The sequence below is a fragment of the Phyllostomus discolor genome, chromosome 9 (assembly GCF_004126475.2).
Source record: "Phyllostomus discolor isolate MPI-MPIP mPhyDis1 chromosome 9, mPhyDis1.pri.v3, whole genome shotgun sequence".
Classification (NCBI taxonomy): domain Eukaryota; kingdom Metazoa; phylum Chordata; class Mammalia; order Chiroptera; family Phyllostomidae; genus Phyllostomus; species Phyllostomus discolor.
Window position 1 is genome coordinate 33387078 of NC_040911.2, and position 72089 is coordinate 33459166.

At 37.4% G+C, this 72089-nt stretch overlaps 1 long non-coding RNA gene across 1 annotated transcript; it reads right to left on the minus strand.

Annotated features, from left to right (window-relative positions):
* Nucleotides 1-22189: 22189 nt before the first annotated feature.
* LOC118496885 lies at nucleotides 22190-36347 on the minus strand. The gene is made up of 3 exons (XR_004899447.1): nucleotides 36337-36347; nucleotides 27167-27169; nucleotides 22190-22355 (listed from the first exon to the last, which is right to left on the minus strand). It is a non-coding gene; the product is annotated as an uncharacterized LOC118496885 (long non-coding RNA).
* Between the last annotated feature and the right edge of the window lie 35742 nt (nucleotides 36348-72089).

Below are 72089 nucleotides of genomic sequence, written 5' to 3' on the forward strand. Positions count from 1 at the left end.
AAAAAGAAGTTAGAAAAGGAAGAGGGTGGAGTTGAGCCAGTGTTTGTACACAATTTACATACCCATAGGCAGATAACCAGTGTCAAATACTTTGCATTGCTTCTACCTTCTCAGAAAGAAACCTTAGTGGGGTTATGGTGGTATTGTGCTAGTAATATATGCTGTAATGACTGGAAAACACGAGACATCTGGTTTGTATCGCATTTTCTCCACAGTTGTCTGTGTACTGTTTTCTCCTCCACTGTAATCACCGCACTGGCTTTTGTGGCTCTTGGTTACAGAGATTATTTGTGGCAAGTGTATATGCAGCAGTGTGATGCAGGTGTACTGTCTTTATTCGCTGTGATTTCATTTGTTCGAGGGACAAAACAGATATGATTAAACTCCTGCTTCAAACCAATACAGATTGTACCCTCACAGTGCCAACTTTGGTGAATCTGTCTAAGCTTCAGCATATATGAATACAAATGTCATCTATTTTCATGCTATTTATTACTTAGCGATATGGTCACAAGTGGAGTAAAATGCCTCAGTTTTTTTCTCACTGGGATTTTTTAAGTTGCCATATTTTACTCAGTTATGACATTGAGACCTGAGTGGGATCAGTCTCTGATATTCTATTCTCAGAAGGCTTTGTTTCCCTCCCCTCATCTTTGGTAATAACCTCTGATTCTATTTCGTAATGGGATTGAAAGGCAGCAACTATATAAAATGAGAGCAAATAATTGTATTATTCTTTAAATGAGCCCATTGAAATGGCAAGGAAGGGACATTATAAATCTTTTTTACTGGGATATATATTGAGCTTTTATAGGCCTGAGTTTGTGAAATGCTGCGCTGTATTACCATTTGCAGGCTCCCACTGAGGGCTACCACGGTAATAGTGATCACAATAATTATAGACATAGATAGCAACTATCTTCTCATCAGTCAGCTGTCTCTAGGCAACCAGGTTTAACAAGACTAACAATTGCCACTGCGAATATTCATGTAAGAATACAACTCCCAGAATTTAGTTATTACAGAACTGGTGCCCGGAGCCCTCTGGCCTCGAATGGATCTGCCGTTTATCTGCAGTGTCTGAGATCTAAACTAACTCTTCCAGCTCATAATGGTGATCATTTGTTTCCTTTGTGCCAAACACTTGATGGTTAATTCAAATATAATTTTTACTAAAAGCCAGACGTGGGGCTTATTAAATTCCTAACAAATTATTCTTTCCAAACCTAAGATTTCTATTGGGAGTTAGAATGTATATAACCATATGCCATAGAACGGTTACCATATGACGCCAGCCAACATGCCTTCCAGTTTTAAACCGTGGGGATCTATTCTTTAGGCCACATCTCTTCATAACTCCATCAGCAGTTTTGACTGAATTAACAGGACGATTAAGCAAAAAATTTTTAAAGGATGACATTTTAGACAAAATCTTGAAGAAAGTTGTTAGCATACCACTGATTAAGTACCTTCTGTCCTTTAAAAATAGGGAACAGGGCAATTAACACTAGAAACTACAAGCATATACTTTGATATTAGCTAACCTTGCATTTGTATAGTGCTTTAGTTCTTCTTCTAGCTTTTTCACACATAGAATCTCATCTAATTTTTAATTAACCTTGTAAATTAAACAGGGCAAGATGTTTACTCTGAATTTTCAGGTAAGAAAATGAGACACTAAAAGGTCGTATGGTTTATCCAATGTCACCACAGCAGAGCTAGGACAAGTACTCCTGGGGCCCGATTCTGACCCATTTCTTCTCTGGAAATACCCATTGATTTATTTGCCATACAGCCAGGGGTCGGGTTTCAGGGATGAGAAGTGGAGGCTGTGCTCTCTGAATTCACAGGGCAGCATTCCTCATTTCTTCAGTGTTCGCGCACAAACTCACTTGGTCCCAGAAGCTCTATGTTGTATTAGAAAACTCATGTTTTTTCCAGTACCATGCCTGTAAGAGTTCTCCCTTCTGGTTACATGAGGTCCACCTGGTATTGTATTAGGTAGTCTATGAAATTTTTCTTTGTTTAGTTAATTTGAACAGGTCTGCAGGGACCTTTCTTCTTATTATGTGGCTCACTCACTGAGAAACTATGTGTCTCTCATTCTACTGTGCTGTTCATAGTCTGTTTTAGTAACACCAGGCCCTGGCTAGGCAGCTCATTTGGTTAGAACATCATCCCCATGTGCCAAGGTTGCAGGTTCAATCCTCAGTCAGGGCACAAACAAAAGTCAGGCAATGAATACATAAATGGGTGAGGCAACAGATCCATGTCTGTCTTGCGCTCTCTCTCTCTTTCTCCCCCCCTCCCCCTTTCCTTTCTCTATAAAAATCAATAAAAAATATTTTTTTAAGAAAGTTAAGTAATAGTGACATTTGGTTAAAAGAGAAACATTCCCTTTAACCACCTCTTTCTCTGTCAGTATAACTGCATATACACGAGGGAAGCCACACTAGGCTTTATGCTGTCTTCTAATCTTTTTTCACTGTTGAAATGTTTCAAATAGAATAGGTGCAAGAGGTCATAAATGCAGTCATATCCCACATTTGCCTACATAATTAAAACTATCTGGACGGGGTGCAGTAGAAATGTACTGAAGGCCGGCTTTATATTGGCAAGCCTACAATAGTTCCCAGGCCAAGCATGTCTATGAGGGACTTACAAGTTATCTGCAGCAATTTCGTGTTTCTGAATCCTCTCTGTTCTGCTTAAACAGACTTCAGTGACAACCAGTGCCTTTGGGTCTCTCCTATAAAGGCACATGGGAGACTTTCAAAGGGATTTATTAGAGTTTGCTAATTTAACTAATTTTTACTGAGGCGTTAATGATATCTCAAGTGAAAGAGTATAAGTTTGACAGAAGTTTTGGAGCTTAATCCCAAGACATGATTTATGAAGATAGAATTTGTGATAATGTATCACGAAGATGTTGCAAATGGTGAGGCACGAGTGGACTTCATCCCAACCTACCATCATGGAGGTAGCTCCTTAATGCCCCTAGGATAACAATCACATTAAAATTCTACACTGTTATTTTTTAAGAAGTTCTTAAGGCATGGGACAGAAACATACATTTTAGCTGAATACTGAATCAGAAAATTTTATAGAAACCATTATTTTCCTTGATGAAATGTTTTCAAAGTTTTGGACCTACTTCTTAATCTATTTTTTTTTCTGATATGGATGTTTTTGGCTTCCAAAATTTGGCAAAATTAACCCACCTTTTATTTTGCCATCTCTCTATTATTTTTCTTTGTTAAGCATTCTCAGTAATTAAAGCAAGTTCTGTTTGAAAGGAGGCAGGTATGATAGTCAAATGCCTCAGACACAGTGACCACCAAAGCATATGACACGTGTACACACTAGAGGACCCCTGTATCAGGTTTGTGTCCTCAGGTGTACGTATTACTGTAATATAGAAGCAGCATGAGCATTCATTTCAAGTGAGAAGGTTAGTTGTGGAGTCTTGCTTTCAATTTCATTCCACTGTGTCTTCTCCAGGGCAGTAAATCCAGCAATTAATCATTTTTTCAGTAATCACTTGAGGTACTTCTGTGCATTAGGTCCTTGAGGCCTAAAATATGTATATCAAATATACCTGGCCTTTTAATAGCTTATAACATTTGGTACACACAACAGGCGACCAGAATAAAACATGGAAGTGAATTATGCATTCCATTGTCCTAGATCATGAATGAGGAGAACTTGGCACAGAAGAATGTGTATAATTTCACCATAAAAAGAAAGTAAATGAGAAAAGCAGGCAGAGAGAATAGGACAAGGAAAAACATGCATATGTGAGGCGCATTAAAAGTACGGTAGGCCTCAAACCTGGAGTACATTAAAATTACCCAGGGAACTTTTTAAAATTTATATTTCTGGGCTCTATTCAAAAAACACTGAATCAGGAGCTTAGGGAGATGAGGCCCTAAGATTCATATTTAATAGAAATTGTACTGTTAGCCTGGCTAACTTTTGGGAACCAATGATCTAATTTGTTGGTACTTTAATTCTTTCAAAGATTATTCACAGAAATTCGAATATGCATCAGACATGATTTTAGATGCTTGGGCAAAGTAGACACAAAATCTACTGCATTGTTTACATCCTAGTGGTGTGAGACAGATTCTATGCTAAGTGTAAGCCGTGGGTTAACTGCATTCTTCTGCACTAAAAGCCCTATCAAGACTTCATTTCCCATATGAGAAAAGCTGAGGCAGGAAGAGTTTAAATAATTTACCTAAGGTTCCATAACTAGCAGGAGTGGGACCTGGAATTCTCCAATGCAATGTGACTCCAGAGCTCTCATGCGTGGCCAGCTGCATCATTTGCAGAACCTGGGGTACAATGAAAATGCAGGGCCACTTGTTCAGAATACAGGGAAAAACTGCTGTGAAAGGCATTAAACTATGAAGTATTTTTCTTTCATCCATGATCTGTCTTGTAACTTGTGATTTTTTCTTAAATTTGCTATGTAATGTCATTCTAAGAAACACAAATTAAATTGTAAATGATTATATTACTGTTCCCGCTCATCTTGATACTTTAAAATGTCAGTTTTAAAGGCAGATACAAGAGCATTTAACTCATATTCAGGTTCATTGAAAATATACAATTTGTATTTCACAGTTTGTACATTCTTACTAGAACAGCGGAAATGCTGCATAAAGCAACTCAAATTTTTATTTTACTTCTTAATAGACGTATATTTCATTCATATACATTTGACTTATGGGTGAGTAAGGAAGTAGTGGAAGAAAAAGAAACCATGGGTTGCCTTGTCTTTCCTTCTATACCATTATTTTCAGCATAAGTGGTTGACTAATACAGGGTAAATAACACAAATAAGAAAGAATATGATGGGATTCCTTTGTCACTCATGCATTGTAGAGTCATTGCCGTCTTTCTGTTTGGAAAAAGTTCTGGTTCAAATGGAAAGTACCTTTCTCTTGAAAGGACCTTTCGAGAGAAAGGTCACTCTCTTGGCTGTCAGAATCCAGATTTATTCAGTTGCAGACATAAATACACATTTAACTTTTACTCATGTAGAGGCTGGTGGGACTTTCACACATTCTGGTCCCACCAGAAATCTGTGATAATGGCGCCTAATGAATGCTGTGTGGGAAACACATGGAAGTGAACAGCAGACGTTAATCTGTGCATCCTCTCTACTCATATACATTCTCTATTCACAGGACTCCACCAAAGCACCAGTTTAAAGACAAAAGTATACCACAGTTCTAGATGGCTACAGAACATTAAACTAAGCATGGGCCCTCTGAGCCCTTCGTAAGACTTCACAAGTCACACACCCATGGTATCAGCACTACCTGTCCTTAAGTACCTCTCTGTACTGCATCCTGCATGAGGTGGTTTCGGGTTGACTCACCATCCTTGTCATTCTCATTAAGGTTAATTCCTGTTTATAAATGTCCTTTTGTAGTATAATGACCATGATCGAACGTAATACTCTAGATCTCTTATTTTCAGAACTCAAAGCATTATTTTCTTGCTTAGACATTCACACTAAATCCACCCTGTTTCCTAATTTGGATAGATGCAGTGTTCCATCTCATTTTCTTCTTTTTATCCTTCATCCCCTGTATTTATCATAATACTATGTGCAGGTGCTCTTCAAAGTGCTTTCCATAATGCCTCCCTCAATCCTCACAGCAACACTAGGAAGTATGTACTAATTGAGTGGGCAGAATAATGGTCCCCCAAAGATGTTCATGCCCTAATCCACAAAACCAGTAAATATGGAAGGATGAATTAATGTTGCAGATAAAATTAAACTTGCTAATCAGCTGATCTAAAAATAAGGATATTATTATGGATCATCTGGGTGGACCAAAAGTAATCACAAATGTCCTTGAAAGTGGAAAAGAAGGTTGGAGTGATTCAACGTGAGAAATATCAACCCGGCATAGCTGGCTTTGAAGATGGAAGGGAGCCACAAGCCAAGAAATGTGGGCGGTCTCTGTAAGCTGGAAAGGCAAGGACAAGACACGATTCTCCCCTAGATTCTCCAAAAAGATTTCAGACCTGCCAACAGTTAGACTTTAGCTCAGTGAGCACTGCCTCAGACTTCTGAACCACCAAAACTGGCTTGCATCCCTGGTTCTCGTTACATTTCTATTGGACACTATGGACATGGAACATTTTATTTATAAAGAGCAGCTTAATAAATACTTTAAAATAAATGATCACTTTTGGCAAATAATAGCCTCTTCTGTGAAGTATATATAATGTAACCATTTCAATATTAAATACATAACTGTCTTTACTAAGGAAAAACAACTGCATATTGTATTTTTGTTAAAAATTAAGAACTCAGCAGTAACCTCAGACAACTTTCTGGATATTTTGTATTCCCCATCTGTCATTTTTTAAGATTATGCAAGAAGGTATTGCATTTATCATTCTAAAACATGAAAATATGTCTACTCTCAAGAGGCCATGTAAATCTTGAAGATATTTATTTGCCAGTGTGCAATACATTACTGCCTTCTTAATGCATAGCTGGTAATTTCTTATAGAAAGAAAATACAGATATAAGAAAACCTTTTTAATGCTTGCAAAAAAATCAACTAAGATCTGTTAACTTTGTTATTGACCAAGCAATTAGCTGAAGTTGATAATTATTTAAGAAGCTTCTTATTATACATGACAATGGCCCAAGCCCCAGGATAAACAAAATGCAAATCTTCTCTAAGTCTGGATTTCAGGTTGCATGCTTGCATTTTACAGTCTTCCAGTGTCCTTGCTCCTCTGTCCCATGCTCTGTCATTCCTCCCAGCAGTGCTCTCACCTCTGCCAAGGCCTAGAAATGAATAAGCAGTTTTCACTACAAAGAAGCTACCAATCCAATATTTTCTACAGAATTTATATATGCAGCATGGGGAAATTACCAGCATAATTCCATTATGCCATTTCCACAGTTATACTCAATTCCTCTTCCCTAAAGTCACCAGCACCTTCATTTCCAAACATTTGTTTTCCTGCCTCTGTCTCTCATTCCCTGCTTAGATTTTTGGTTATGTTCCCATATCTGGGAGGTCAGACCAAAAACCTTTTTGAACTGGTCTCTAAGCTCCAGTCTCTCAGTTTGTTGTGGCAATATAAACTAGCAGGAAACACAGAAGAAAGCATGCTGCTCTGACCTTCTATCTCTGTTTTGTATGAAGAGCAAAATAGGCAAGCTCTAAATTGCATTCTAAAGATAATACTTTTATCTCCTATAGCTTTGACATTAGACATTGATTTTAAAAATAAAGTTCTTTTGGTTCATTACTATTTTGTGATTGAATTTAAACGAAATCTGATCCATTGACCCCGCCTGATGAAATCTTCCCGATGTAAACACTCTTCCCTGTGGTCTTTCTAATAACCCCCAAACCAGAACATCTCTCTTCCTTCTGTCTTCCCATTGTCCTTTGAGTTTTTTGACTCCCCCTCCAGCATAGCTATAAGTGTACCTAGGTAATTACTTTTATTGAAGAGACTCAATCTTTCGATGGATATAGGTTAAAATGTATCAGTTTTTTTTATAGTTCATCTGAACTTTCTTGTATCAAATTTCACTTTCTGTTAATTAGTGGGCATGTTAATTAACTTTCTTTTAGGTGTCAAATATTTTTAGTTACTGTCATTACTAGCATTGGTACATTTTGATATTTAAGACTAAGTTCTGCTTATTTAATAGCATTTTTTGCAATTATGCTTCAGGAAGATATTGCATTTATCATTCTAAAACATGAAAAATATATGCCATTTATTTTATTTTGTGACATACAAACTATGTCATTTGTTTCTTTTATAAATTTATTTAATAAAAGACTTTACTTCAAATAATAGTCAAGTTCATATCCTCCTTCCTACAACACAAGCTAATACACTGACCCCTATTTCTTTGTGAAGAAGGGATGGAAGAGATTTAGTTCTGAGATATTCTTTCTCCTTCCCTCGCCCGAGCAGTTATCCTTCCAATGTTGGAGCCCAGGGGAAGGAAGTGAGAAAGGCAGCCTTGCTGATGAGGGGTGTTCCTGGCCTAACTCTGCATCCTGGAAAATTCAGTCTTACCCTGCTGATGTGGAGGTCTGTCCCAGGGGCAACCTCATGGAAATGTGCCCTGTGCGGTGGCTCAAGGCACTGTGCTCGGGAAGGGCCTTCCACTGGATTCAAAGTTCTGCCGCTCCCATTTTAAAACTGTCAATTTTGAGCAAAGTGTCCCATATTTTCATTTTGCCCTGGGGTCTTATGTAGGTAGCAGCCTTGCTTTTCTCTGAATGCTATTCATCTCCATTGGACATCATTTTTTTTCAAGCATCTCCCTCAGAAGGGAATAGGCAAGGAACCTCCTCTCCCTTTGCCTATGCCAGTCATAATGCCTAATACCCCCTCAGAGTTGTGCATGCCATCTCTCAGCCTGGGCACCACGAGGCTGCTGCCTTCAGAAAGTCTTTACATTAGCCATTGGAACTAAGCAGATAACCTACAACTTCTAGGGATAGCTAAGTACTGGGATAAATAGGGGTTGCCTCCTTCCTCTTTCTAGACATAACATAGTGCAATTCTTTAATTTTAATAAAAAATAAGAAGCCTCATCAAAAGGTAAGTGTTTAGGAATTAAGTTTTTTATGGCAATTTAGGTCAATTATTTTAATTCCTTGCTAGTTACATGTCAAAAATCATAACCACCAAATGACAAGTTGTTTAGATTCTTCTTTCATTTAGTTGAAAGTGAAGAATTAGAATCTAACTTGGAAATGCATGGGTTAGCTTTTCATGAGAGTCATTTACCCTTTTTAAATTTCTTTACTAATATTTCAGTTTGTCCCTTTGGCATTTCAGAAGCTTTAATTCGGAAAACAACATATCATAGTAAAATGCCGGATAGGTGAAGGATAGACTTTTCTTTTGCAAATTTGGGAAGGATAATTGGGAAAAGGGTGAAAAACTAGGAAAAATTAATTTAGGAAAAAAAGTAGTTGGTATACTGCTGATTTAAATCATGACCTGCCATATAAATCAAATACTTTTGGTAAAATACTTCTGAAGATTCCGTAACTAGTTGACTCTTCCAAAATGAAATTAATATTTAGTGAGCTCAAGATACAACAATTTTGACATGAACAACATACATTTATGGCAGCTGATGATTGTTTAAGCAGGACTTTCTACTTAACTATGATGTTCGAGGGGGGTATATGGTCCCAGGTTGTCTGAAACAATGGATGATACAAAATGTAGAGGCAGAATGGATACAGAAGACAGTTGCAGTAATTAAATCATAGCACCTTTAGAAACTGATGCGAGCATTCTGCTCATTCTCAGTTTAGAAAGGAGGGAGCCCAACTCAGACCTAGGAAAGGTAAGTGCTTTTCCTGAATTCCCTCTGTAAGAAAGCCACCACTGGTATTGCCTACCTAACATTCATTCTTCTTGGTAATGACACCTTAGGTTTGCTTTGAGGAATTACTCCCTACTCACTGACTATAATCTTGTGGTCACTGCCAATCAGTGAAAAATGCCTTCTTCAGCCAAGTATAGGTATGCATCCCAAGACAAGACAAGCAACCTCTCCCTGTAATTGTTAGTGATTGGGGCTAATTCCTCCCACAGTATCCGAAGGAAACTGTTTTTCTTGACACGTAAATGTGATAGACTAAGAAGGACTATAAATTACTTGCAACCCCTCCAAAAATAAGTGGGTATTTCTCCACCCTTGAATCTGAGCTGCCTTGACTTATTTTGACCAACAGAATATAGTAGCTGAAATGATGATTTACAACATAGAAACCTAGTAGTCATCACAGAGCTTTGCATCTTTCACTCTTCCTGTTTTAAAATAGGCTATTCTCCTGGAGGTTAAGAAAAACTACATGGAAAGAGAGGCCCAGCTGACAGCCACCGCCAACACAGGACAAGTGACTGAGACCATCTTTTACTCGATCTACAAACCAGTTAATTGCAGCGCATATGTGACCTCAGACAAGTCAGGGGGAAAAAAGTGAGTGATTCTTATGAATAGCTAACACACTCATTTCCAAGTTGAGTTGTTTCCAATTCTCACTTTAAACTAAATGAAAGAAGAATCTAATAAAATTGTCAACTGATAGATTATTAAATATCTGTGGCTGATAGACTATTAGTAAGATTGTTGACATGTAACTAGAGAGGAATTTAAATCGTTTGGACACAGCCCAAATAACTGGCACATGGAGTCCTGAACAAATACAATTGTTGTTTTAAACCTTTAAGTTTTGGTATCACTTCTCATATGTCCAAAATGTTCTTCATTTATTCTTTTTACTCTGTAGTGTGGTCTCCTTTTGCAATAAGCTTTTTTGTCCAGGAAGCCAGAGTCAGATTTTCTTGCTTGTAATAAAATAACCCTCAAGGTACAATGAATTAAGAGGATTTATCACCTAAAATTCCTAGCTGACAACCCAGTATTTTCTGTTGATTTCCAAAAAATTTACAACGTTTGCAGAAGCCAAATGCTTATAACTGAAAGTGCTTTGGAGACATATGATCTCACCTAAAAGTGGAACTTAATCAACAGAAGAAACAAGAGAGCAAAATAGAGTCAGATGCATGGAAATAGAAAACAAACTGACAGTGACCAGAGGGGAGGTGGGTGGGGGATAACAAGGGAAAGTAAGGGAAGGGTCAAGTGAAGGAACATATATAAAGGACCCACGGACAAGGACAACAGGTGGGGGGGCAGGACTGAATGTGGGAGAAGGGGTTGGACAGGGCAGGGGAGAGAATAGGGGAAAAATTAAGACAACTATAACTGAACAACAGTAAAAAAAGAATTGGAAGTGGAACAAATTAGCATGACTCAAGAGATGTATTGATGCTACGTTAGTCCTCATAACATGATCGCTTGAGCCATGCTCTTCCCCTCACGCCCCCCCACCCCAGATGGAACTCCATGATTTTGGGGAGAGCCCCATATGAAACAAATACATATGAAAGTTTGATGTCTAAGAAAGATTGATACATTAGAAATAATATACTCCTAAGATATCTACAATACAACTCTTTGATGATTTCTCTGCATTCACTCTTTATAGCTTCAGGAAGACTCAGGTTAGGCAGTAGACCATCTTGTTACCTGAAAGTGTCATTATGTCACAGGTGGGCACAGGTAACCAGGCTCTTAGTGATCAGGACAAAGAATTGAACCGAACACCCAGAGTTCATAGAAGAGAACATGGGAGCAGGCCAACTCCAAGCAGAGATTGACCTCATGGGCTGGAGGGACTTGATTCTTATAGGGAGGATCCTTTCTGGCTAGTTTTGTTGGACTTTATTGAGTATATACAAGTAGTTGCACTACTTTAAAGCTACTGCGCATGTGGTTTCTCATGATCTTCCCCAACTGGTCACCAGGGAAGAGGGTCCCACAATGCTACGGAATTAATCCCCGTTTCTCCTGGGGTCTCCCTGTACTAGGCTCACCTTTCCCTTCGCCAGAGAATTACAGCTCTCCATGCTAGAGATTGGTGAAAAAGAAAAGAGATATTTATTCAAGTTATACAGACTAAAAGTAATGACTTAATGACTTTGTTAAAATCCCAAAGCCCCTTGAAACACTCACAAACACACACAGTCCTTCCTTCCCCTCTTTGCCCAGTCTGGGGTACCATATCTCAGGAGAAGAAATAGAAGTCTGTGGCTTAGGCAGCTCTTGGTTTTTCCTAGTTATTTGTGCTATGCTGGCAGGCCTTCCTTAGTTCCCAGCACCATTGGTTGTGTTGCCAAGATCTCCAGCTAAAGCCTTGTGGTGATTCTTCTCATGGCTGCGGGGGGTGGGGGGGCGTGATCCCCCTTTCTGGGAGAGTGACGGTGGTGGCAGCAGCAGCAGCAGCAGCAGCAGCGCTGAGAGGGCTAGAGCGGAGCTCATGGTGTCCTGGCCAGAGCAGGTACCTCCGAGGTTGGCTGAGCCCGAGAGTGCGGGCGCAGCATGCGGAGGCTTGGCAGTGGCTGCGGTGGCCTGGCAGTGACCCGGTGCTCCCGAGTCACTTACTGGTGGCCCCTTCTCTCGGCCGCGGCTGCAGAGCCAGCTGGGGCTTGGAGCCGGACAGTAGAGGAGCCGCAGGCAGCTGCATCGTGGACAGTGCCTGCACGGCTGCGGAAGTCCCCACTCTGCTAAAGCCGCATGGTTCTCTCTTCAATGGCCACCAAGTCTGGGTTTAAATCCCCGTGCCAATCTTCCTCTGCAGCCGCATTTCTGACTCCTCCCACACTCGGCTTCACATGCCAGAACTCACATCCTTCCAGCTTTACTGGACTGCCATCATGAGTCTGGGCAGGCATGGTCGCATGTCTTGGAGCCAATCATCTCTGAGCTTCCACGCAGGCATTGTAACTAGGGGGACCCGGCCCCCAGTTACTCTTGGTGAGGAAGTTACTTCAATTCCCCTGGCTCAGAGCTGGTCACAGCTATTTAACATATCTATGCAACCAGTTAAAGGTTATAGATATGCTAAATGACCACACCAGAGGGCAGCTGCAAGGCTATTGCTATGCGAAACAGCTCTCAATGGCCCTGCTCCATTTGTCCCTTCCCCTGGGGTGGAGAGTGAGGACATTCTATATATTTTTATAATATTTCCTGGACACCTTGAGTTCTGAACTCCATTACAAATCCTCCTTTTGGGGACCCTTTGGCTGCGCCCTCCTACAATTAGACTATAATTTGTAAAGGGATAACAGTTTAATCAGTAATGACCCTATAGAACTAGTTTCATTATCATAGAACATTTCTCATTCATGGACACATAAAGTGTAGGTACTAAATAAATGAATTGATGAATTAATTATTTACCTAATCTCAAATATCTGACACACTGCCTGACATAGATGGAGAATCTCAATGTTTTATTTTTGTTTAAAATCATGAAGAAGAAATTAATAGCAATAAAAGAAAAGTTACATGGATGGGGGTGGGAAGCATGGAGCGTACACGTAGGAAAATTTTTCCTCCAGGAAATTGAAGGAGTTTATGTCAGTCATGGTGGGAAGGATTATCTGACTTGCTTTGACATGTGTAGAACTCTAACGCGATACTCCTTACATGCATGAAAATTGCCTTTGCAAACATGATTAAACAAATTATAGGAAGAAATCCAGGGGAAAATCTCTGAAGACTGAAAACTAAATTTTCTGGTTATCTAAAGTTAACAATTGTGATTGTAGCTATTTTTCCACCTGAAAAGCCACCACTAAGTTTGTGCTACAATGTTTCCAATTTCCATCACAGCTGTAAGTGGGCTACATGACAGGAAAAACATATTCTGTGCTTACATTTGGCATGCAAGTGAAGACAGGGGTTAGATTAGATGATTTAAATAATCAGAGACCTGTACTTTAAGATAAAGCTACTTACCTAAAGGGAATATGGGACCTTAGGAGCAACCAAGAGGATTGTGTAAGATAAGCGCTTAAGATAATAAGAAACATCTTTCTTATTATTTTGCAAGGTTCCAGCTACTCAGGCTTTAAAATGGCTTGCCAAATGCAAGCATGGGTATGGATTGCACCTATTTTTATTTCTCATTCTCCATAAGTTTTGTTCCTTAAATTTCAGGAACTATGTTACATCCATTGTTTCTCTTAGTAAACTGCTGCATTGTGTGTGTCTTTCCAACTAACTGTTGGGAACTGCCCTGCCTGGTATTAGAAGCTGTAACCCCCCACTGCCAAGGCTAAGGCTGAGGGAATGACCTCGGACTGTGAGCCAGCATGGAAACAAAAGCTTATCTCCCTGGCAGGAGTGCCACTTCTGCTCCTTTTACTTCACCCTGCCTGGTCCCCAATGCTTGGTTGGTTAACCAATTACAGGTAAGATTCCCCAAGGGGGGAACAATCTAAGACAGGCATGATCACATGGAAGGCCCCCAAGGAAGGACTTTGGGGGCTACAGCAAAAGGGGGCGATGGACCCTTGCCCCTCAGCTTTGACAGTCCGAGTCCTCATTATCTGTGAGAAAATCTCCTTATTTCTTGGTTGCCTTAGTTCCCATGCTCCACCTAAGCCTGAAACAATGACAGAGGGTGGTGCAGCTCTGTGCTGGAAAGGACGGGTTCCCCGGGTGATCAGGCCTAAGAAAGAATACGTAAAATCCTTTGGAACCTGCTTTGTTTAGAATGCTCTCAGTTGAATGATAAGGGTTCAGGGAAGAAGTAAGTTTGTTCTTCAAAGTTTTACAGCTCTTTGACCCTGACTCAAAATAGGCCCTCAGAGTTCCTTGTTATCCATTGTTTGATCCTTACTTCCCAGCAATGAGTAATGGCCTTTACCTGAATTCTTATGCAAACGAACCCAATAAAAGCCTGCTGGGGGGCGGGGGGAGAATGAGGTGCTCTCCCTTAGGGATGCTGTCCCCTAGGGAGGGTGGCCATGGTGCTCCCCACCAGAGAGAGTGGCCATTCCATTCGTACTTCCCCACAGGACCTGGTTGTCTCTGTGTTTTTCTTGTGTGTTGATGAGCCATCTGCAGCATTCCAAGGTCACTGCTAGTCAATGACCACGACAACTAACAGGATTTTATTTAAAGTACGCATGGGCTGAACTTCCATTGTGCTGTTTTTCTAAGATATTATCCCAAGACATCCTTTTCTAAGACATTATCTATTTTCCTAAGACATTATCTTTTCTCCATACATAAACTTCCTGTCTAGCCATTATGTTAAAATGTACACCTTCATGCCCTGAAAAACCCACTGCAAAATACAGTTTAACACACAATTGACATCCAAAGAGAATCTCTCTAAATCTGACACCACTGTTAGCTGCATTGTGGTTTTAGTTTTTCAATTACTGTTTCTGTGCTTTGGATTTTCACCTAGTCTTTCTTCCTCCAGGGTATAGTTCAACAGGAATATAAAATAAAATGAATGAGACCATTGAATTCCCACCAAAAAGGGAGGAAATTTAAAATCTGGAAGGAAAGTTAAAATATTTAGATAATTTAAATATAATATTTTTTATCTCTGGACCTAGACAACTACATTTTTTTCATTCTTAAAGATTTCAAATGTTTAGAAAAGTTATAGAGCATAAAAATAAATATCTTTGAATAAAACCATGTTTTTTACCACATCTTCATATTTTGTCAAATTTGCTTCTGATTCTTCAGTTATAAAATATTACGTGTAATTCAAGCCCTTGGATGACAAATAAATAACTAGTCCCAGTGTTGATTGGAAACTTATTGAATTTATACATTGACCATGGAAACTTGGTATCTTTACAATATTGTCTTCTCATCCATGAATGTGATTTATCTCATGTTTTATTTATATCTTCCTTAATGTCCTGGAAAAGAGTTTTCTGTATAAGAAGTTTTCACATTTATTACTGGCTTATTCCTGGTGAGCCAGATTTTTATTGCCATGGTAGCTTTTGTTGCACTGTCATATATGCACATGCTAGTTATCTTATTAATTATCTTGGATCATTCAGAGACTATCATGTCATCTGCAAAAAAAGACGATTTTGCCCACTTCTTTTAAATTCATATAGCCCTACTCATTTGTTTTTAAGATTTTATTTTTATTTATTTTTAGAGATAGGGGAAGAGAGGGAAAAAGAGAGGGAGAGAAACACTGATCTGTGAGAGAAACATCAGTCAGTTGCCTTTCTCACACCCCCAACTTATTTTGTTGTGTTTAAGACTTCCAGAACAATGCTGATTAGAAGCAGTATTGGAGAGTATTCTTTTCTTTTTTCCTCAATTTAATGAGAAGACTTCTAATATTCCTCCATGAGTTGTATATGGTACCTAATATTTTGAAAAATAGATTATCAACTTATGGAAGATTCCTTCTTTCCTAATATCCTAACTATTATTCTATTTTGAAACAGCTGCTGTATCTATGCATTTTTTATGTATGTTTTGCCCCATTCTGTCATTAATTTTTGCATTAAGTGGGTCATTACTGTAGCTCCATCTTGATGTTATATATGAAGACACCAATTCCAGAACTCTAATTACTATTGGGTGTATATCATGTCTAATCCTAATTATTCATTAGCTACCATAATGAGAATGTTGTTAACTGACCTAAGGAAAGTGCCTGATACTCTGAAGACTTAAATAAATATGTTCCTTATTATTATTAATGTAGTTTAGTTTTTTTCAGAATTATCAGTGCAGTTTTCTGATATACTTTGCTTCCCGGAATGTTCCTTTGCTTATACAGGAGCTTCTATGAAGAACAAGCAAACACGTATTTTTTCAGCTTAGAATTCATGTTCAAGTTGGAAAGTATTGAAGTAATAATGACTTAAAACAATTCACAAGGCCAAATTTTAATGCAGTTCAAGTTGCAAAAACAATTAGAATTAGCAAGTTAGCATTATCTAATAAATATAATTTATTATGTAAGTAACTCAAAGAATATAATTATTAGCCAAATGAAAAAACTGGTAAAAACTATGCCCTAGTGGGCTGTGTCCCTTTGGAATTACCCTTATGTTCTCATAAACAACAGTGACAGTACGAGTCTTTTATCTTAGTCAACTTACGATGTTAATTTATATTTTTAATAAAGGGGTAATTTGATTCCCTGTCTTAATAAAGGAGTTAAATATTTCAGGTTAATATCCATCTGCAATATTTCTTTTAGGAGACTCTTCGAAGACCGCAAAAGCAGTTCATTTGAGTAAACTTAGTATGTGAATACCCTACAGAGCCATCATGTAAGAAGAGGTAATTTCCCTTTACCCTTTTTCACTATTCTTTTTATTATATCTTTATAGAATGCTATAATATTCCTAAAGACAGAGAAAGATGCTCTGAATAGCTTGAATTACTGAGCACATAAAGATTTAAAGGTTAGCCTTGAGGGACATTATTATACTTCAGGTCAATAATACTTACTAACCTTTCCCATAGCTATTGAGAATAAATAGAAGTTCTATAATACTGAATTTTGCTTGAACTAAAAGTTTCAGGAAAGTCTGCTTTGAGGTTAGGAGCTTGGGAGAGAGCTCCCAAGAGAATTATATATAAGGAGAAAAGAACATATGGAAAACCAGTGGTTTTCACACTGTCTCTGTCTTTAATTTAGAAAGAAGGTGCTGATGTGGCTCTTTGTTCCCAGCAAAACTTTTCAGGATAAATCAGCTACTAGACTGTTCCTGTCTTCCTTTAAAGTGCTCCATTTTGGAACAGGCTGTTGATAAAATTGCTCATTTTATGAGCCTTTCTTGAAAAATAGGTTTAATAAAAATGGAATGTTATTACAGCTCTGATGAGCTACTCTCTTCTCTATTCCAAGAAACTAGCCAACAAGCCATGTCCTGTCTAACAACAATATGTCTCACTGTATTAATTACATGGCCATGTCAGCCCCAAGATTTACTGTTACACCCAATGGAGCATCTTGACAATGTCCAAAGGTGGCAGCACTGAGCAGGGGAAGAGTTAGAGACTGGTCCTCTCCCTTCTGCCACTAGCTCTGGGCATTCTGAGCCTCAGATTCCCCTTTGGTAAAGTATGGTTGCTAGATAAGAGATTTGGAGACACTTTTAGCTCTAAATTATAAGTATCTGTCCACATGAATTCAATACATTTTCAGGTTTCATCATTCTTATATGTACTACTGCTGTTAACACAGCGGTTCCATGTGCACTGAAAGTGGGTGTGTCACAGGGGCAGAGAACCATACGGCCTGTGAGACAAATCTGGCCTGTGGTTCATTTTTGTACTGCCTGTGGGCAGAGAATGTTTCTTTTTATATTTTCAAAGATTTGTTTTAAAACATATATACAACATAGATTTATAAAATGAAAAAGAATGTGTGACAGATATTATGTGGCCCAAAAAGGGCTAAAATATTTACTATCTTGCCACTTACAAAAAAAGTTTGGTAACTCCTGCTAAGTAAAAGTTTTCTAATTTATCTATTTATGCTTATTGTTATTTGGCCAACTTGTAATATTTAGGCTTCTTTTAAAATATAGATTTATTTTTCTACTTTGAGATTTTTCTGTCATATTCCCATTTGCGTTTCTTGGTGAATAAAGCATGGAGTAGAATATGTAGGTTTACTTCCTTTGTACTTTTCTTTTCTTTTTTTTTTTTTTGTCTCCATTAAGAAATACTTTTTGGCTTGAAGTAATAGACTCTCCCATGCAGTCCTTCAAAATGTTGTATGTTCGCTTTTCACATTTAAGTCCCAAATCCACCTGGAAATGACATTGGTTTGGGGATAAAGTAGGTCTTGAGATTTAGTTTGGTCTTTTCTCTCTATGGCTAACCAGTGATCCTGCACCTTGTATTGACCTGCAAGGGCATCACATTCATGAATCAAGTTCCTATATTCACATTCTTATTTGTTACTGTTCAGTTACTCTGTGCATCCTATGCCAATACCAAAGTCTCTTAAATATTAATGTTATTGCTCAATGGGAATATAAATAAGTACAGTCATGTTGCAAAAATATTTGGTATTATCTCATAAAGCCAAAAATGTGCCTATCATAAAATCCCACGATCCCATTCAAGAAATATATCTGGGGAAAATGTGTGTGTGTGTGTGTGTGTGTACATGTATATATAAATATGCATACATATATAAATGGAGACATAAACAAAAATGTTTCTGAAAGTATTATTTGTTATGGTAAGAAGTTGAAAACAACATAAAGTCTTATAATGGAAAAATAAATTATTTTATAAGTGTTGCATGATATATACAATATATGAAAATGAACCATCTATGGCTTCTTGCATACTATAAAAATTTCATTTGGCAAAATTGAAGAATGCATATGGTTCCCATTTATATGAAGTATAAAAACAGGCAAAACTAAATGATACATTCATATATATTTTAAATAAAAATAAAACCAAAGAAATAAAACAAAAATGAAACCAAGCAAAAACATAAGATTTTGATTACTTCTAGAGATGAGGAGGGCTATGTGTTCATGGAGAAAACATAGGAATTCCAAGGAATGACTAACATTCTATCAATTATTACTTTCAAAATGGACTATAAATAAATAAATGGAAAATAAATTCATTATAGGTGGACTATAGAAACTCAGACTAAAATGTATTATTCACGAAGCTAAATGGGATTTATCAAGCCTTTTTTGAGAAGCCTTGGTGGTTAAGCTTTTGTGAATCAAAGGATAATTTTATAGGGCTACAATCTTTGAGCAAAAAAGGGAAAAAGAGAGAGAGGAGAATAGACCTATTTTCTTTAGATGTCAGCTATGTGTCAGGTGACACATAGAAAGATTTGATCTGCCAAATCTTTCCCATGAGATGCCTAGCTTTTCCCTCTGAACTCTGTAAGCTAAGTAGTATTACCCCATTTTATTCTTCTGAGAAAAGTCTCAGGATAAACTATTGCCTAGTATACTTAAGGTGGGGAGTGGTAGAGCCAGGGATCAACTAAACCTTGCACTCTGTTCCTTATGCTGCACCGTAACTTTATTTTGAACCACATAGACCTGTAGTGTCAGTACAAGAGACAGAAGCCACTGGTGGTTCTTGAACACTTGAAATGGGCTAGACCAATAGAGTGGTCCTACAAATACCAAATATACACCAGAGTGCAAAGACTTAGTAAGAAAAAGAAATGTGAACTATCTCATGAATAGTATTTTGTACTGATTAGATGCTGAAATGATAATTGAAGGATATATTGGATTATGTAAAAAAATGAAAATTAATTTCTCTGATTTCCCATTACTTTTTAAAATATGGTTACTGGAAATTTTTTAATTCCTTATGTAGCTTGTGTCATACTGCTTTCAGACAGTGCCGATACAGATGTTTCCACAGGAAACAGGAAAATTTAGTTTGAGGAAACACTGATGTTCCTTATGAGTTGAGACATCTTTAGCAAAATCTTAGTTCAGCTGAGCATGAACAATGTGTTTTCCTCTAACAAATGTGGACAATGATACATGTCCTGCAGGGCTGACGTGATGACTCAAAGCAAAATATATAAGGCACTCTCCAAGTGTCTGGAAGATCATAGCCGCTTGTGAAAGTATAACAGTATTCTGTATTCTATTAGTGAATTTTATAGAATCACAAAATCTTTAATATTTTAATAATCTGCATGAAACTTGAAGTACTATATTTTCAATCCCATTGGGTTTCAAAATCCACATTTTTTTCTACTTCTCATATTGTTTCCATATTAAAATGACAGAAAGTACCTTCAGCCTTATGAGAACTCAAGAAGAAGGGAAAAGATGAAGATATTAACATTTTAATAAGCAAATGATGATGTAATGTGGGCCCTCAGAAATGAAAGATGGCAAAGCAAACCTTGAGTGTGCTGTCAATGCATATTTATTGTTGATGGTAAACTTGTCATCACTATTTACCATAGATAACCCATCAACAGAAAATCGCTATTTAACATTTTCCCAGGTCTTCTTTTTTACTTAATTTATATGCAAAATCATTTAAGAGTGCTTCTTATCTGTTATTAATGACAAACAGGTATATATTACACAGCAATTAAGTCCACTTAGGCAGAACTACATAAAAATCTTGCTTGAAATAGCCAGCTGGTACTATCACCATTTGTGTAGTTGTCCTTAAGTTCAAGATTTGTTGTATGTATTTAGGCCTTTTTTTATGATGATAAATACACCATTACAGTAAAGGCATTATGAAATTGATATCATGGGTTCTGATAATAACCTACAATTTCTTCTTGTCGAAAAGTTCGTAATAATGTTAAACCAGTATAGCTGAGAAAATACTTCTAATCTGTCCTGCGTTGCCTTTTGCAGTCCCATCATATTCTCTTTCTGCAGAGAATTCTAAGCATTGTTGCCATTGACTGCAGGCAATCTATCTGTACATTCAAGCAACAATTATTAAGGACAAGCCCTCATTAGTTGAGGCTGCTATGGAAGCTATTGTTTTCACACTAATAAACACCACTGAATGCTATTTACCCTTTCCAAAAAGAACTGTGTGGTTCTCCAACACACTCTCTCTAATCTAAGCACTCCTTATCTCCATTCTTCCAAGTGAAAGACCAGCTTGCGGAGTGGCTGTGACGATCAGAGAGGCCTTTTAAGCAACTTTTGGCATGTAAAGTCACTTCTGTGTTCACATCTGAGCTAAAAGGGAGAGACCGTTGCAGAAATGAGGATTCTGATAATTCTTGTACTCCACCATGAAACAGATCCTCAGGAGGTGCTAAGGGACACTGACATCATTTAATTACTCTCTGCCCAACACCGTGAATTTCACTACATCTGCAAAGTTATCTTCCTAAAGATGAGAATTTTTTTTACCCAAAAGTCTTCTCTGCCTCCTTTATTATCTTCAGGATTAGTTTGAGAGGGGTATCCTCTACACCTTGAGCAATATTCTGTGAAAAATAATAAGATATAGAAGTATTGAAGGAAGTAGTACCAGGTCTAATGCTTTGCCTGTTAAGCCAGGGATTTTTTTTTTCCCTTACTGAAACTGATGGACAAAATATATACTGGCTGAAGGAAAGTTCAACCTCTAAAAAGCTTTCCTGACAGCAGACACCTCAACAGTTTGGCTGAGTGCTCCATCCTGCCTCAATGGAAAGCAGGGATGATTCTAATTTGGCATGAATTCCCAAGACTAACACCACAGCACGCTTCCCTCCTGCCTGTGGGAACAAGGATCCATTGCTGAGTGCCAAGGACCTAACAATAGTTAATCTCTTAAAAGAAGCAGGTGGCCGTTGCCACTCTGTCTAAGTTCCCCTCGAGTCTCTGCCAATTGCTTGCCTGTCTGACTTGGCAGAAGCCCAGAGTTTGACTGACTTCGTTTCTACCGCTTCATTTTTTTTTAAGTTCAAATGCATTTTATTTTTGGACAACCGATATGACATGATTTTTTCTTAAAAACAATGCCTCCACTCCAAATAAGTCAAGGTCAAAATAAATGAAGAGCTCAAGAGAACATCAGTCCCATTTGTCTTAGCACTGTGTGCAGATGAAAAGCAGCAGCCACTTAGGATGACAGGTGATAGACCCAAATTGCCAGATTGTTAACAATTTTCCATTTCTAAACCATCTTTAAAGGAAATCATACATGGGGTCGCACCATCCTCACAGCAGTCCAGCCAAGTAACTGTGTCATCTGGGTTTATGTTTTCACCAATAAAGACGTAGTAGTTTTTGAAATTAGCAAAGATGTGCTTGATTTGTTCTGTAGCCCCCATTCATAAAAGACTTTTCTCTTTCTGGTCTCTGTCCTTCAAGTTTCCCTTTGATTGATTTCATGTAATCATTTATGTACTTCTAGGCTTCTTTTGTGAAGCTGGTTTCCTGCAAATGATGGTTCATGACAATGTCACCACCAGTGATGACTGCACTTTGGGTATCTTTCTTTTGAGGCCTTCAGCAGAGGCATTGCCACCAACAAGCGAGTCATCAATGCCTGCCTCTGTCCTATGGACTTTCTTCCCCTCTACCTCCAGGCACAACCCGTCTGTGATCTCCTGGATCTTATAGATATTAAACGTCTCATCATGGCTGATGGTCATGATGGCAACTGGAAAGAGAGGACAGCAGAGCTGCCTTCGCAGGAGCTCGGAGCTCCCTCGGGGCAGCCTGACCTTGCTTCAGGTGGGGGTGGGGGGAAGGGGGAGCAGAAGGGGTTAGAGGGGTTGGCAGAGGGCAGGCCAGGGGGGAAAGCTTCATGATTATTTTTAGTGTCCATCTTGTAACATTTTGTTTTTCATTGTCAGTGTCCAAAAATATTATTGAATGTAAGTTCAAATTTGAAAAGCATGTCTTACGATTTTTTTCTTTTTTTCGCTAGAACAACCCCACCTCCCTACCTCAGTGCCTGTATCCTGTTTGTATCTCTCCTGTGCAATTGAAAAACTAGCACAGGATGAAGGCCAGCCCCACCCCTGAATCTACATATATGCACTTTCTGATGTATTTTTATCTTATCAATGTGTAAAGATGAACCACCATACTGACCATGCCATGCAAAATGCCCAGATTTTGTATTCCATTTGAGTTGAGAAGGTATTCTGATGAGAAAGCACAATATATTCAATTACAACTTTTAAGGAATTGTCTTTTCATGTGGTTAAAAACACATACATTTTCCAAGAATAGGTGATATGAACTAACATCATCCCACATTCCATGACTATCATAGAAAGTGGTATAACTGGCATTTATTCTCCTTTCTGCTTAAGCCGTTGGTTATAAACTTTACCTGAATATCTACAATCATAATCTATAGCTCTTTATTCCAGAGTTTATAAACAAGCAACACAGTACAAGACTATAATTTTCCATAAGAAAAATGAACTGTAGGAGATGTACCTAGTAAAGAATTATAGGGTCATAAGAGTATACACATTTTCTAGATATTGCCAAAAGATAATTGACCAAACTTGCACACCCACCACCTGTGTATTTTGTCCTTGACAGTACTTAGTACTGTCAGTCTTTCTAATTTTTATCAAAATAGTGGTTCTAAAATGATGTCTCATTATTATAAATGATTGTGTTTTTGACAGTGGTATTATCAGTAGGTCTATTTCTTCTTTTTTTTAATGTATTTTCTAACTTTTAAAAATATGTTATTTAGTTATTTTAGAGAGAATGGGAGGGAAGGAGAAAGAGAGGAGAGAAACATCAATGAGTGGTTGCCTTTCTTGTGTCCCCTACTGGGGACCTGGCCTGCAACCCGGGTATATGCTGGGAATTGGAACAGCCGGGCATGTCCCAGCTGGCTGGGAATCAAACTGGGGACCTTTGGTTTGCAGGCTGTCACTCAGTCCACTGAACCACAGTAGCCAGGGACTAACTTTTCTTTAATAAGCATATCTCTATTGTTAAAAATTACATAATTTATTTTATAAATCTGTTATTTTTATCTTTTCCTTTTAATTCAATAAGCATTTATTTTATCATTGTGTTGTTACAGACATAAATTATTTTTTAAAGTTACAGTCCTTGCCATTAAAGACCTTGTAGTCTAATCAAGCTAATAGATATGTAACAAGCTATCTTATTGTTTGGTAATCACAAAAACAAAAATACATGAGAATATAGAAAGAGCAGAGGGCTTATTAGCACTAAGGCAGTTCCAGAGAAGTCCTTCTAGAGATGTAATGAATGAGCTCATATTAATTTTCCTTTGAGGATGCTGTAGTCTTCAGCTTAGGATCTAGTTTAACCAACTGGTAAAATATAGTAAAATACAAACAGAAAAATATGGAATGTTTGTGTCATCATCTGATGATGAACAGGCAATCACAATTATTCATAAGAAATAGGGTCAGAATACATTGATGTGGACAGGTTGACTCAGGATGCCTTCCTCTTCGAGGTCTCACAAATAGCATTACATCAAAGTTATATGGGCACAATTTCTGGGACCACTACGTAGAAGCAGGGTGGAGTGGGAAGAGTAAGATGACCTTAGCAGCCAGCCCATTAAAAGTTAGCAAGCTTCAGATCTGGAAATCTCAATGAACATGGTCACATGTCCTCCTGGCAGAAACAGATGATGGCCCTTGACACTGCAGAGGGCCCAACACTTTCTGGTTCATCAAGCACATTGAAATTATTATTTCATTTATTGTTCTAGGTGCTTGATTAATGAGGGAAATGAGTCTCAGAAGATCCTGAATTGTTCAAAATCAGATACTAAGATTTATATCTTTAATTGAAATAAAAACACATTTGAACCCTAAACTCAGCCTTCATAGAAGTCCTTCCATTTTCTCTCTTCTAGAACCTATTTGTAGATGAAGACATTTGCATATATATATATTTAGTAAAGGCCTCTTGAGTATCCGTCCTTCTATGGGAGCATTTTGTAAAATATGAAGACTGTAGAGCTTTAGTGGCACACTGTTTCACACATTGTCATCTGCCTTAAATTTTGGGTTTTTCTGGGCAGTTTGGAGATTGTGGGTAGATAACTAAAGCTTAAAATTGTAAATGCGTTTAATAAAGTTGAAAATATTTGCTTTTTAAAATCAACTTTAAAATGATGATTGAAAATATTTCAGTCAGTAAAGAGTTATAGTCAGCTTAATAAGGTGACCTAGGAAAGGAAAATGTCCTTTTTCCTTTTCCTTGTAATAAAAAGTGATTTAATGATGCAGTGTGACCAGGAGACTTGTCCATGCATCTACTACCCAAACAAGTATTTGCTGTGCATTCACTGTGCACCAGTCAGGGTTAAGTATTTCACAGAAGTTACATCATAATAACTTCAGTAATGGTGTTATAATATTGGTATTAGTAACTCTATTATAAGATAATGAAACTGGACGTAAGGAGATTAAGTAATTTAATCAAAGTTGTACATCTTTTAAGGAGTAGTAACCCCAAACCTTATTTTTAATTAACTATGCTGTGCTATACTGTACAAATGTTTTATTATATTTTATCTATTATTTTCAGGCCCATAGATTTGAAAAGCAATAGTTCTCTAAAGAATAAAAAAGGTGATCAAATAGCTACATTTTCAGAACATAAAGTTATGAATGATCATATTAATTATTAATAATAAACAGTTTTTAAAAACATAATGCTAGAGACATTCACATACTTTTGAATGAAAAGAACTTGTATGCACAATAATTTTTTTGTCAAGTGATTTATTGCATCATTTTATATTTGTCAGAAAGTCAAAACAATTGTCATTTTATAAGAGAAATGTAACAGTCCTGACATTGGAATGTGGTATAACTATTATTTTGTGTCTATTTCCAGGCAATCGATCCAACTTATATATGATGAAATGGAAGCATGTTGTAAAACTTTGTCGATTTACCTTCCAAAATGTTATTTATTTGACTACTTTGTTCATTTGAAATGTTTTACATATGCAGCTTATAATTTTCACATTGAAAAAAAATAAAGCCACTGGTTACTGTAAAAGGTCACCTTTCTAATTGGTGTAATGAAGCCCAGCTGGTGAGCCAATCTCCGGAGTGACTCGGGGCTGGCACAGCAGTGGCAGAGTGAATAATGTATTTGGTAACAGAAAAGTGATTTTAGCGTGTGGCCTTTTTTCCCCATGTGTGTGACTGCCAGCCACCGGTACCCTATTTTATTTAAGGCAAAGCATTTTTAAATGCTCAAGTGATTTATACTGCAACCTGTGTCCTCATGCTAAACAGAAAAGGGTAGACTTATCATGATGAATATAGAAAGAGAAGTAATTGATTCTTTGGTCTGAATTTTCCTCTTGGTTAATAGATTTCCCCTTTAGCAACAACAAGGCAAAATAATAAGGAAGCATACAAGATAACTTAAGTACAGCTCGCTTTGGCACTGCCAGTCAGTAAAAGCTTATCTAGCATTTCCAGCACTCTTCGTGAATGTGCCTTCTGCTCCGTGTTTAGAATAATAACATCTTGTAGTTCCATAAATGTTAACTTCATCTTGTAGAAGGAAATAAATATCAATTTTACATAGTGCATAATTCTCTGTTTTGTTTCTTGACATTTAAGAAAATTGCTATAAGGATATCAATTCTGAAATAGATATGCTGCCTACTTTTAAATTGTGGTAATGCTGAACAATTATAAATATAATTCAGTATCCATGGCAAATACCATCTAGGACTTTTACAGCCATAATATGGCTTTAAAATGCCTCAAGGAAATCTGATTTCATCAACCTTGATCTTATTGCCAAAGTGTTTGGACACTATCAAAAATGCTTTAAGATGACATTGCAGTCTTCAGAGGCAAAAGTTTTATTTTTTGTTTCTGTTGTTTTTAAAGCCTTTTCATTACTCTAATGCTATAGACAAATTGAGTATGTATATAAAAATATTGAAAGTCTAAGAAAACTTCAAAGAAATATAAACTCAAATAGAGCTATTAGGGCAGTCCTTCAAACAAAATTTCTTTTATTCATTGAGTAGCAGCTATTCTGTGCCTGTGGCAATTTATGCAGAGCTACGTGCTGCATCAGATCACAAGTGAAGAAGTTGAATAGAAGTCTGGCTGATTGTATTATTGGCATAAAAACTAGACAATAAAAGATTAATTTCCAAATTATTTTATTCTTTTGAATACTTCAGTTGCATTGTTTTTTTATTCCTTTTCTCTTAATCAAAATCATAAAGTATACTTCATTTACTAAACAAGTGGAATCTCTATGGTATATTAATATTCATCTTCCACACCAGCTATATGTTTAACATAATAGAATGCCAACACAAAGAAGACTAGATAGCCTACTTTCCAAAATATCCATATTAATGGGGTGTGCCACACGGTATGGGCACAGAGGGGAGAAAGAGAAAGATACATTTTTAATAAATATTAATTTTGCTTTTATCTAGGTAGTAACATTTTCATTTCTTCACAATCATCTTTGAACCTTTCAATAATTATTGTAATTCTTATATTTTTACATTTACATGTAATTTGAAAATATAATCCCTCTTAAATTTTATTTTACTATCTTCCCATTACATGAAAGATCTATGGTGATATACACATATAGCTCTAAATGTTGCAACAATTGTAGTGGGAAATTTCAAAAAATTAATTTTCTCTGTGAAAGAGCTCCTGTTACTTCTTACTGTTTAATTACATACAAATGAAAAGTTCCTTTAAGTATCAAGAATTGTAGCATATCCTTAGGTGAATGAAAAACAGACTGCACTATTCCAGATGAAACTGAAGTATATTCTAGTTATTTTAGTCACTTACAACCATAATATTTTATGAATATGTATGTAACACTTTATGCAAAGTTATAACATCTTACATCTACAATGAATATCTATGCCACGGTGATTGGAAACCCATCTGTAAGTTGTTCAAGGATACTACAAAAACAGATTCATGTTCTGTAGTTCTTGGCAAGCAGGGCAAGCTTGAGCAAGGACATGGGGAAGGCAGTTGATCTTTGCTCACACACTCTCTCCTTAATCTTCTTTCACTCACACTGCTTCCCATATGTATTCACTGACTTTTCCATTGCATGGTCAAAATGTGCACTTGAACATACAGCATATTACCCTAAGTATTCGTTTATAATATGTTATAGAATAATGAATATTAGTCTTGGTGTTTTTATAAATATTTTCAAAATGTTAGGCTGTAGAATGATGATTATAATTTCTTTATCACTAGTAAAAATTACATAATATTCTGGTGAATTTCCTAAGAAAAAAATCAATGACAGAGAACTTACTGATACAGGACCTGGATTGCATATTATAGAATAGACCATTTTATGGAGGGAAGAAGGGCCATATCTCCCCTTCATTTCCATGAGCTAGTTTCTTAAGTTGTCTCTTGCCTACCCTTGCTTCCACCTACATAAGATCCAAGGAAAGGTCATTTACTTTCAAAAAGTGTGATGCACATACTTACCTCTATGCAACATTTCTCTAAAACTATATTTCTGTCCTATTTAATTTCTCAAAAGTTGAAAAAATGCTTTATTTTACCTAAAAATGTCATATTTTAAAATTGCATGCTATTGCCCTGCCCGGTGTAGCTCAGTGGGTTGAGCACAGGTCTGGGAACCAAAAGGTCACCAGTTCAATTCTCAGTCAGGGCACATGCCTGGGTTGTAGGCCAGGTCCCCAGTTGGGCACGTGTGAGAGGCAACCACACACTGATGTTTCTCTCCCTCTCTTTCTCCTTCCCTTCCCCTCTCTTTCTCCTTCCTTCCCCTCTCTAAAAACAAATAAAATCTTAAAAAATACATAAAACATTTTAATAAATATAAATTTCATGCTATTAACTGTAGTAGAAATAACAAAGGGGGTAGAAATGAGAGCAAATCTAATTGTAGTTCTGAAAACTCCCATTCCCATAATTATGAAACTCCCAAATCAGTATTATGGTTAAAATGTGATTGCACTTCTCATGAATATAATCATTTACAATAAATTAGAAGAATTTAAATCAAAACATCTCATGGTGTGCCTAAATAAATGAAATGTTCTAAAATATATCATAACAATAGGCATGGTATTTCTCACAAAACAATGATGAAATGGGGAAGAGAATGAATATAACAAAAGAAAAGGATGCCCTGACCAGTGTGGCTCAGTAGGCTGGGTGTTGTCCACAGCATGAAAGGTCACAGGCTCAATTCCTGGCCAGGGCACAGGCCTGGGTTGTGACTGGTCCCAAGTGAGGGTATGTGAGAAAGGCCACCAACAGACTGACATTTCTCTCATACTTTGATGTTGGACTACCTCTATTTCTCCTGCCCTCTCTAAGAATAATTAAATAAAATCAAGAAAGGAAAGAAAGAAGAAAGGAAGAAGGAATGATGGAAAGAAAGAAAAAGAAAGAAGGAAAGAAAGAAAGAAGGAAGGAAGAGGGGGAAGAAAGAGAGAGGGAGAGAGAAAATAAGAAAAGAAGGAAGAAAGAAAGGAAAGGAAAAGAGGAAGGGAGGGAGGAAGAGGAAGGAGTGTAGTGGATTAATTCCTTTGGTAGCAATTGCCACATGAGAAATTGTTGACACATCAGAAATTTCTTCCCTAATTGCTACATTCCTGCTGAGGAAGTATGACAGTTGGATCTTGGTGGTTTCATTGACTTTACAAGCAAGCCTGACAATACTACATACTTAATCAACTTTACTATTAAAGTTGGGTCCTGTAGAGTGGCAGAAAGATCACTGGCTTTAGAGTCAGCCCAGCACTCTGTTTACTTTAGATCATTAAATATTTGAATTATAATTTTAACCTCCATAAAATATTAATTATAAGGATTCCTCAGTTATCTGTTGCTAAATAATGTTTATGAAATGCTTCACCCTATGCTTAGTATAAAGAGAGCTTTACTAAAGAATCCAGTATTGTCACTGATGTTGTCTTGGTGACAATGTAGTTATCTTCATTATTTCTGGTAGTTACTTCTATAAAGTCACTGTGAATACTAAATTAGTGAATATGGGCATATTGTTCTAAAAGGAAATATAAGGTTAGGTTCTCATGAGCCTCTGGTCATATTTTTGTCAATCAAAATGCCATTGGCATTATATAAGCTCATTTGCCAACATCCTTGTGAAAAAAACCAGTCTCATCAATGTTGAAAACATGCTTTCTTTCACATATACCTTTCCTGTAGAACACTTAAAAGGCATATCTACCTACATTATTCATGATTTTCAAATTTTTTAATTTGTCTACTCACAAAACTTATTCATAACCTCAAAATCAATGATCACAGCTCATTGGCTACCATTTGAGGACACGTAAAATGTGGTGGAAAACTTGGATTACCGGATGTGCACATTGCCAGACAAGGTTGCACAATAACACTCTGCCACCTTTTTTTGGCTCTCACACTGTGAACAAATGCACTTTTTTGCTGTTCATTTAGTGTCATGGTTTTTGCATTTTTGTGTTTTGGGGTTTTGTTTTGTTTCATTTTTAGTGATTTCATCATTTTAAATGGCCCCCAAGCACCGACATGAAGCATTGTCTAGTGTTTCTAAGCACTATAAGGGCATGGAGTACTTTCTGGGGAAAAGACAGGTGTGAGATTCTTCCTTTTGACTGCATGTTTCTGGCTTTCTCTGGGCATGTGCTTTATCTGGTCCAATCAGAAACCTGGAAGAACCCATACAGGTTCATTCTGGTCCTGGAAATTTACAGAATTTAAGAAAATTTAACTCATTTAATCTTAACAAACATTTTATGTAAATGCCATTTCCTCCATTTTATTTTATTTTAAGATCAGAGATGACATTTACATGTTTATTTTTAATTATTTTATTGTTGTTCAAGTACAGATGTCTGAATTTACCCCTTGCCACTCCCCTTCACCCCAGTCATCCCCACCTCCCTCCCCTGATTCCACCCCACTTTACTTTTGTCTATGTGTCCTTTACAATTGTTCCTGAAAACCCTTCCCCTCTTTACCCCCCAATATTTCTCCCCCACCTCCCCTTTGGTTACTGTCAGATTATTTTAGAGAGGAAGAAAATGAGAATTTGGGTTGTTATGTTTAAAGTAATATAGTCTCACTCTCTGGAAAAAGGATTTCCTGGTTATGAAGTGAAGAAGACTTCAAACGTTAGAAGTTAGATCTGCATTAGTGTGTAAGAGATTGTGATAATCACGTTGTTCAACATTCTGTTTCTACATCATCACTAATATATAGCTCTTATTGTCACTTAAATACCTATATTCAGGAGAAATAGTCTTTCTTAAAAGTAAGTCCATTCCGGTTTTCAATCACTACATATGATAAAAGCTATTTTAAGAGTTAACTGAACATTGTTATGCTAATTATTGTTCTTCCTGTTTATCTGAGAGTTCTTCCTTTCATGTGGTAATAGGTTCCAAATTCCTTGCTAATTAATTCCCAGGCTATGTTAATCACTAGAAATAATAGTGGATCAAAATTTAACAATTTTATACATTTAACAAATAGAGAACAAATATTAGAATCTTAATATTATATATTTGTAATTACCACTGGATCTATAACATATATTAGGTTTCAGCAATAAGCCACAAGATTTAGCAAAATCTTTTGTTATCAGAAACAATTTCAGCAGGACCATTTTAATTTTTTTCTTATAAAAATCAACCTATACTACAAGATTGATGTACAAATTAAAATTTAAGCTCATGAAGGAGTGTTAGAAATTGTTGACTCCACGATGGCTTGAAACAATGGATGGAAGGAAGGAAGGAAGGAAGGAAGGAAGGAAGGAAGGAAGGAAGGAAGGAAGGGGAAAGAGAGCAGAAAGAAAAAAGGAAGGAAGGAAATGAGGGAAAGGAGAGAAGGGGAAAGGGTAGGAGAAATGGAAAGGAAAGGAAGAAGGGAAATCTAAAAAATATCTTCCAAAACTATGCAACAGTTTTATAAGGGCACATACACATTATAAAGAGCATCACACTTAAACATTTCTTCCATACCAATAAAAAGATAGAAAAAAATTATTCAAGGATATGTGGTTAGCAGCCTCTAAGATGGCTCCTAATAATTCTGTCCTTTGTTATTTGTGCTTTTGTATCATCCTTTCCCCTTGAGTATGGATTGAACTTAATGACTCTGCTCTAATGAATAAAATATAGCAAAAGTGATAGATGTCACTTCCAAGATAGGTTAGAAAAAGATAGTGGCTTCTGTCTTGGGCACTTTCACTCTCTAACTCACCCTTGAGGAAGACAACTATCCTGTGATGAAGCAACTGCGTGGACATGCACACATAGCCAGAGACGGAGGCCTCACATCAGTGAGTATGAGCCTGGGTGTAGATTTCAGTTCTGTCTTCATCAAACTGTAATGAAACTTGGCTGCAACCTTGTGAGGGACCTCAAACTAAAGCACCCATGTAACCTGTTCCTAGAATTTTGATTCATACGTACTCTGAGATAATACTTGTTCTTTAGCTGTTCATTTGGGAAATATCTCATTATACAATGGTTGATAACTAATATAGTATATAAAGAAGTGATTTACCAAAAAAAAATAACTCACCAAAGATTTATGAAAATATGTTCAACATTATCAGAAGTGAATAAAAGAAATTAAAAAGCAATGATCACTCTTATACCTCAAATCTAATAGAGTAATTGAAATTTTCTACTTATTGGGTTCCTAAAGTAAACAGTGAGAGTTTGTGCTTATTTGTATGTATTTCCGCATGTGTATTCTAAAGATACAAAAAAATGGAAATTCTGATTTATTAAATCACCTACAGAGGAGAGCATTTTGTGTGCACACACCCGTGGGTGTGTTTGCGTTGGGGGTCGACTGTGCTGCAGCACCAACGTGCTCTGCCTCCTAAAAATGACTGGAAGTGTTTCAAGGTGTACTCATTACACCACACATCACTTTGGATTCTATCTGTTCTGTGTGGTAGCCCAAAATAAAAACATAAAATAAAATAAAATCTTGGGTTCAAACTTTATTATCTACCACTCTTTAGTTTTACAAACCAGTATACAAATTTTTTTCTGGGCTTTAGTTTGTTTTCTGCATCAGCATGATTGAGATAATGTATGTAAAAATACATTGTAAATAGCAAGGTGATATGTGTACATAAAATGTTACCTTATAAATTATCGAAATCATTGGTGTCTTTAGCCACCATGTCTAAAACAATGTCTATGGTTTTATGTCTAAAACCATAACCAATGAAGGGAAGCAACCTGGTTTTGAATTCCACTGAATTGAATTCTCCATTCAATTCTATTGAATTCTATAGTCAATTGGACTCCATTGAATTCTGTAGTGAATTGCTGTTCTCCAGTGGTTCTAATTTTCAGTGAGCAGAGAACCCTACAATTCCTTAGAGGCACACAGAGTCCTAGTTTCACACAATAAGCCTCATCTTATAGGGACATATTAAAGATGTATCCTAGGGACAAATATATTTTTTATTTCAATAATTACATTTTTAAAGGACTGTAACATATAGCTGCATATCAGATCTTCATCAGAAGCCTGGTAAAAGCAAAACAATTTTTATTTGTCAAGTGCAGTAAGTAAAGAGATTGAGTTGCTCAATAATACATGCTCATAAAATAGAATTAACTATTGTTAATTCTAACTCTTCTATTTTCTCCCTCAAAAAATATTAACTCTAGGGCAATGTACTTTGCTGTATTTTTCACAATAGTGCTTATAATTATCAATAATTGGAAGAAAGTCTATGACCAAGAATAGTGGATTGGGTAAATTAATTATAGTATATCAATAAAATAGAATATTATATACCAATCCAAAATGACAATAAAGGAGGACACAGCCAATTGCGGGTTAGGTACATTTGTATTTTATGATAATTGTGATTATTCTTTCAGAAAACTAGCAGCATATCAAAAGAAATATGAGAATTAAAAAGTCAACTATAATTTTTTAATTTTAAATTTTTTTCATATCATAGTCTTATTAGAATAACTTTAATATTTACACCTATGAATTTCTAAATTAGATGTTTTCCCCCAAATGCCTTTGTTTGGCTCACTTTGAATTTCATGTAAACTCTCTGTCAATTCCATTGATGATTTGTCATTTAGAGATAAAATAATCTGCAGAAGAATCCCTGCAGGAGGCATTTCCCCAAACATCACAGTTCCTCCCAAAGTGATCTGAAACTTGTCTGCTGAGCAAATGTGCACAGAAGATAATATTAGAAGAGAAATGCTCTTTTTATGGTTAATAAAATTATTTTAATAATTGAATCTAATGTGGATTTCACTGAAGAAATTTAAGATTTTGTTCTTAAATATCTATTATTTGATTTCAACCCAGATTATTCTTAGCAGGTCTATAATTTCCCTAAAAAGTTTATTCCATTCACAGCTAGATATGTTTCTGAATGTGTCTTATTAGGAGACATCTCTTCTTTCCTCCTTTGTCATCCCTTTCCACACTAAGGGGACATTTCCCAACCTAAAACTTCACAATTGACAACATAAACAGTCATTTATCTTAAAAATGGGGTTGACTGGTGAAATCTATTTCTAGACTAAAAAAAGTTTGAGGGAGAGTGGTTGAGTGTGGGGGGAGGGGTCATATGGATTCTATATTTACAATGTTTATTTCATTGTATTTCCTTGGCTTTTAAAATATCCACTCTGCTGGTGATATGCAAAGTAAAGGAGCAAGCAACATGGACAGCTTCACATGTCCTTGAAATAGTTATTACTTGATTTCGTAGCTCACATAATAACTGATAGCAGAGAACACTGTAGTTTTGCAACTAAAATATGAGAAATGAAGCAAGTCCTTTTTAAAAATTCTGAATATAAACTGTTCACCCAATTAAGAAAGTGCATTCACTTCCAGTCCGCAGTGCAGTAGGGGACAGATAATTGCGCCTATGTCAACCTTGCAAAGAGCTTTCTAAAATCATTAAAGCATTCAGAGATTTTATTCAGCCTGCAAATTTTCCCTTAACTGCACTTATACTTATTAAAACCATTCACTCCCTGACCATCTTGACTCACTTTTAGAGCCCCCCATATCATTAAGTTAAGGCCCGGCGACCATTTTCCTGCAACCAATAATGATATTTATTTCCCACCAATGCAAATTTCCATCAAAATCAAAATGAAAGACCTAAGAAAGCTGTCTTAGAGAATGGGAAATTTCCCTCAGGACTGTACCAAAACATGAAAAAGAATGGCCATGTTTTTAATATTTTGTTTCATTTTGGACTATGTATGCCACAAGCTGGTTTTATATAAACTTTCATGGAAATGATAATATCCTTTGGTATCATATAGACACAGTGCACATTTCACATCAAATTTCTATTTTATTTCTTTTTTACTAGTTGTATGCCTTGTCTATGCAGTCTAAAGTTTATTTTTATGGTTAAGCCACAGAAAGTATATACTCGAAAGAAGTCATAAATAAATAACTGAAGAGACAAATAACTTCCCATGTTTCCTGATGTGACTTTTCCACTCCATCCTGACACCCCACGCCTACTAGAGCGCTTCTGCAGTGGGAGTCTTTGTCGGGAGGGTCAGGAGCTCTTTATTTTGTACTCGTTATGCTGGGGGCTTTTCTCATCGTGGGAGTTTCATGTATTTTCTCCCTCTGGCGATACTACCATACCGAAGCTGAAAAACATCTATTGTTAAAATCAAAAGTTGCACACTTCAATTCAATGCCAGTTGTTATTCGGAAAGACATTTCCCTTCTAACACTGGTATCCTCATTTGTATTTCCAGCATCAATTTGGTAATTAAACTAAGCCAGAAAACCCTAGAATTTTTCTTACTGCAAATTATAAATTTTTAAAACAACCAGGACACATCCCAGCGGCCTCCAAACTGCTCTGGGTTGTTTTACCACTACATGCCATTTTATTGTCTAACATTCGGTACCAAGCAGACTCCTGCTGGGTCTTTGCTGGTTCCTCTGGGTATCCGTGCAAGCAGCAACATTTAAAATTCACGCTTTGTACTATTCAGCGTTGGCCATTGCTTGAGACTGTTTTTAGATGACAGAATACAGCACACTAGAATAATGAGATATATTCTCCTACTTCTGAACTGGAAATGAAATATGAAAGGAACTTTGTTTCTCATTTTCCAATGAGATTTGTTAAAAGGCCATTTCTAAGACTTCTTAGCAATTCATCTAATTAGAGGCAAAACCCCAACAGAAAAGTCCAACTTCCGGCAGATGCTACACAGAAATGGGGTTGAAGACCATTGCAAAGCAGCCTTGTGGGTAATTTCTGAAATAACGGTGGTGATAGTGGGAGTGATGGTGTTTATGGTAGCCAAAGCGTTTACTGACTTTTTTTCTGGAGGTTGTAGTTAAGCAAAAAGAGCAGCTCCGTTTGACTTACGGTCAGATTCCCCTGTATATGTGACTTCTAGAGGGAAATGACAAGTTTCACTGCTTTCTCTTTGTAAGTTTGTCCATTTGGATGTAGAAGGTTTTCATTAGTCATGTTCCATGGTTGCTGTGCAACATCTTGCAAAATAAGTTACAGACATAGTACCATAAAGAAAGCACAGCCTGAGACATAGGAGAATGAACAGCGGCTGGTGTGTTTTAAAAATGATAAATCTAAAAGACTTTTGATATTCTTTTTGGGGATTCCTATTGCCCAAATTTCCTTTCAAATGAAGTTCAATTTGGCAGATCCAGAGAGTCACGCTGCAGGGTAGTGAAGAGTCAAAAGATGAAAAAACAAAAATTCTCAACTCCAGTCCCCAAAATACAAACATTCATCTTGAAGATTCTCTATTGTTTGTCTGGAGATCAGAAAAAATTTAATTTCTTAGCCTGATTTCATCTTCACTGTAGTCCGTAACAATTTTTATAGGTGAGTTGTGATGTTCATCAGCACTTTCTGGGACTCAGGAAGAGCTCAGAAATTGTTTTTAAAGCATTCTGAGAGCCAGTTTCAGTCATTTGGGCTTTCGACCAAGTGCCGGTTTGCAGCGTAACGTAACCCACTCCTGCACAATTAAAAGCTGCCAAAACGATGTCTCCTACCTGCAGGATTGATGTCACATTGCAAGATCATCAGCAGTCTTGCTTCTTAGAGACCAGCTGTTGAGTGGGCTATTTCTGGTAGCGGCACAGAACAGGAGGCAGGCAGTGCCAGAGATGATTAAAGAAAGGAAGTGCCAATAGAAGAAACACACAACAGCTGGAAAAATGTGTGTGAGGCCTTTAGACATAGTTTGTACATCTTTTGAAAAGTACCTTAATAAAAAGCTCCTAGCCAAGGTTGGAACCCTAAAAGGAATAAAGATATAAAAGGCCATGGCAACTATTAAACCTCCTTTTCAAGAATTATGTCAAATGAGCCCAGTAAGAAATGGAAGACATTTAAGAGAAGCATTTTCCCCCTACTCTCAAGTCCTCCTGCAACTTTAACCTTAATGTTTTCACACTGTTTTGGGAGAACCTAAGCATCCCCTCCAGCAGGAGAGAAGTCATTTTTCTTTAGAGTCCAAAAGGAGAACCTCAGATGAGAATCTGGGAAGGATCACGCAATCCCACGTACATAGGAAATGGGAAATGCGTGGGGCCTCATCAAGAGAGCACCCAAGGTGTTGATGAAATCAGAACAGCAAAGTACCTGCATATCTCAACTTGTAGTTGGGATCCCTTAAGAGACAAGACAGGAAGGGAAGGAAGGAAGACAGGAAGGAAGGGACAGAGGGAGGGAAAGACCTTAAGACATTTTGGTAAAACTCTAGTTCACGTTTAAAAATTTATTTAATTTTTTTTGTTTTGTTTTGCGAAAAAAAGAGGACTTAACATTTTCTGAGCATGGGGCGGGTGCTTTTTCAGGTTTTTCTTAGTTGTCTAACTGTGCCTTCAGTATTACTTTAATGGGTTGGCAAAACATATGGATAGTCAACTCAGGACACCACCCACAGACAAAGATAACACCTGAGGACACCTAGTGTTCACAATGGAGCTGAATGTAATCTAGTTTTCCAACATATGGGGTGCAAACATTAGAAGTTTAAGAGGAAAATCTCTTTCTTGTTGAATGGTTTTAATATTCTGTCACAGGGGTCTCAAGTGCCATTTTAATGTCTGGTGTCTTCCCACTGCTATGATCTCTCCTTTCCCATCTGATACCTCTTCAGTAGAAACTGTGATATGAAACCTTGCCCAGTTTACAGTACCTGGTTAGCTGATGGTCATTTTGGAGCCCATGGTACTTGGTAGTTGGGGTATAACTAAGACCTAACAGTTCTATTTCTAGATCAAGAGACTAACTTTGTTGGGCAGCTGTTGCAGAGTTGCCTAAGTCTGGCAGAAGAGGGGACTGTACATCTTCTCAGCCAGAAAAAAAGATTATTTTGATGTGATTAGTTAGAAGAATAAAAGTAAGGAAGAGTCCTGTGTCCCAGGTGACATCCTTTGAATTACACTGTCTCTTTTAATAAATATAATTGCTAGTAACAGATTTCCTTATATTTTTATAATAAGCCAGGTTGGTGGTGATCAAGGTGCTTATGGTATCTTTCAATTGCATGCCAAAACTCCTCCTTGCTAAATTTTGCTCATAACCAAAACATTTGGGATACTCAGATGTGAAAAGATCATCTACCATAGAGCTGGAACTCTAGAAAAGTGTTGCTTTCATCTGTCTGTTTTTTGTGTGCACCCATTGTTCTTTATAAGGGGCAACAAATTCCCCTAATCTAACAATTATAGATGACATCTTTATTTTTGATCATTTCTGATAACAAACAATTTTCAATTCCTAGAAACTAAGGGATGGTACAAAGCAGTAATAGAAGGACAAATAAAGAGGCATCAGGCACCACTGTGCTAGGTATTTTTACCTTCAATAACAGAATTGCCAAGGGTAGATGTGCAGGGCATAATTTACCTGGTCTCCAGGAGAAAGATGATGACCTGTAAGAGTTATCCATGGGAATGGAAAATCAAGTCTTGTGTTAATCTCTGATGTGTATATGACCACTTATATATGATGAAAGTTGACTTTAGCCATTCCTTCATATAGAGTATTTCATCTGGTATACTTTCTACCTACTCATGGGAGAAAATATCAGAACTCCAGGAAATTTTATGACCATGAATGTAAGCAGAGATATCACTTCCTTTTTCAACTCACTAAAATTGAAAGTTCTGAGTGTGCCAGTCCATCAACACGTGTTCTACATGCTATAGCCCCTCAAATATAATGAAACAGAGAAGTTTGTGGTTAAAAAGAAATCTTTAAGCATAAGCATTCAAAGTCCTCTTATGTTTAAGCTAACTTTAATCTGAAACAGACAAATCATCTCTAAATTCTTGCTGAATATATATATATTTGAATATACTATATTCAAATTTTGCATTAGAAATTTTGCATTATGCATTTGAAATTTTAATGGTAGCACTCTGTCAATTTAGAAGAAGAGGAAAGAAAAGCATTTTCCATTTGAAGACATAAAGAATCTTAAGCAAAGTTCTAAGACTCCTAGAGCAAAAGTGTTGCTTTACATACACTGATATTGCCCATAAAATCAGTCATATGCAAAAATTCTGTGTTCTTTCTGAGAAGACTCTTCAATAAACTTGATAAAAAACATTAAATATGAAAATAACCCAAACACATTTAACATTGTTGAAAAGGAGTTTGAAAAGCATTTATTATCTACCATCATTTTTTTAAAGAGGACTAGTGTTCACATATGGCACTAAAGTCATACAGATAAAATGAATCAGCTCTTAAATAAATTGGAGGAAATTCACTTGTCTGAACTCAAAAGATATGCAATGCATCCCTGTGCGTGCCCTTCTCTTTTATAAGGAATCTACTGCAAGGACCCTGTCCACACAGAATCACTCAGACTACATCGGATAAAGGTCATTTAGAAGGCAGCAAAATCTGTATTACTCATTTAATGATGTGCAACATGAAAGTATTCTGTCTAATTAGAAATGGCATATCAAATACATAGCTTCATTTAAAATTGTATACAGTACCCTTAAAGAGATGTTCATTTTAGAAATTCATTCAATCATGAATTCATGATTTTTGAATTCATGAAGAACATTCTAACAAAGCATTTTTTAGGTGACACTGAAGCTTCAAATTGTCAGAATATAATGTTTTTCAAATAAAATAATAAATGAAAATATGAAATGAGTAATTGTTTCAAATATATCAGCATAATATAAAACTTTCTGAATGGCAATAAATTCTCCCATATCATAAGGGCCAACATATCATAATCAATGGAGAGAGACTGTGCCCTACTCTGGGGAGAGCACTTGACTTTCACACTGCTGTCACTATAACACCCTCTTATTCAACTTGTCTTCTGTTCTTCTGATCGACTCCTGGGACTTCGTTTCCAAGAATGAAGAGTCCAAATTCTGACCCTGCATGTATTCTGGCCATGTAGTAAGCAGCCAGGTCAACAGACATGACACAGAAGGGCAAAAGCTTCCTGTAAAAATGTGGGTAGAGTGACCACTTATCTCAAGGAGTACCAACAGATAAACAATTAGAAACCTAAATATTACTAATAAATGAATAAAACCTTTATGAAAATTAGTACTGTTTTGGATATACAATTCTAAGGTTTACAATCAGCTTCATTCTATCCTTCATAACCTCAGGATTTTTTCCTTGTAAATTAAAAAAGAAAAAAAACACAAATTTTTTTTATCTCTATCTCTTTCTCTTTAAGAGTTTCCTTCTGGAATTCTGTTTTCCTAGGCCCTAAAAGGAAATTTTAAACATGCAGCACCATTGCACAAAGAAAAACAACTCTCTTCCTCCTGGTGGATTCTGGCTGACAACTTAGCATGGTATTTGATCTGAGTTATAGCATCTCTTACCTCTTCAAGAAGGAGGCCTGGGTTTTTTTTTTTATTGTTTGTTTTCTGGGAATTTTTTGTTGTTGTTGCAGTACACAACCCTATGTGACACTGCTGTATGAATGGATGGAAGGACATAAAGATGCGTGGGTAGCTGGGTAGATGATAGAGAAACAAAGTGTACAATTACATATATTTTAAAGGAGAGGACTTTAAATAGAAATGTTCTTTCCTTAGAACATTCTTATGGTAAGCTTACCACTAAAAACTACGTTTTAACCTATAATGTCAATGAAATGCATATTGTTACATAGCTGCAAAAGAATTAATTTTCTACTTTTTTTCTATGGCAGATGAATAGTAGTTATATATCCATATGATACCATCTGCAATGTACGAAGCAATGGAATTTTGCAGTGCATAATAAGGAAAACCAGTAGTCCGAGAAACATATATTCAGTCAGTGCATTGCCCAGCTGCTCTCCTTTTAGCAAACAGAAATACAGATTAGAACAAGGCCTCTCCAATGCATCTATGACTTTGGAGTTAAAAATCGACAATATATTTCTGTAATTACATTTATTTTATTGCATACTTTTATACACAAATGACATCTACCTACATTCTCATTATAGAAAATTAGAACATTAGAGAAAGCAAATACCCTCTCCCCTCCAACTACACTCCCCAAGGCCACTTCTCACAATAAACTACTGCTTTCAGTTTGTTGTTTACTCTTCCAGATATGAAAGCATACATTATTTCTTTTATATGCTTTCTTATTAGATTTACTTAATTCCATGGAAAGTGATTAAAAAGGGGGAACTTATTATATTTTGATTGTCTGCTACAGATACTAGATACTTTACACATATATTCTTAATTAATACAGCAACACTTCAATATGTGGATTGTTATTTGCCTTTTAAACATGTGGAGATTAAGGAGGAGTTCAAGTATATTTGTTATGGCCACACAGCTAGTAAGCAACAGAACCAAACCTTTCTGATTTTAAACTCTATGTTGCACTGCCCCACGGTAATCTGAGGGCCATGCTGGAGTAAGCAGCTCATGACTAAGATCCTATTCTGCCATACTAAGGCCCAAACTGAGAATGAAGGTGGACAGGACAAAGCATCTTTTATTCCACTCACACAATAGTTCCATGTGCAGACGTGCCTTTCAAGGCATTTGCTGTTTTTCGTCTGCCACCGATTTTTGTTGGGCATAGTTTTCTGCAACATTAACAGGGGTGACTATATAGTAGACATTGTCTATAAATCCAGCTTCTTCATCAATAGACAGTGATAAAATGAGACAGAGAGGATATATGTGGAAAGGGGAAATCAGTTCTATTTTATAATCTTCAATAGACAAAAGCAAATGTAGAGGTACCTTCCACTTGACCAAAGGTGACTAAGGAATTTAGTCATGCTCATTTAACTGAGAAGATGGTATCTTATCTAGTCAATGAGAAACCAGGAAAGGATTAAACCAAGTTGATTGCACTGTAATTCCCAGATTTACACTGTTCCTTCCTGCATGACAGAAGCTTCTGACCTGAATGCTGGAAAGAATGATCCAGGACAGTCAGATAGTCAGACGTTCACCTGAAATGGAAGCAGATATGCCTTCATTTTTAAAATGAAATCATCCACTGGACTGGCACAGCAGGGTCAAAACGGTGTTTCACCTGCCGCAGAGTAATCTCGAATCTCCTGGTTAGGAAAGCTATTTTACTAACACTTGAAACGACAGTGCTCATTCTTTCTGAACAGTCCCCCAAATGGGCGCAGTTCACCTCTGGTCTCCACTGAACACTTTAATGTGTTTTCACTGTGTGCCTTTTTCTCATGGCACAGGAGATTCTGATTTTCAGCAGATGGCCTTAGACTGACTCGTCTCATGCATCTTACAAAATGGCAAACATTGTCACTTTCTGCCCTGTGCTGGGCCAGCCTTCACTTATCCATGTCACATGATTCAAACCGAAACACAAGATAATAGATGCTGCCAGACCAAAGAAAAAACTTCGGGTGTGCTGGGAAATAATGTTCATTAAAAGAAGGAGTTTGTATTCATGAATGACAATTTTTATAAACAAATAGCAATAAATATATTTGAATCCATTTGAAACTTTAAATGGATAATATAGTGTGACAAATGATCTAGTACTCCAATCCTTTAGCTGTTATTTAAATACTTATTTTTTTACAAAATTAAACAACAAAAACTACACTATAATGAAGATTATTCTATAAAAATCCACAATGTTATATCATCCAAAGATTATACTAGAGTAGATGCACAAATAATTTTTCATTATTTTTGAGGTCTCTTTCTTTATAGAGTTGTGTATTGTGTTTTCTTTAAGAGACCATAGGATCATCTGTCCTCTCGGCAGCCCACCAACTGCTTGGAGTAAGAGAACAAGATAAAGAAAAGCTGATCTCTGCCTTCTGGTCTTAGTGCTGTATCCAGAAGTACTCTTTTCCCTTTAATGCAAGCTCCACACAATGCAAAGAAAGCCCCCATTCACTTCAGCTTTTATTCATCGTTCCTTCGTTGTGTCAGACACCAGCCATTCAGTCTCATTATGTGCAAAGTCCAGACTGCTGCTTCTAGCATACGGAAGAAGAGCACATTTGAAAAAGCTTTCAGATGACAAGGCTTTATTTCCTCACACCATCATTTAAAAACCTTTTAAAGAGCATTCTGAGCCTCTGATAGTAATGCCTTGCCTAGCAATTAGCTGTGGAGGTGCTGAGCTTTAAAAGGCTTTTAAATTGTGTTATGAAAGGTCCTTCGACAATAGGCTTTCATTTCATGGGGTAAAGTCCACATACTCCACCCATTTCTGGGGCACAACTACTAAGCTCTTCTCAGGGAGTCACTCACAAAGACTGACAGCTTGAAATTCACCAGACACAAAATTTTCAGTATAACATGGCTGCAAAATGAAACCCAATTTCATATGGAAATTGCCTTTTTACTTATTTCTTTGAGTAGACTAACAAGCAAACTTCAAAAGTTCCTTAGATTTGACTCATGCTTATCTGAAGTATATCCAAGGGCATCATTAAGACTTTGAACCAAGAAAAAGAAGGATTTTTTTTCTTCAGTAATAGGCCCAAAAGGATGGAAACTTCAGAATGTGTCCAAATGCATCCCTGGCAGTGAAAGGGCTAGAAGACGTTTCTCTGAACTCCAAGCTGCCCTGGCACATGAATAGAAAGAAGAGAGGATACCTCACACACTGTAGGGAAGAGAGGAAGCAGCTACAATGACTTAAGTTGTCAAGCAAAACCAGTTCTTTCTCATGCATTTTCAAAGATGCCCAGTCATGCTCCAAGGGGTGCCAACAGGAGCTCTTGGCATCTTTCATATTCTCCAATGGCGTTTTCCTTTCCTACTGAGAAGTAGTAAAGGCTGCTTAGAAGAAAACAATGTTCTGAGTAATTGGAAATATTAAAAGTGGATATAGTAACCAGAGTGGGGGGAGGGGGATACCTGGGAAAGAAGGGGAAGAGTCATCAAGGAACACGTAAAAAGGACCCATGGACAAAGCCAATGGGGGAGAGGATTGAATGCGGGAGGTAGGGGGTGGGTAAGGCAGGCGAGAGTAAAGGGGAAAAATGGGGACAACTGTAATTGAAAAACAATAAAAAAAGAATAAAAAAGTGGATATGGAAACTGGCTTTGCAGTCTGAATTTGAGGTCCTTAATTTTATTACATTTGCTAATGACTGTGAAGTTCGAGGCAAGGAGAAATATAATGCAACCGGACTGATACTGACCCCTTAGCAGAGCAGCTCTCAGAAGCAATGTTTTTAAAAAAGGAAAGAAGAAGAAAAGAAAAGAAAACCTGCTGCTCCAGGCTGTTGGAACCAAGGCTTTTTTTCAGGGGAATCAATCACAGAATCCAATGTTCTCATCAGACTGTTAAAATCAAACCCAAATGGTCTTCGTTTCCTTTGCTGACAGAGACTTCCCCAGTGCTCCAGGCGATGCAATACTATTTCCCCTCCTGCTATCAGCCTCCCAAACTAAGGCACCGTTTCTCCTTCTGATTGGTTTATTTCAGGAGAACTTTTCTAGGCCAAACTGATTTTCTGTATCTGCCTGCACACTGCTGAGTTTTATTTGCTTTGTGAGGTTGATATTTAGGACCCAGGGAGCATTCTTGTTAACATTTCAGGAAATGAATTTTGCCTTCTGGATGAGAGTGAGTTAGGAGTCAGAAATCCTGAGGGTTTTTTTTTTTCTTTTTTCCCCCTCCCACCATACAGTCATTACTGACTGCTTTGGCAAGCTTAGAATTTTCAGGAATTCTCTGTTTTAGTTTTCATTTATGATTAGATAAAAATTATTACTATGTTTTCCTTTTCTACTAATATGATTATGATCATGGGTTTTCATTGTCCAGCTGGGAAAACATCTTATCGAAAGTAAATATAACATCAATTTTTTTCAAAACAAAATACAACAAATCTCAGAATGTGATTCTAGTTATCACTTCTTCTCTCATATCCTTTAACATGTATACACATACCATACTGCCTCTCTGTCTCTAACCATTGTATGAGTAAAATAATAGCCCAAAAATCATATTTTGAACAGAAAGATTGGAAAGTCAATCATTTTTAATTATTCCCAGGAGAATTTGCTTAATTGCTGATTTTCTAGGTGGCTTTGATTTCTGAGCATTCAATTGACCTGTATATTGTTCTTAAAATGTTACAAATCAAAGACAGGAAGGATTCAGTGTTCAGTGAATCCCCTGGAGAATCAGACACTCAAGACAAAGCCTAGGGGAGTAAACATATGAGTGTGTCTACTAAGGACAGATTACAGCACAGCAACAAGAAATACCTGTAAATTTCCTGTTTTCTATTTCCTTTTTCTGCTTATGGAAATGGAGCATTACTGCAGGCTTACATCCATTACTGACAAGCTGTTCTGGCAATTCAAAGTCTGATTCCTGACCAAGAGAAAGTAGATTCGTGACCTGTGGGTTAGGAGTCAGTAGCACTAGTTTCTGGTCCCCAGACAGACACAAATTACATGTGTGGGGCTGAGGCAGGAAAGTTGGAATAAGGACCAATGGCCTCAAACTCCATCCCTACTCCTGGCTGGAACATTCCAGACACTTTTGCTGACCACCTGTTCCCCAGCTTTCCTTTCCCAAAAACTGGTCTCAACCAGATCTGGCAGCCATGCTGACTTACAAGTGGCCATTAGGGCTATTATAATATCTTTGTGATAAATTTACATGGAGGTTCTGAAAACTCTACCCCCAAAAATGCCATGACATTTCTGGGAGTGTTACCAAACAACAAAGGGGGGCCTGGGATGATATACTATTACCAAAAGGAACCCCCCAGGTTCATTATGTCTGCTGCCAGAGGAAAGACATCTCTCAATGCCAGAGATTCATGGAAAGGAAAGAAAATGAACCATGCACAGCCCTGAGAAAGAGAGCCATGCGGCAGCCCTGAGAGGTGAACCATGCGCAGCCCTGAGGAGGAGAACCATGTGGCTGTGGAGGTGCAGAGAGAATCACGGCCATTGGAGAGAGAGCCACACAGCTTTAGCAGAGTGAAGACTCCCACAACCCTGAGAGGAAGAACCACGTGGCCTGGACAGAGTGGGGACTCTCCCTTCCCACAGCCCTGAGAGAGGGAGAACCATGTGGCCTGGACAGAGTTGGGACCCCCATAGCTTTAGAAGGGGAACCACCACCTGGTTTTAGCAGAGATCCCAGCGACTCAGCTGAGGGTGCCGGGAACCCAGGGAGGTCTCCCAGTTGAGATGGAGGACTAACTGGGAAGAACCAGAGGACTGCCTGAGCCATGGACTTCTATTTCCTTTCCTGAGATACGGTACTCTGGACTGGGCAAAGAGGGAAGGAAGGAAGGACTATGTCTGTTTGTGGGTGTTTTAAAGGGACTTTGGGATTTTGATAAAAGACATTAGGTCACTACTTTAAGTTTGTATAGCATTAAATAAACATTTCCTTTCCTTTTCACAAATCTCTGGCATTGAGAGACGTCTTTCCTAGGGTGGCGGACATAACGGACCCGGGACCTTTCTTTCAATAATAGTATATCGTCCCAGGCCCCCCTTGTCTGTTCTGTAACACTGGGGGTCGAGGGGTGGAGGGTGGACCCTTGTTGCTTAAAATTTTCTTGTGTCTGCTTCCTCACTTGTAAACTTAACATACTACTTTATTCCACTCTACTGAAAATTTTAAGAAAAGGCATTTAAAATTATTTTTAAATATCTGTATAAAACCTTTATTATATAATTGTGCAAGTGAATACACTGCTAAAAAACTCAAAAACAGTTGATGTTTACAGAATGCCAAATCAACAAAGTAATAAAAGTATTCTATTCATACTCTGATTGTCAATATTAATCAATCATGCATTTCAGCAAGGTGGTATACCTTGATCACATTCAAGGGGGCACATGAAAATATTGACGAATATCAGGTTCTTGTTTTTAACTTTTAATTTTTTTAAAAAATTCATGCTGGCTGATATAGCTTAATGGATTGAGCACGGCTGAAAACCAAAAGGATCGCTGGTTCGATTCCCAGTCAGGGTACATGCCTGGACTGCAGGCCAAGTGTAACAGGGTGCATCCAAGGGGGGGGGCCCAAATAGGGATTTGGAATGGGGCCCAGAACTCAAGGTGTCCAGGAAATTTTAAGATGTCCTCACCATTCCCTACAGGTATTGGTTGGGGGGAAGGGACAAATGGAGCAGGGCCACTGAGAGCTGTTTCGCATAGCAACAGCTTTGCAGCCAACCTCTGGTATGGTCACTTAACATATCTATAACCTTTAACTGGTTGCATAGATATGTTAAATAGTTGTGGCCTGTGCTCTGAGCCAGGGGAATGGAAGTAACTTCCCCATCAAGATATAACTGGGGGGCAGGTCCCCCAAGTTACAGCACCTGCATGGGAGCTTGGAGAAGATTGGCTCCATAACATGGGGCCACGCCTGCCCAGACCCACGATGGCAGCCCAGTAAAGCTGGAAGGATATGAGAGTGCTGGCAAGTGTGGTCAATTGTGGGAGGAGTTGGAAATGGGGCTGCAAAGGAAGATTGGTGTGGGGATTTAAACCCAGACTCGGCAGCCATTGAGAGAGAATTACTTGGTCTTTGGCAGAGTGGGGACTCCCGCGGCCCTGGAAGGGAGAATCACCATGAGGCTTTAGCAGAGAACTGCCACTTGGCTTTGGCAGAGTGGCAAGGTCCCTCTCCTCACAGCCAGTAGAGGGAGAACCACGCAGTTTTGGCTCAATGGAGACTCCCGCAGCCATTGTACAGGGGGACCATGTGGCTGGGCGGTGGAGAGAGAACCTCGAGGCTTTGGCAGAGTGGGGACCCTTGCAGCTTTAGAAGGGGAACCACCACCCAGCTTTAGCAGAGATCTGGTGACACAGCTGAGGGTGCTGAGAACCGAGGGAGGCCTACCAGCTGAGTCGGATTACTGGGAAGAACCGGGTGCTGCCTGAGCCTTGGACTTCTGTTTCTTTTCCTGAGATATGGTACCCCAGACTGGGCAAAGGGGGAAGGAAGGACTGTGTGTGTTTGTGGGTGTTTTAAGGGACTGTGGGATTTTGATGAAGACATTCGGTCACTACTTTAAGTCTGTATAGCATTAAATAAACATTTTCTTTCCTTTCCACAAATCTCTGGCATTGAGAGATGTCTTTCCTCTGGCAACAGACATAATGAACCTGGGGGGGTCCTTTTGGGTAATAGTATATTACCCTCAGCCTGCCTTCGGCCCTCCTTGACGCCCTTGTTGTTTGGTAACACAGGTTCCCAGTGGGAGCCACATGAGAGGCAACCACACATTGATATTTCTCTCCCTCTCTTTCTCCTTCCCTTCCCTTCTCTCTAAAAATAAATAAATAAAATCTTTAAATTTTTTTTAAATTCTTGCAAAATTTCAAGAATACGTATTTTGATTATTTAAGGTTATTGTCTCCAGCTAAAGAAAAATCATAGACTCAAAGTATATAGCATTAGAATAGAGCTATTAATATAATAAATTTCCAGAATATAATCTTTAGATATTTAGAGCAATAAGCAGCCAACATTAATCCTTAATGACTAGAGGTTTTCCTACAATAAGTAACCTCACCATACTATTGAGAATCTTCTCTCCTCAAATTTCCTTGTATTTTTTTTTAAAGATTTTATTTATTTATTTTTAGGGAGAGAACGGGGAGAGAGAGAGAGAGAGAGGGAGAGAGGGAGAGAGAGAGAGAGAGAGAGAGAGAGAGAGAGAGAGAAACATCAATGTGCGGTTGCTGGGAGTTATGGCCTGCAACCCAGGAATGTACCCTGGCTGGTAATGGAACCTGAGACACTTTGGTTCCCAGCCTGCGCTCAATCCACTGAGCTACGCCAGCCAGGGCTCCTTGTATTTTTTAAGCCAACAATTTTCAACCTTTTTCATCTCATGGCACACATAAACTAATTACTAAAATTCTGTGGCATAGAAGAATATATGTTATGTTTTCCCAATAATGACAAAAAATAGGGATAATTGTAATTCATTCTCACCAGACGGCTCTTGATGTGTTGGCTGCTGTCATTTTTTAATTTGACAGTCTGAGGGAAAAAAGGTCACTGCCCCTGCCTGACTAGTCAGGTGTTACATGTTTTAAAAATTCTTGCAGCACACCGATTGCAAATTGCTGCTTTAAGGAAATGAACATTTACTGGAAAATAACTGGCAGTTTTAAGATAACTCCAGCACAGCTTTTTTTTTAAATAAATTATTCACAGTGTTGAGGCTACTTAGGGAGTATCATAGATATTGGGACTTTAATTAACATGAATATGTAAAAAGGAACTCAAAGTATGACAAAATAATTTTGAAAATACAGTTTAAAGGATAGAAATGTTCCTGAATTACATACCTTTGCTTACATCTCTCACAAAATGTCATGGCCTACCTTAAATGTGTCCTACCAGGTAACGTGACAGTCTGTCTTCAACTCCTCTGTTTTCCAGGATGTTACATTGAGATCTCCAAAAACAGTTGTTCTCTGGCAGGTGTTGCTTCTAAAGGTGCTCACTCACCATGGCGAGAGCAGAATCATGAAGTGAGATGACAGCGAAGGTGACGAGCAAGGAGAGCACTTTTAAAAAATTATTTCATCCTCAGAGGTAAGAAGAGGCAACGAACATGGGACAAAAATAAGCAGGAGGAGCATGGAAATAAGAGGCCCAGAGAAAGAAAAGGTTGATCCAATCTCTGTTGGGCTTTGCAACTACTAATGTATGTTCACAGAAATGCATAAATCAAAAGTTAAAAAATCATTCCTGATTCACCCTATTTGAAATGAATTTGATTATGAGAAGCATGAACAAATAGCATTGCTTCTTCTGCATTTCAAACTTGGTACTTAATGGACTTCTTAACAATATGTCATTTCTTGCAAGTTAAAAGATAGTTGTTACGATCCTTGGTTCTGGTGTGTAGAACATGCTGTATGTGAAGCATCACAAAAGGCACGGTTTGCATTTCATTAAAGAGAGGACAATTCTAATGTAACTTGAAATATTTCATTCCTCTGAAATGTGAAGTACTTAATGTCCGTCTTTCTTTCTTTCTTTCTTTCTTTCTTTCTTTCTTTCTTTCTTTCTTTCTTTCTTTCTTTCTTTCTTTCTTTCTTCTTTTCTTTTAGGAATCCTCCCTACATATGCATATCCAGAAATCCTTCAAACTTACTACAAACTGATTCTTAAACTGTGAGGTTCTTAAACTGGAGTTGGAAGAAGAAGCGCCTGCAAACAGTTTGGAGTGGGTGAACAAAGCTGATGTTGCCGCCAGCTGTGCTGTCATGGCTGTACAAATGTGGAACACACTACTTCTTCCATCAAGGATTCAAAAGCATTGTTTGAGGGATCTAGTCTACACTTGTCCCTCCCCACCCCCGATCACCGAGAGGAGCTGTCCCAAGTGTGGCTTCTGAAAGGCATGGCATTTCTTGCTGCAGACAGTGGGATAGTGAGGGTTTGCTCCAGAGGTAACTACATGGCACAGAAACTTCAGGGCACCATCTCTGATTTGTGACCGTAAAAACATCACTCGGAGGACTTATCACCTGATCTCTAGTGAGGTTAATCATTTTAAGACCTCCTAATGAGTTCTGGCAGTGTCTGTGTGGTAGTAAGGATCTGGATTTGACTGTACGCAGGTAGCACCTATCACCCAAAGTCTGGAATGTCACAGTTCAGCTTCACTGCACCCCGTGGCAGATGTATTGTACTAAACCTAAACTGATCATAATCTGGGCCAGGGGTCTAGATATCCCTCAATCTAAACCATGGATGAGAAAACTACAGTCTATAGTCCAAATGTAGCCCGCTGCCTGATTTTGTAAATAAAGTATTATTGGTACAGAATCAGTCATTTACAGGTTGTCTGTGGCTGCTTCCCAGATGCCACAGCAGAATTGAGTACTTCGGATAGCCTGAAAATCCTAAAATATTTACTATTTGGTACTTTACTGACAAAGTTTGCTAGCCCTCTAGGCCAAATTCTTAGGGAAAACTCAGTATTAGAGCTTGAAGAGGAAAAACTGAATATATTAATTGAATGAATGGACAACCATCCCAGAAAGAGAGCTTGCACACAGCGAAGTTTCCTGACTGTCATATTCTTAAATGTTAGGAAAAATAATTGTATTTTCACTTTAAATTACCCTGGGAAGAACCTTCCCAAAGAATTCTGCTCTTTAACTCAATTTTTATTTATATTATTTCATTCTGCAAATATTTATTTAGAAACTACTATATGCTTGCTCTGTAACTACCAAGATGACAAGACACAGATCTTCAATGACCTCAGGAAATAATGGTGAGGCAGACATACTAGAAAATAATTATAATATGATGCTCTATGTCCTGTCATAGATAAGGAAGGAATGGTATGTTGTCATGACAGAGAGAGCTATGAATGAGAGAGAATTATACATATGAAATAGATTAAATGGCCTGGGTTTTTGAAGAATGAGGAGGAATTATTCAGGTAAGTGACTGGATGAGTAATATTTGGCAGAGGAAGTAGCATATGGAAAGCACACACTGTAGTCTGAGAAAACAAAATGTCTGGGGAGAAAGAGAGGGTGGGAGAGAATAGCAGAAGCTAAAGCTGGAGAGGTACACCTGGACCAAATCAAAGAGTCTTATGCAACATGTGGAGAGATTTGAAATGTATTCTAGAATGATATTTCTGAACATGCCATTGCATCATCAAAGTTTTTTTTTTTTTGCAAAGAAAAGGGATGTGATAATCCTATCTATAGTACATAAAGGTAATTCTAGGGGGTGTACTGATAATAAAATGAGAGAGAACATTAAAGAAATGGAGACCAGCTACCAGGTCCTTGGAAGAGCTAAAGAAAACAATAGTAATGCCCTGAAGGCAGTGCCCAGGGACACAGGCCACAGGTTGAAGAAATGTTTCTTAGGCAAAATCAATGCAGCACATCAATGTGGAGATAATGAGGTAGAAGAAAACTCAATTGAAAGACGACTTAAAGAGAAATAACACTTATGAAGAATTTATTTTTCTCCAATTTCTTTATCTCCAAAAAGAGTACGAAATTCTGAGGAAATAAGACACTGATTAAACAATTTTTCACCAGAGGCCAATAGGAACAAAATCATTGTAATGGAGAGAAGGAAATGCCAGTGGACACACAGGGGTGAGATCAGAGAATCCAGTTTGGAAAGTCAGGGAGTTTCCAGGCGCCTGGAAATAGAAGAGATACATTTCAAAAAGAGGGTTGAGAATGACACCAAAGAGACCCTGTCCCAGTTTGCCTAAGTGGGATTTCAGCAAAGGCCAAAGGAGAATTTGCAAGAAATAGAGTGGTAAATACTCCCTAAACTTTGTTCAATACCATTTATATTGGGCAAAAAACATTTTTCCAAGTACAAACACTAGCAATTGGCAGTTTACAGTTTACATATGATCTTTTCAATGTTAAACCATCAATAATATTATAATTTTAACAAGTTTTATTCAAGCCCTTGCTAGTGTGGCTCAGTTGGTTGGAGCATCTTCCCATAACCAAAAGGTTGCAGATATTATTCCTTCTGGTCAGGGCACACGCCTAGGTTCCAGGTTCGATCCCTGGTCCAGGCCTGTATAGGAAGCAATTAATGAGTGCTTCTTTCTCCCATTGATGTTTCTCTCTCTTAATGTCTCCCTTCTGCTCTCTGTAAAAGTAATGAACAAAATTGCCCTCAGGTGAAGATAAAAAAATTTTTACTCAAAAAATATATCCTGATGATGAAAAGCAGTATCCATTTTATTAACTATGGCAACTATAGAAAAATCATAAAAAAGTAAAAGAATAGCTCTGGCTGGTGTGGTTCAGTGGATTGAGAGCCAGCCTGAGAACCAAAGGGTCACTGGTTTGATTCCCATTGAGGGCACATGCCTGGAGTTGCAGGCCAGGTCCCCAGTGGTGGGTGCACAAGAGGCAACCACACAATGATGTTTCTCTCCCTCTCTTTCTCCATCCCTTCCTCTCGCTCTATAAATAAATAAAATAAAATCTTTAAAAAAGTAAAGCAATACAGTAGCCAGAGAAGCCATTATTAATATTTTGTTATATTTTCTTTTTATACATGGACATAAGCTATTTTTATGCAGAAAAGGACATCCTACCTATGTTGTTTTGTTTTCTCTTTTTATTTATTTCACTTTCCCATATGATTAAATATTTGTCCAAGTCTTCCAGTTTACAATCCTTTTCCTTGTCTTCTAAACTAAAATTGGCTCGAACATCAAATTACTTACAACAGGAAAACTATCAAATGCTCTGTATATTTCTGGATAGTCTTGGAGTTTATCTTTCTCCAAGACAACCAGTTCCTGCTTCCAGTGAATTCTCAATATTGTCTGCATTTTGCCAACTTGTGGCTAATCCTTTTTCTGCTCAATATTGCTCTGAATGGCTTCTAATTAATTTATTTCAAAAAGTTTACTAGCTCAACACTATGTTAGTAGTACAATTTACTGAAGATCTAACACCACAGAAGGCAAGAATATTTTTTGGGTAAAACAGAGTATTAGTCATTTCTGTTCTTAAAAATCTCTTCATCCATTAAGGTGTTTTATTAATCCAAAACCATTCTCGTCCCCAGATGAATTCTACCGACTTTAAAATAATATTTTTACTACTACACAAAGATAAATAAATCATAATCCCCTTGCTGAAGGGAGCTATGATAAATCCAGTAATTGAGATTTATCCAGTGTTTGAGATTTTACTAGTGCTTTAAGGGTACCTTCAAATACTCAGCATGAGTTTGAAAAAGAATGCATAGCTGATCACCTCAGACCTGGGCGTGGTTAATTGGTAGGATTGCCCTGGAAAACCTAAAATCAGAGAGCAGGGCCAGCCAACCAGAGAGAAGAGGGTTGGCAAGGAAATTATGAGCAAGAAGCAGCCTTGTGTTTCCAGGGAGCCAAAATCAGCTAAGACGTGTTAGTGTGCAGAAGTAGTGTGGAGAGGAGGAAGGAAATGATGTCTCCAAAGGTCTGTCATTTGAGAATATCTGTGCCTTATGCTGAGAAAAACAGACAATCATTTAAAAAAAAACTGAGAAGAAAGCAAGACGTTTGCATTCTATCTGCATCCCTGAGGCAATATTATGGAGTATATATCTGAGGGAAGAAGGGCTGGAGTCAGCTTTTGGAAGCCAAAGCAGGTGCTATTTCAGACAAGGGACGATAATATCCTGAACTGGAGCAGCAGAGGCACATAGAGGGGTGGGTAGTCACATCTGAAAACATCTAGGGCTGTAAAATTGGCAAGGCGTGGTGTACGTATGGATATGCAGAAATAATTCAAATGAGACAACTGATAGATCAAAGGAATAACATTGATACAATAGTGGATAACTTTCCTTTCTTGGTCAATAGATTACAGAACTGGCCAGAAAGACAGTATCTTTTGCTTCCATCTAGGATGCTGAAAGAAATTTTAGTTATCTTGAAGCCCTTTTCAACTATTTTAAAAGTCATTCCTCACCGAATGACAAACTCCAAAAATGTTTTTCAAGTTGATATGAGTGGGGTAACTATGGAAAGAGTTGCCTTTTCTCCTTGGACTTTCATACTTAATCCTAGTGACTTGACAGCACAAGTCATTCATGCTGCTAGGCATCCTAGGGCTGACCCAATAAACTTAAAATATTCAATGCTTTTATTCTCCCTTGGTTTCATCACCTATAACAGGACCCGAACTTACATATTCCCTTTCATTCTTCGTTATTTTTTTTCAGCCGAAGATATGCCTGAAGCACTTTCTGTGCTCACACAATCTATTCTTTCAACTTTATATCTCTCTGAGAAAGAACTTTTATAAACTAGCTTACATAAGAATATCTCAGATGTAAATGTCGATAGAAAAGATAGATACTGCAAATTGAGAAAAGAGCCTTTAAATATGCCTACTGCAGCTCTTTTGCAAACAAGAAGTTGGTATCACGTTCCAGAGTAATTACTCAGCAAAATGATTTTAACAGGCACTGTCTAGAAACAAAACTCAAAACTTACAGTCACATTTAAGTGGGGTCAGTAATACTCAGGCAAATACAAATTAAGAGGATGATTGCTTTGGCAAATGTTAAGAAATGAAACCTGTAAAGTGTGGATGCAAATACACAGCTATAGGAGGCATCCTGCCCTGCTTAGAAGTATAGACCAGGGAACCCGGGCCGGACCTCGAGCTGGCGCCTGGTCTAAGTAAACACACACCGACCCCATGATGCAACATTCCTAGGGTGTGAATATACTCCAAGTCCAGGCCACAGGCGCCTCTGGTACCTGCAGTGGTTTGTGCGGTAAAGGATGTAGAGTAACTGGATGTCCAACACTGTACACAGGTGAGGAAAATGTGGAATAGCAACATGGTTTGATTTTCCCTTATTAACTTCGCACATGTGTGGTATATTTTATAACAGTGTCACATTTCCCAATGAGAAAACTATGGATGGTTGGTTGCTTGATTTTTGGTGTTTTTTGTTGTTGTTGCTGTTGTTGTTGTTTACTTGCTTTTTCTGCCAAATACCAAGATTCCAGTTTGTTTCAAAACATGGTTGAGACTCACTCTCCAAGCACAAACCCATTCACCACACATGGCCCCACCTGCCCTGTGTTTGGTTAAGCAAGAACCTATGTGTTGTGTCAGGGATTGCCCCATTATCCCAGAAGTTCTCTCGAAGCCTCTTATTTGCTCTCCCCTATAATTGCCTCTAAAAGCTTGAATTCAAAGTTACTGGAGTGACTGTCCTTTTGGAGAAAAAGAAATATCATCTCTAGAAGGCCACGGCTACACTATGCTGAGTGAGGCTCTCAGGAATGAAATGGGGACTTTCTATTCTTAGGCAATTCTCTTGAGATTTGTATGCTGAGAGGGATTTTCTATGAAATTCTTTAAAAGAGTCGAGCCAGCTATGAATTCATGATTCGATATTCTTAAGTAGCTCAACTAATTATGGGAAATTAACAGGGGAAATAAGTGGCATTTAAAACTAGTATGTTTTAATAAATACTGTCATGCTAGAAAATATATGCAGACACATTCCTTCTAGATTTCATCTATTTCTAAACTACTGTGCACAATATAACATTTTTATTTTGATCTACAGTTTATGAACCATGCTATGTGATTTTTTTAAAAAGCCATTAGGAAAAATAAGTAAAAAATTATAGATATATATGTACAATTCAGAATTAAAAGATAGTATATTTAAGACTGTTGCTAGCTTATATATATATATATATATATATATATATATATATATATATATTAGCATTAGCAAAAATAAATTAGTAAAAGAATTAAAGATTAATTTTTTTCCATATAGGACAGGGGGGTCTAACTAATTTTCACCGGGGGCCACATTAGCCTAGCAGTTGCCTTCAAAGGGCCGAATGTAATTTCAGTACTATATAAATGTAACTACTCCACTACTCCTTAACTAGGGGCAAGGAGCCCAGAGCTGCAGCCAGGTAGAAACAAGGTGGAGAGGGCCGGATTCTGCCTGCGAGCCTTGTGTTTGCTGCCTGTGATAAAGGATTTTGATTTAGATATATATTAAAATCTTATTTTATCCATGTTCCTATCAACTGAAATGAACAAAAGAATGTGAAAATAGAAACTCATGGTTCTAAGAAAAATCTCTGATCAGGTCATATACAAGTTATAGTAGAAATGGGAACAAACTGGAGAAAGCCTGAAGCTTATTCAAAACCCCTCTTTAAGAAAAGCACAGTGGTGCCTGGCTGGTGTGGCTCAGTGGATTAAGCACCAGCCTGTGAACCAAGGGGTCTCTGGTTGGATTTCCAGCCAGGGCAAAAGCCTGGGTTTTGGGCCATGTCCCCAGTAGGGGGCACACAAGAGGCAACCACACATTGATGTTCCTCTCCCTCTCTTTCTCCCTCCCTTCCCCTTGTGGTAACATGGTGAAGAAATGTGTCGTGCCAAAAACAGTGTCCTATCTCCCTACATGAAAAGTTCCTCACCACCATGGCCTTCATTGACTAGGTTAATTATTGTGAAGATTTAAATATGGTGATTTTTCTCATCCTATTATTCCTTCTATTATTATTAGATTTTTTTTCCCATGTAGGAGATTTCTTCATACACTAAAGCTATTGTTGTGCCTGATTTTTTTTTTTAATGTGGAAAAGGCACAATAAATTCTTAAGTATTCCCCTCTGATTGGATTTCAGGACACACTGCTCCAAAATGTGGAAACTTGGCAGGGTAAATATTTTCAACTAAAAGACTTTGAGAAAACTGCAGATCTAGCAAGGTCACGTTGACTTTCTCCCTCCCTTCTCCCCTAAAAAAGGACATGAAACCCTCTTGTGAGAGGTACCTTTCCCAGAGCCAGAGAAAAGGTGCATCCTTATCCTTGAAGAGAAAGGGCTGCCACCAGGAAGAATCCTAACAAAAAAGGATTGCTAAGTGTTTCCCAGTTTATTACACTTAACTCATACTCCTTAACTCACCACACATCTACACCATTATCCACCCCTCATCACACCCAGCATGAAAATTCCCAGGTCTAATGTCTGTTCAGGCCTTCATTTCCTTATGAAGGTTTCCGAGTTGTGTAAAACTTATGTTAAATAAATGTGCCGGTATGTGCTTTTCTCCTGTTAATCTGTTTTGACAGCTTAATTTTCAAACTTAGTCAGGGACCTCTGAGGGTTGAAGAAAACGTTTTTTTTTTCCCTTGAACCTCTTATCATCAATTTTCTAAGCAATGAATTGGAGTAACCCTCATAATGGCCAACAGTCAGGGCATTGGTTTTGTGTCTCTATCCCATTTTTTGTCCTTATTTTTCGTGTGTGTATACAAAGTGTTTTATCAGTGGAAGTCATCTGGATACTCACAAGATACAACTGTAGACAACAGCAGCTCTTTCAAGCAGTTGCCACTTATCTTTTTGGCACAAGCCGGGCAAGGTTGGATTGCTTACTTGCAAATAATGATTTTGAATGAAGTGGTGTGTTTTATTGCCTCTCAAAACACAACATAGGAGACCATTTTTCCCTTCTAATGTGGGACGTGCGTGACTACTGTATGCAAAAAGTAAAAATCTGTATTTTTTCTACTTTGAAAACTCACATTGAGAAGACATCTTTCTTCATGGTGAGCTATTTTTTCTGAGTGTATCTAAACAAAAATTACTGCTACTTTTTATTTATAAAAATAATTATCTATATAAAAGTTGAGGCACAAGATGATGAAACACTTTGTGGACACACACACTTTATGAGGAGAATTTAGGAGAACCTTGAAAAGACAGAAGCCAGGTTCAAGTGCAAGGAGCTGCCTTGTAGAAGAAAGGTTTGATAAATAAAAATATAGAAGCACAGTTGAATTTGAATATAAGACAGATTTTTTTTTAGTATAAATATATCTCAAGTATTGTACAGGGCATTCTTTTATTTAACTGGGTGTCCTATATTTTACCAGACAAAACTACTGCTGGGTCATATTCACCTTTACTCTCCCCAGTCTGGACATTGGAAACTGGACATTGATGAGATTCAGGAAAATACGAGGTGGCAGCTGATGGTGATTGGGAAAACTGTATGAGGTGCCAAGGTGCCTACTTCACAGGGGACTGAGACGCCATTGTCCTATGTACAATATTTCTTGTATCTTCTTCAACAAATGTCTCTATTTTTCATATTATATGACTGGAGATTTTCTGGACAGACCTCATTATGTATTGATTGAATATACACCCTAGGGGCTTTTACTCAACATTTGAAGTACACAAATCAAGTATCCATCCACATTGCAGGACCAATGAATAAAGATCTGAAATATGCTCATCATGAGTCTACACTATATAGGCTAGAGGCAAGTTAGAACAAGACTTTACATTTCTCTCTCTAGATATTTGTACAGGTTTTTGTTTACTACACAAGAGATACTCAAATATTTTTCTTTGAGTAGTTCTTGTATATCTTTTCTTTTTCTTTTCAGGACGCACAGTTTTCTAGAACTGTTATACTGGTATCTCTGCCCTTAATGTAACTTAGAATAAGAATGAAAAACTCAGCTGCCTCATACTTAAATCATACATAACCAACAACAACAACAACAACATCATTTTCTTTATGTTGCATCAGTTAAGAGAGAATTTTTTTTCTGTTCTAGAAAATTTGCAGGCAACTTGTGTGAGTTCTTAAAAGCATAGAAGCTGCTAAGTTGGGCATTCTCACTATTCCTTAAAAAGGAGAGGCTCACAGATATATGAGGGTGTGTGTGTGTGTGTGTATATATATATTAAATTTTTATTGAATTTATTGGAGTGACATTGGTTAATAAAATTATATGTTTCAGCTGTACAATTCTGTAATATATCATCTGTATATTTTATTGTGTGTTCACCACCCCAGTCAAGTCTTCTTACCTCACCATTTATCTCCCCTTTCCCTCTTCTACCTATCCCCACCTTTCTTTCCCTCTGGTAATCAACATACTATGGTGCCATATATGGTGCCAATGGTGACACATTGTCTGTGTCTATGAGATCTTTTCTTTGCTTAACCCATTTTCCTTTATTTTCAATGTGAATTTACAATCATTTTATACAACATGCCCCCTCTAAAGATTTATACATAACATCCATATATAAATTTTGAGAACTGATATGTTGGCATCCTATTCAAGAGATACTGCATTTATATGTGAATTTAAATTCATTTATGTGAATTTAAAAATTAATATTATCATACTGTTAAGATGTCCCATTTGAGATGATGTGTTCTCTTAGGCCAGACAGAGGCGGTGTTGTTTAATGGTCAAGGGCATGAATCTTGGACCAGGCCACCTGGATTCAATTTCTGGCTCTGACAATTCTCACCTGCATGACCCTGGGCAAGGTACGCTGCCTCCTGTATTTTTGTTTCTTCTTCTTTAAATTAGAAATAATGATATCATCTGCTTCTTAGGAGACTATGAGTATCACATAATAAATACAAGCCTGGCTCAGAAGAAACACTATGTAAAGGTTTGCTATCATTGTTTTATTTTGTGGACTTCAATAAGATTTCATAGACTCTCTTCAGGTTTATATGGCACCATTATTTTCAAATTTATTCATTATTATTGTGAGTGAAATAAATTTCCATTTCTGTTATTTTTTATTACTAACATAGAAAGAGATACTGATTTTTATACTGACCTTGTATCCATCACTTTGCCCAAATTCAATGATGTTGAATAATATTAGTGATAGAGGACATACATTCTTTCAGGATTTAATGGAATCATTTTTGCATTTTGGAACAATGTTTGGTATAGGAATCTTCTTAAATATTTTATTTGTCTTCCTATTTTAGGGTTTTTTTTATAAGAATGGTTCCTAACTGCTATTAAACTATTTTATAACCATTTGTGCCATGATAATAGAATTTCCTCTTGCAATATTTTGATTAAAATGAATTATATAGATGTTTGTCTTTATAATTGAATTTTTGAAGTAAACCCTATTTGGTTGTAGTCTGGATAAACTGCTAAATTCTGCTTGAAAATATTTAACTTAGAATTTTTGCATTTACATTTATGAGTAAGCTTAAGCTAAGTTTTTGTGTCTTTATGATCGTTATCAGATTTCATGTTAAGTATTTTTTCTAAGAAACCACCTGAACTAAACATGTTGTTTTCTAATATCTAAAAAGTAGTGTGGTTTGGAAGAAATGTTTATAATATTTGATTAGCAGAAATAAACATGAAGACTACCTCTCTAATATTTTAAGTCTCTCATCATTATATTAAAATATTTGCATATTTTATCCATTATTCATAACTTACATGTGTTCTTCAACCAAAACAAAAGAATATCCACCTTAGCATAAACAACGTGTATAAACTGACTCCAAGTTTAGACCATTGTTCTTATGAGAATGGTAATTAAGCTTGTCTGAAGTTCTTACAAATACTGAAATAGAAAATTGAGGAATTTTCCATGATAATGTCCTTGAACGTCAGTTTGAAAGAGACATGATTGACCACCTGCCAAGCTTTTCACAATACTGAAATAAATCAGGTAGATTTAGGAGCCAGTTTCCTAGCACAACTGATAATTTTGCTGTTTCATGAATTTGTTTTCTAAACATCCTTATAGTTTGTGAGTGGTAAAAGCTTCCTTGATTATACTTTAGAGGATACATGTTACTTCCAGTGAAACAATTTAATGAAGGGGTGAAATTCTCTTAATTGCCAATGGGAAGTTTTTCAAAAATTAGGAAGTGACCACTTATTATATTCTTGAAAAGGACTCACATTTTGCATTTGGTTCATAAACAATCCAGACTTGGGAATCTAGACTGTGTATGCCCTCCGTACTTCTAACAGTCATGCAGAAGATTCCGTTCTGCTTGGCTGAACACTGGGGTAGACTAAGAACAAATTGGTAAGTACTCTTATCCATCAAGGTAAAATGTCCTCACCCATAAAAAATTATCCAAGGAATTATAGACTTGGATAATTCCTGGATGCTATGCTAATTATACTTTTTGACAAAAATGCATATATCTATTAAATCAAAACTTTATGTATCTAAATGATTGAAGATGTGATTAACATACCAACTTCTGTTATTTCATGATGGATAAGTAGAGTGGTAAATTGTGATCCACATGTTTCATCGGACCAATAGACTGATATATCTTGATCACCTACTAATCTATGCATATGGCTGTCAGGAAGCACAAAGCTTAATATGTCCAGAACCACTCCCTCTGTGGTTCCTGCACATTTTCTCTACTTTTATCCTATTATCTTTTGTTCTAGTTAGAAACCTCAGAATCATTCTTAATTCCTTCCTTTACGTCAGCTCTTATGATCAATTGCTTTCTATTTTGCTTCTGAAATAGTCTATCTTTCCACTTTTCTCCATATCCAGTACTACTTCCTCAACTCAAAATCCCATAATCTTTTCTATGGACAAAAAGCTAACTGTCCCCAGCATCTAATCTTGCTGAAATCATATTTAATAATTCACCTAAGTCTGTATGAATCATATTTGTAAATGCCTGTTTCTTCCCTGTAAGTGAATTCCATTCATCTTAGTACAAAGATCAAAGGCCTCAACAATGTCTGAAAGATGTGCAGTACAAGAGATATCTCGGAAATCACCTTCTTAACCCTCACCCTTGGCCATGAATATACTAATGTTCATCCTGACTTCATGACTTTTGTACACGTAGCCCTCTTTCTATGAAAGCTTCATACTCCAATACACCTTCAACTACCTAATCCTTATCACTGCAGTTTGTAATTATATACTTTATTATTTATTTATTTATTTATTTTTAGAGAGGGAAGGGAGGGAGATAGAGAGAGAGAGAAAGAAACATCAATGTGTGGTTGCTGGGGGTTATGGCCTGCAACCCAGGAATGTACCCTGGCTGGGAATCGAACCTGGGACACTTTGGTTCCCAGCCCACGCTCAATCCACTGAGCTATGCCAGCCAGGACTATATACTTTATTTTTGATGTTTTATAGTTCTTTTAGTTTTAGAGCTCTTTATCAAGTATCTTATCCACCAATTGCAATCTGAGGATAGACATGCATGTTGGATTCATCTCTATATACTCATGCTTAGGCTTTCCAGAATTAGCAAATCATTAATTTTACTTCTCCAAAGTTTATGCATGCACTTTGTAGCCTAGTTAACTAGTGAAAGTGTTTCTGATGGGCTCCATCTCATCCTGCATGAGACATGCTTATGCTAAAATATTACTCATTGTTCACTTAAAATTTGGATTTAGCTGAATGCCATGTGTTTTATCTGGCAACCCCACACATGCCCAATCCAGTGCCCCCAACATCACAGATATTCAATAAATATATATTGAGTTAATAAATTTACTAATATGTTCCATATTTTGAAATGGAACATATAGCATTTTAATATTCTTAAGTGTTTCGTTTTAGTATGTTATAATGTATCAACCATAGAACCTTCAGGGATGATTAAATTCTATGAAACTGAAAGATTTTTCTAGTAATAGTAGTCAAGATACCGATGTTCAGACTAGCAAATCAAGTAATAGTATGCCTTTATAATTACGCTGTGTGGATCCTGTATCATCAGGACTGTACAGTACATAGTTAAAAACTAATTTAATAACAAACACATTTTCTTTTTTTTGCTGTTAATATAAACATGGAAACAAGATTTACTTCTAGGTACCATGTTTAAGGTAAATCAGTTGGTGAACTTGAGCACAGAATAAGCAGCAAAACAATATAGTATATTCAAATTATTACTCAAAAAAAATCTCTTCAGAAATTATTCACTGTTACTATAATTTCTGAAAGCTTTATCTTGATTTTGTATTCTTTAATGAACTAACAGATGTATATAACTCTACCTACCTCCAAAAATGATAATGGAGTAACTTACAATAAAAGTTTGAGTATGGCACTGGCTGGTGTGTCTCAGTGGATTGAGCCCCGGCCTGCTAACCAAAGGGTTGCCAGTTGGATTCCCAGTCAGGGCACATGCCTCGGTTACAGGCCAGGTCCCCAGTAGGGGGCACACAAGAGGCAACCACACATTGATGTTTTGCCTCTTTCCTTTCTCCCTCCCCCTCTCCAAAAATAAATGTCTTAAAACAAAACAAAACAAAAAAAAAACCCTTGAGTATAATAAAATAAAGTTCTTAATACAAGACAAAAAATGGTTAGTTCACTGTTTTTTCTCAGGTCTGTAGCTGCCCTTCAATGCCCTGCTCTGCCCCCTTGGGTGGGAGTAATAGTTAACCTCCAGAACTACATCATTCAGCCCATTGTTCTTTAGCTTTTGCCTATTTTAGACTGGGAATAGGAGGGCAAGAGAGAGAGAGAGAATGAGGTATTTATTCCTTCCTCTCCCTCCCGGACACGTTGTGGTTTTGACAGAACTACATCCATATGTAGCAGAACTCTGATGGAGTGGCCCCTCTTCTGTTGCAGCAGCTCTCTCAAGCAAGCTCTGTTCCCTCACCCTGACCTTTCAGGCATGGGGATTTTAATAACTGCCTGTTCTTCATCATCCCTGGGTGTTTCAACTCTCCTTCTTGATTCCCTTACCATTGTCCACTGCCAAATAAAAACAAATCTGGACTTCTCTAAGGAGAGATTTATTAGAAGGAACTATTACAATAGGGGAAATAAGGAAAATGCTCTGAACTTAATATCTGCAATGATCCCAGAGGTCAGGCAGATGGAAGTTCCTTTTACAGAGAAGGGTAAACAGGGCTTGAAAGAACCTGCTGTGGGGAAGTGGGATGAATCAGGGGTATGATCAGATAGTTGGGCAGGGGAATTTTTTTCTTTGCAACAATTTAAAAGGCTGCTGAGGAAGAGTTGTTCCACATTCCAGTGTTAGCTCAGACTGAGTGCAGTTCAAAGTGGAAGAGCCTGGGGGAATGTGGGAATGTTCACTAGAGTTCAGGCAAGTAAAGTTAGCAGGTATTTTGTCTAGATTGGTCAGTTGGTGCCAACAGTAAATGTTTTCATTATCCGGAAAATATCCTTCCACGATTGGAGGAAAATACTTTTGGTCCATAGTTTTGAGTAAAGTTGATGGTGATGCTTATGAGGAGCAATGCTATACTTCTTTCAATGGAATCTATTTCATTTTAAAATTAGATTCACTTTCTTCCTTCGAAAGACTAACTGCTGTCAAGAAAAAGTATGTTAAATAAGATTATATCATAGCTCTTTGGTTTAGTTTTTTTTTTTTAATAAAAAATCACTGGTGTTTGGAATGCCCTTGGTTGTGACTCACCATATCTCAAGAAGTAAGAGTGAAGAAAATGTATAGGTAGTCGGAGATCTTATTGTGCTTGGAGAAAGTAGAACAGCACTATGTTAAAAGTGGCACATTTCAGGCAAGAACAGATTCACACTGTTGTAGTCTAAGAAATTACTATTTTGTGTAAGAAGGAGATAAGAACAAAAAGATGGCTGACGTTTTGTTGCAGCATCATATATCAGAAACCTTTCCAAAGGAAAAAAATCCAGTTTCTGTTCTGATACTTGTTAACTAGGGCAAGTTCATTTACACACACTGACTTCCTATTTTATTTATTGGGGGAAAAAACTGATGGTAATAACATATGCCATATCAACTACCTGCAGCTTTTGTGAAGATAGAAAGAGATAATGGAATTGAGAGACTTTTACAACCTGTAAATTTAGAATATCAATGTAATGTGTTATTATAGATACTTGAGAGTGTTCCAGCTAAAGCAAAAGGAGTTAGCTGAGGACACATGACCTTACATAGTTGTAGTTTGACTAAAATATATGTGCTTCAATCTGTGTTTGAAATCTTAAATAGTATGGATTGTGTGATTGTATCCATTATAATTTCAATAAAGACTTGAATCTTGAATTCTTAAGACTTTTTAAAAATGTTAACTTTTCCTAAAGCTCATCCTTTCACAAAACTTTCAGTAAACAAGAAGTATCTATGTTAATAAAAAGATATAATACAAAACATATTAATAACAAATTTATAGAAGTGTAAACATGTAAGCCTCTTTAAAATGATTATCAAACTCTGAGATAATGATAGACTCATACATTTGAGATCATAGGAAATATATATTGGTATCTGCCCCCTGTTTCTGGTACAGAACTCCTGAAGCCCTTGTCATTTCCTATGAGTATCTTTTGTTCTATTTAGCTGTTGACCACAGTTCCTAGCACAGAGCCCCTAGAAGTACCTTTGTTCTAATGAGGTGACTTTGGCTGGACTCCTGAATGGCTGCTGGGTGTGTGCTGGTCATCAAAAAGACCAAACCATTAGAAGCTTGGAATTTTTATCCCCACCCTACCTACATTTTCTTGAGATGAGAAAATGACAGAAAATAGAGTTGATGGTGGATCATGCCTGTATAATGATGAAGCCTCCATACAATCCCAGATGTATGGGGTTTGGAGAGCTTCCCAGCCAGTAAACACATGTCAGTACAGCTGAGAATGCAGTGAAGTTCCACACCCCACCCTCTAACTCACCCCACCCTCTAACTCACCCCACCCTCCCTTTAATACTGTTCTGTAAATGATAACCTGCTAACTAGTACTTGACTGCAGATAAACAGCCTGTTTGATTAACAAATCTAGGGACTAACTTCAAAAAGAGCAGTCTCTGACATCAAACATTCTGGCTCCAGATTCCTGACCTTCCAACAGTAGTTATCTGGTCAGACTGTGCTGGCTTCCATGTAGTCGCCTCAGTAGAGAACTCTCAACCCCCTTCTTTCAATTTCTTTGTTCTTTTTTTCTTCCTCTTCCGTCCTTACAAAACCCTCTGCCCACATCCAATTGTTATATTGGCCTTTGCAACATTAGCACACCACCTTCTCAGGCTGCTGTCTCTTGAATAAGCCTACTTTCCTTCCACCAGCTCTAGTCTCTCAATTATTGGCTTTTGAGAGGCAGGCAGCTGAACATGGGTTTGGTGTCATTTCCACATACCTTGCCTCAAGCATCTTTTCATCCATGGTCTTTATCACAGCCTTTTATAATGAGCCAATAAAGGTAAGTAAACTGTTTTCCTGAGTTCTGTGAACCTCTCTAGTAATTAATCAAACCAAGATGGGGTTCATTGGAGCCTCAACCTGTGCACTGACATCAGTCAGAAGCACAGGTGATGTCCTGGCCTCACCAATGGTGTCTGAGTGGGGGAGTGGGAGCAGTCTTGCAAGACTGAACTTTTAACCCATGGGCTCTGACGCCATTCCTGACAGATAATGTTAGAACTGAGCTGAATCATAAAATGCTGAGCTAGTGTCACAGAGAATTGCTTGGGGGGAAACACTCCCACACATGTGATGACCAGCAGTGTCAGAAGTGAAGTGTTGTGTGTGAGAGTAAAGAAAGACTCATAGGTGGAAAGGCTGTGGGTTTTCCATTTTCAATGCACAATTGTAAGAAATGAGAAATTCTATGCACATTCCACCAAATTTCCCTCAATGGTTGAATCTTGCAAAACTGCAGTGCAACAGCACAATCAGAATGTTAGCATTGATCAGTCAAGGTGCCGAGCATGTGCGTCCCCACCACTGCTTCCCTCCCATTCCCACCCACTTCTTAACCCTCGGCCACCACTAATCAGTTCCATGTTCTGTTATTTCAAGAATGTTATATACATTAATATATACATTGATATTATATAATAAATTACCACATGTAACATTATAAATTTTTGCATTTGGTTGTTTCTTGTTTGGGGCTATGATGATACAAATAAAGCTGCTATAAACATTTGTGAACAGATTTTACATGGACTTAAGTTCTCATCACCTGGGATAAATTACTGAGAATGCAATTGATGAATCAAATGGTAGTTGTATGTTAGGTATTTGTGTTTGTTTTTAACTGTAAATTACTTTCCAGAAGGGTTATACCAGCATACATTGCCACCAGCAATGCATAGAAATCTCAGTGTCTCTGTATTACCATCAGCACTTGATGTTGTTCTCACCTGGCCACATTAAAGAAGAATGATCAGCCATCTCTCAAACCAACCTATATGGAACTTACATAACCTTTGAAACAGGAAAAGAAATATGCGTTCCATAATTTAATTTCTCAAATTTGAATATGAAGGTAAAATACCTTTTCCTTGGTTTTTGTTTTGCCATCCATATGTAACTTATTTTTTTTTCATATTTTATATTACAAAATGCATTTGCAAACAGCAGCTGACTGAAAGATAGTATCCCCATTTGCCATCGTGATGAACAATTACCCTTATTTGCCAACACAATGAACAATTACCCATGTAGCTGAAGGATACAGGTCGCAGTCTTTCTCAGAGTAGTTTTTCTACTTATTTCCTCTATGGCAAGGTTACCTGCCTCAGGCTTGAATATATAAACTAATCTAAAACACACACACACATGACACTTTATACTGCACTTTAAAAAAATCACCTGAAGTAATTTATCCTTCTTAATTATTCCTAAAGTTTAACAAGAGATTATAAACTATTTTAAGTGACAAATTCTTAGGAGAAAAGAAAGGTAAAATAAATAATTATAAGTCTGTAAGACCATAAATCCTATAATTAAATTATTTCAACTAGACCAATTAGTCAATTGAAAGGAAAATCAATTGTTCTGGTAAGGAAAGAAATGAAGGAAAGGCTCATTTGTGAGTACCCCCCATAAACTAGAGAGAGAAGTGTTCTTTCACATTCACACTCACATTTAATTTTCACAAGACCATGAGGTAAGCAATATTATCACAAATTTCTGGATTCAGAACATGAAGGTTCGAGTTCATATAAGTAGTCAGTGGCTAAACTGGATTCAAATCCTGCTTTACCTGGTAGAATCACATATATTTTTCCCTCGTCATATTCAGAAAACATTACTGCCAACTTAAATTTCAGTAATATAGGGTATATTGTTTGTTATTTCCTAGTGGCCTTAGTATTACAAATATCTTTTACCATTTAACCCAATATAGAGGTGCAAGTCCATAAATAATGTTTGGGGGAAGAAAAATGCCAAGGGACTAAACATTATCTCCTACTCCAATGAGTGATTTAACCATTAAAGGTTAAAAGTGCAAGGCATTTGTGTCAATAAAACTTATTAGAAATCAAGAACAGATATTTGATTAGTTTCTCTAGCCAGTCATTCCCACATATGCTCTTCCCCATTTTCTATAACTCTAAGAGGTGCATATCACAAAATGAATAGGTTGGTTCTGGAGAAAAATTATCCAAATGGGAGAAAAAAAATGTCTACTAGCTATTTTCTCCTGGTAGGCGAAAAAAGAAATGAAACATTAAGAAGGCAGTTTTCCCTTTCAGGATTCAAGTTTTGTACTGGTAGGAAATAATTATTCTCCATGTTAGAAAGGTAGACAGCTATGGAGATTGAGACATTTTCCCAGTGTTGTACACAATATCACTGATGGGTAAAATAATCTTTGTGTCTGGATTCTAGCATCTTTTCTACTTGGAAACTCTCTTTAATCTGGAATACATTAGGTTGACATATATTGCCTAGAATTGGCCAGATGGATCAGGATAGGTTTTCAACATTGTTCTCAAATATTCAGCTTGGAAAAGCATCACCACAAAGTAAACAAAGGAGAACCATCACTGCTAACTATCCATATGTCAGCCAGTACAGGCTCTCAATACCTGTAGATGCCTATGTATCATCTATTTATAGACACGCAAAATGGATATTTAGTGACAGTGATTTGGCAACATCAAAGACACCAAATTAAAAAGTCTATTTTGTTTGACAATGAAAGCCCTAAATTAAATTTATATTGAGTTATAAGCACAGATTTTTCTAGGGTTTGTCCAACTGAAATAGTTATTCTCATGTAGGGTGGTTTTGCAATGGTGTAGAAAACATGAAGAGCACCTCAGGGAGTCAGTGAGAGAAACAACTGACACTGGCAGCTAACTAACATGATCAAGTGAAAAGTAGTCACTAAGTCTCCCCATTTTCCACAGCTACTCACCTTTGCTCTACAAACCCAGGTACATCAGGCGTGACGGCTTGAGGACCTAGTAAGACAGGCAGAGAAAAACAAAATCCCAATCCAATAGGAGCCATGGAGACATTGAACCAGCAGATGGCCTGTGTGAAATTATACTTTAAGTTCCCATCCTCTCTTTCTCTCTCTCTGTTAAGCCTCTCAATATCCCTAATGATAACATTCTTCGTCTATCTCTGGATGCGAGCAAGGCCAGCATCACTACTTTTCTGATCACTGTCATGGCCACAGACGCTTTCTCAGTTTCACAATCATGGAGACTAGTTCCACTGAATAGTCAAATATATTAACATTTACTTGGTGTTCAAGTTGTGTATTTTTAACGTGGGCCTGGAATAATCGGGAAGCCTGCAGCTGAAGAAAAGGTCACTGCCATAGGTGCCTCGTCTTTTCCCAATTGAGTTTGACGTCCTTCCCTAGGAACTCAAGGGTGGTTTCTCCTCTTCCAGGCAGAGTACAGAGGTGGGGAGGGGGTGAGGGTGACAGAGGTCCCTGGGGTTGGGGAAAAATGGATGGAAAGGTGAAGGCACACCCGAGGGATACATTCATGGTGATCTGCCACCACTGTTGTCAGAAATTGGTAAAATGTTTGCAGTGTTTGCATATACTTTCCCTTGGGTTAAGTGGGTTCTTTGGTTTTAGCCTCATTTCTGCATCTCTCATGTGCAATTTCTGAGAACTGAAACAAATTCTCAGTCTCTTCGTAAACATATTACTCATTTTTACCAATTAAAACATATTAATCAAAGTAACAGATTGCACTTAAAGACCCCAATACAAAATTAGCACACCAAGATTTGCATTATGACCTTCTTCTTGTTCTGCTCTAAAATCCAAGCTATTAATCTGCCCAATCCCAGGAAGTTGCTGCCTTAAAGTCATCCAGCCCAGCTCTAAAACTCATCTATACCCTTCCCCACTTTTCCTTTTGGAGAGAACATTAAGATTTTGTCAATGTGGTATTCTTTCTTGCTGCAATTAATTTAACAAGCAGCTTTGTTTTAAGAACAGGGTTTTCTGGAGCTCTTTGAGGAAGAAGCACAGTGTTTTGATATCCCTTTGGCCCATGCTCAGGCAACTGTGTTCTTGTGTTCTGGTTGGTGACCTACTCAGTCCCTCTTAATGAGGCATACTTCAGCTTCTCTCAGCCAAAAGCCTTTAGTCCCCTTAGTCCCTTGTTGCATAGAATTCAGGACAATAATACCTGGGCTTTTCTCTTGCCTGGACAAAACCACAATGTGCAAAGCAATCTTTCGTACATGGATGCTTCAGGGGGAAACCCACTATTTTCTCCAAATCAATATAAAAGAAGTTTGAAGCTCTCTAGTCTCCTGAAAATCCATTTCATGAGGGTTGGGGTCAGAAGCTAGCACAGCAGTACACATCCTCCCTCTTAGAATTTCACAACTTGCATGTATTAAAATAAATAGTCCTCAGAATTTAAAAATGTCTTTAAAAATAGTCTTCACAAATCCTTCTTTAATTGCTAACACAAAAACTCATATCCACAGTATGAATGAGACCTTCAGGAGGCCTCTAAATAGCTTTGGCTATCCATGTTATGTATATTTTACCGGGAAGACCATAGACAACAAAGTCATCAAGAACCTCAGAGTCTTATTAAAAGTATCCATTTTAATATAAGTGCTTTGGAAAAGCTCATTTCCCCCGACGGCATGCCTCTCCTTCTTCTAAGGTAACACAGTTTAGTTGTGCATCCTGTAGACCCAGCTAAAGAATGAATCTCCTATCCTCCCTTGCACTTGGTTTTGTTTGACCATGCACCTAACCAGTGGGATTTTAGCAGAAATAATGTGTGCAACCACCTTATTACCTATAGAGAAGGCATTATTTATCCTTCACTACTTTTCTTTCTTCTTTTACAAGAACTAGAACATGAACACGGCATGACCCAGTTTTAACCAGTACCCTGGGGAACAAAAGAATAAGATGAAAGAAAATGTCTCCAAAGAACCAGGTCAAGCAGAACTTCTCAATTCTGTATCATTAACCTGTGTGAGGAAAATAAAATCTCTATATTTTTGTCTATGTGTTACAACAGCCCAACTTGAATACTAATAAATTAATCTCTGGTTATACATATAACAACAGAGTTAACATCTCAGCACAGTGCTGTCAAAAAGGTGGGTAATTAGTGTAAGAACACTTAGAGATGTTCAACATAGATAAGCACTTCATAAATATTTATTTAAAACAAAACTCTCTG